Source organism: Protopterus annectens, chromosome 13.part0 (assembly GCF_019279795.1).
Source record: "Protopterus annectens isolate FY-2018-M chromosome 13.part0, PAN1.0, whole genome shotgun sequence".
Lineage (NCBI taxonomy): Eukaryota > Metazoa > Chordata > Ceratodontiformes > Protopteridae > Protopterus > Protopterus annectens.
In genome coordinates, this window is record NC_056747.1 from 1,225,204,694 (window position 1) to 1,225,276,782 (window position 72,089).

The following is a 72,089-nucleotide window of genomic DNA, read 5'->3' on the forward strand; positions in this document are numbered from 1 at the left end:
ACACTTGCACTGGGTGTGGTATTAGTCCTGTCCATTTATTATCAAGCACCATCTTAAATACCACATAGCCACCACTTTTTTCATTTTAATTTTTATTTATTATTTTTTTACAGTTTTAGGCTTTGTTTTGCTATTTTATACACTTCTTGTTCTGTGGTCATACTTTTAAACTGAATTGCTGAAAGATCACTCACTACATACATATATAGCACTTTGCTATATGTCAGGTCAGCTTATAATAAGTTGCCTCTCATTTAATAATTTCTGATTCCACACATAATTGTAACCTTAATCAATTACTCATGCAAGTCTCCAGCCTCAACGCCTTGCACTTTATGTTTACATCAATCACATAAACACCTGCTAAGTCTTGAACCCCTGGTGAAAAAATAATTGCCTTGTACATGGGTTTGTCTTCAAAATTGTCTTCCAAGAAATATTGTTTTGTCTTTTTCTCCTTAAGGTTAAAGGTATTAAATAATTTAATTACACAACTAGAATGCAGGCAGTAACAATACGAAATATTAGATCCTCATGGAAAAAAGCTCACAAGACTCCATAATAGCTCCCAAACATTATGCTTTCTTCCAATCTTCCAGAGTCAAATAAATGTTGGATCTGTACCTACGTATGAACCTATAATTAACTTTCTTGGGTGGCGTAAGCCAGGGAACCTTGTTGGCTAGGTTTACTTAGGCCCTTGGGCCGATAGCCTAGTACCTACTTATGAACCTATGAACCTATAAATATGCAGACAATTGCAATATAAAATTCCCAAACTTGAAGACTTAGGGGATCAAAATGCTTATCTTAATCAGACTAAGACATGAGCAGGGAAAAGGGGTCTGTGATTTAACATTAATAACAACTACATTGTTCACATAAGGATATTAAGGTTTACATGGGTGACCAAACCTGTGAGTAGCGGACTATATAAGGGATACGGGGACCATTATTGGACCTGAACTCAAGTTTAAAAACCATATACTAGATATAAAACAAAAAGCCATTAAAAACAGGTTTATTATTTCATATACTGGAATTGAGACAATTATTGAGGTCAATTTTAGAATACAATCTTATTTTCTGTTAACTGATATTGACATAGTTGAAAGCATGCAACAATAATAATTAGGGATAAAATCATAGAATATAGTCTCAGACTAAAGACACTGATTTTTTATATAGCATCTTACACAGACTATTGAAAAAAATACTATGCCTGGCATATAAGGCAATGCATAATACTTTATTGAGACACAAACTGAGTTTAATTTTGGAAAAAAATGTATCCTAATGACAGGTAATATGGATCACAGTACAGAATCATTCTAAGTAAAACATTTAGGAGAAACTGTTCTATTTCATAGTCTGTACCCCACTTCTGGAGTAAATTACCATGTGGCATGAGAAATGCCAACAGACTGTTCACATTTAAGCACCCCATTGATTGATGCACTGAATGATGCACTGCTTAAAAGTGTAACAACCAGAATGAGGTACAAGTACAAATGAACCTATAGATTATTCATTTTCTGGTACTACTAAGTCATATTGTGCACTGTATTTTCTGTGGCATTTTGGCAACATCACTCACAGTGAATTGCAGTTCTAATCTTTTAATTTTTTCAAAGTTTAAAACAAGTTTCAAAAAAGTTTCAGTGATAGCAGATATTTTGAACCAGATGTTAAAGGAATGCCAGCAGAAAATGCAATGGTTCATTGGAAAATGAGAAAAAAATAAATATTTATTTTATGACGCAAGATTTGTGACTAAATAGTTATTTATTTAAAAATTTATGAAAATGTGAACTGTAACTAGAAATGAGATTTTTAACTGGTAAAAAACAGAAATTGCAAAAAACTATCTGTTACTGCACATGACCAAATAATTTTATTATAAACTTGATATTAGCATATTAGCAGATGCACCCCAGACTATTTTGGCAGTCTTAACTAGATCAAAAAAAAGTAGAACAGTCAGTGTGGACTGTGGATGTTTAATTCTCAAGATATTTATTTAATGGCGCACTAGACAATGCCACATGATGAGCCATAAGACCTGTTGTTTGCTCTTCAAGATCTTTTACTGAACTACAAAGCAGTCACACATATTTAGAGATATAAACAAATGATAAAACAGCCGAAAAAAAAAAATAAAACCAATGAATAAAATGATACACAGATGCAGATAGGTCACTGCAAACACAGACCGTCATTTATTTTATAAAACAAATGAGCGCTTCCATCTTGACTATCATAAAAAACTTCATCAGATGTTGCAAAGTAGCAAACACAGGAAATTTAAAAGCTAGGGAAGAATCACATGACTTCCTGAAGTTCATTTCTTAAAGTGACATTGTGATATTATGTTAAAACCATTCATAAAAAATCAGCATGACAATTTAAATAATGCTAAATAAGCAATCAAAATTCAAACATAAAGTAATGTAATGAAAAAATAGTAATACCCTTCCTTAAATTATAGTTTCACCACCTGTAAGCTTTTATTTTTAATAAACAAGTGATAGATGAAACTTCATTGAGCCCTAGGGTACTGCCTGCATTAAGCCATAACTGCCAGTATAGCTCTTTCTTTTCTAATATCAGCCCCTATGGTCCCCCCCACCCCGGATTCACATTTAATTGTTATAGCACCACAAATTTAAACTCATGACCTGGACAGACGATAATATGTTTAGATAAGACATTTTTGTTACATATCTTGTTAATCTCATAAAGGTGTTCAGCATATTCTTTCTTTTAACATGCTCCCAGTTTTGCCTACATAGAATCTACAGCAGCTCTGGCACAGAGCTAAATAAACAACACCTGTAGGTAAACAGTACTGTGAAATGGAGGAGATGGCAGGAGAAACTCTCTCTCTACATTTATAGCCAACAAACCACTTCCCTTCTGACATCACTTCCTATCAATTTCAGCCTTCATTCTAATAAATCACTCCACCTTCTGACATCATCTACTCTCCACACCCCTCCTTCCAGCTCACCTCTATTACTCTACTCATTTTCTCTAACTGAGATATCCACAACCTGTGGTTGAGTATTTTATGAAGAAAAAAGGAGTGTTTTATTAGTTAGTAGCAGCTGGTTCATGTGTAGCTGGAGTAGAAGTTCAAGCCAGTTAAGCAGTTTAATAGATAGGTAGTGATGTGACTTGTGAGATTGACCAGTAGCAATTTTTTGCTATTTTATTGTAGCATTGACTAGGTTTAGTTTCCAGAGAAGAGTTAAGATTAATTAGAATAGGGGAGGCAAAAAGAAGGGAAGGTAAGAGGTCTGTGGCAGCAAGTTTAGAATTAATAGAGTTGGTAAGGAATTGTTTAGTCCTATATAACATGCCAAGTTTTTGATGGGTCAATTTGATGATGTTATTTATGTGCAAATCAAATTTGAGATTGCCATCAATAGTGACACCTAACAGTTTAGAATGAGGGACGATCAGTTACAGCATTGTTTAGTGATGATATTCTAAAGTTTAGTTTGTCAAGAGATTGTTGCTTAGGAAAGAATAATAGGAGCTTTGTCTTCTTGGGATTAAAAATGTTCTCGTATGGAACCACACGCAAAAGTATTCACTATAATCCACACAAGAAGATGCGCTCTAGCTCAAGTTGATAGCAAAATAAATCCACCGGATGTAGTTAAAACCACCAAATAGTATTTAATACCAATGAATAATATAAACAAATTCCGTCGTTAAGCGCTTTCACTAGGCTCAGCTAGCTTCATCAGAACAGTTAAAACAGCTGATTACAAGACTTTTTAAATGAAAAATGGCGCCAAAAATGTAATGCCATACTTAAAGCAACATACTGTAAATTCAACTCATGCTTGTATTAATAATCAAAATTCATGAATTCCACGTGTTAATACCACTACAAATATGTTAAATATGTTAAAATAATACAAAAATTAATTAATATTATTACACTAGATACATATGTTAATGATTAATACTAAAATATAAAACAAAAATTACTTTACATTTATTATTCAATTTATAATTTGTAATTTTAGGTGCTGTGACTGTAATTTGTGCTTCACTATTTTAACATCAACAGAGGCTTAATGGTAAAATAGTCGTTGATGCCTGGTAATCTGGTTGCATCAGTTAAAACTTGCCAGAAAAGCTGTCTGTAGGCTAATACATATTTAGTATTGCCTCCTCTAGGATCACTCTTAACTACTTCTGTTATAGCAAATTCAAATTTGTGTTCTTCTCCTTTTTCCAAAATGTGCCTCGCTAATGCATTTTTTGAATCCTTGTTTTTTATACAATATAAGTGTGAATAAATCCGCTGTCTTAATAATCTTTCAGTCTTCCCCACATAAAATGAGGGGCAGACCGTACACATAGCGATGTACACTACCATTCTAGTTTTACAATTACCCTTAACTGGATATATCTTAGTTCTGTTTTCATTTCCTAATATTATTAAACTCTTCGTATATATACTGGAACATTGTTTGCAAGTGCCACATCTCGAAGTGTGTGCACTTTCATTATGTTTTGTCTTATGTCCTAATTCAAGGATTCTCTTGATATTCATACCCATTTTGTTCACAAATTTGGGTTCAGTTCCCAGTATATCAGCCAATTCTTTATCTTTGATTATTAGATGCCAATTTTTAATAATAATATCCTTGATGTAATAACTGTAGGGACCAAATTCTACTATACATGCTCTATTGTAAGTAATATTGGCTGTTTGTTTTACTGATGCTTCCGTGACTTGATGCTCTGTACTTTCATTGTTAACTAATAAATTTGATGTATTATTAGAACCAAGTAATGGCTTATATTTGATTCCCCATTGGCTAATTACATATGCTGAGATGTCCACCATCATATCATTATCATATCCTCTGTCGAAAAATAAGGATGTTATATAGTCAATTTCCTTTACCATATCTATATAATTAGAACACATTCTAACAGCCCTTACACATTGTCCTTTATAAATGCTTCTTTTCACTTTCCTAGGGTGAAAGCTGTTGAAGTCCACGTAAGAATTAGTAAAAGTATCCTTCCTATATATCGTGTACCATATTTGTAGTGGTATTAACACGTGGAATTCATGAATTTTGATTATTAATACAAGCATGAGTTGAATTTACAGTATGTTGCTTTAAGTATGGCATTACATTTTTGGCGCCATTTTTCATTTAAAAAGTCTTGTAATCAGCTGTTTTAACTGTTCTGATGAAGCTAGCTGAGCCTAGTGAAAGCACTTAACGACGGAATTTGTTTATATTATTCATTGGTATTAAATACTATTTGGTGGTTTTAACTACATCCGGTGGATTTATTTTGCTATCAACTTGAGCTAGAGCGCATCTTCTTGTGTGGATTATAGTGAATACTTTTGCGTGTGGTTCCATACGAGAACATTTTTGTTCTGGTGTTGCCTTATGGATTCGTCTCACAGCTCTATGGTTGGTGCTTCCCCTGTACACGGAAATGATTTAGCGAACCTCAGAGCGGAGGTTTCGGTGCTAAGAGGTGAAGTAGCCAAAATTTTGGAATTGTTTAGCAAGATCCCCGGTATTGTTACATCAAGGAAGGACTCTTCTAATTCTCTCATTCAAGGTACTGTGACTAAACATGATATACAAAATGATAGAACGCCAACATTGGCTTCTGTAAGGAAAAATACTTCCTGTATACCGGACACTTCGTCACCCGGTATACCTAATGGACAGGGCCAAAATGTACTGCCTAGCGGCATCATTGACTTACCATGTAACAATGGCTTTAATGACTATGATAAAACAGCATTGTCTGAGTTTACTTTTGATTTCTCATTTGGCAATTTGACGGAAGAAGCGAAACGTATTGGTACTAAACCGAAACAGACACAATTTACTCGGACATATGCGCATGTCTCTGGCATTAATAAACAAGATAAAGAAGTCACTCGACAGACTGTACCTGCAAATAAGCAACATAATTTAAAATATTTTTTGGGACAGGAGTGCTTATTTGACCATAGTCATTGGGGCACTAAAGTAGACTGTGGTATAAAAGACAAAGGAACTTTGAAGGACATGATTTATTCGTTTGGGAAAAAGTTAAATAGTATTAATGCCTTGAAACTAGACAATGCATATTTAAATCACTGTCTATCATTACAAATAGTACCCATGGGTTTAAGGTTTTACAAACTACCTTTGGGAATTGATATTAATGTAGAGGTTGAAACTGAATTTAATGCTTTGTTTGATAGTTTCGGTTTTCAGTACATGAAACTTCTTATTAAACATAATGATGCTAAATTAAGTAAGCTTTTACCTGAGGTAGAAAACTTGAACAACTTTATTACACATGATTTAGCTTACTCTCAGTGGGAGAACTTATTTAATAAACAGTTTTCGACTGCTGAAAATAGAGCAAGGAGTGCATTTGAACGGAAGCACAGAAAACTAAATAGAGATAGAGAACAATATAGAAGGAACATGTGTTATAAATGGAATTATACAAGACAGGACATGGACACGTTGGTCTACCCTAGACAAGGGGAAGATATACGTAGTGATGCTTATAGTGACAATTTTTTTCACACGTCTGGAGAAAGGAATCAGGGAAATTGGAAAAAGGGAGGGAAGTGGAAAATGAAATGGTAGATAATATGGATGACAATCACAATGATCCTAATGAATTCCAGCATGCCGGAATTGTCACGAACAATGCTGTTAGTGAATATAAAAGTTTTAAAATTTATAATTTCAGCAGCATTAAGTTGGAGACAGTGCATTTCGATCTTTTATCTAAAGGATTTAACTTCATTCCAACCCCTAAATTTTGTCTTGTTGATAATATACTAGAATTTAAGCAATACACTAGAAAATTGAATTTGGCCCTTATGTTTGATAATATTAATAATCATAAGAATGATCAAATTGGTGACACCGGTTCACTAGGGTTGAAAAAGAAAAGTAATTTTATACCATTGAGTAACCCTAGTGTACAGATTTATGACCAAGTGGTCACAAATGAAATTTATAAATTGTACAAAAATAGAAAGAAGTTCCCAACCAAATATAATTTGTCCATAGAAGAAAGGCAAGCTCTTCAGGATTTACGGACGGATACTAATTTACGTATTATGAAACCAGACAAGGGTGGGGGCATAGTATTGTTTGACACTCTTACATATAACGCCAACATCTTGGAAATATTACATCATTCGGGAAATTATATTGTGTCATCCATTAATGAAGTCAACATTGCCTACAATAGGATTGATATGTACCTTGAAGAGTACCTATTGGAAAACAGGATAACAGAAGAAATGTATAGTTATATGACAGTTGAACATCCAGTCTTAGCAACTATCATAGGGATACCAAAGGTACATAAAAACCCAGATAATCCACCCTTGCGTCCTATAATATCCGGAAGTAGATCCAAAACATTCCCAATAGGAGAAATATTAGACACTTTATTAAAACCTATTTACAAGGAAGTGAAACATCTTGTAAAAGACTCATGGGAATTTTTAAAAAATTATCCCATAGATAAATACCATCAGGGCATTTTGTTCAGCACAATTGATGTTATAGATTTATTCAGTTCTATTCCCATGGAAGAAGGTATTGAGGCATTTACCAACAGCCTAAGAAAACACACCAGCATGACATGGGATAGAATTCAATTATTGGCTGAACTTATGAGCATAGTTTTAGAGAACAATTTCATTTTTTATGAGGGGGAGATATTCAGGCAGACCAGGGGGGTAGCAATGGGAGCAGCTTGTGCTCCAATATTTGCCAACCTGGTCATGCTTGAATGGGAAGAACAGAATGTATTGGACGGTTTACATGATGAACATATTGTATATTATTCAAGATTCCTTGACGATATTTACATTCTTTGGAATGGGGATATGGACACCTATTCTGCTTTTATTAATTACATCAACAACAGTAGTCATTTTTTGAAGTTCACTTCAGTGGTTAATGAATTTGGTGTTCCGTACCTTGACACATTGATTACAACTGATAAGGTTGGTTTGAAGTCCACGATATATAGGAAGGATACTTTTACTAATTCTTACGTGGACTTCAACAGCTTTCACCCTAGGAAAGTGAAAAGAAGCATTTATAAAGGACAATGTGTAAGGGCTGTTAGAATGTGTTCTAATTATATAGATATGGTAAAGGAAATTGACTATATAACATCCTTATTTTTCGACAGAGGATATGATAATGATATGATGGTGGACATCTCAGCATATGTAATTAGCCAATGGGGAATCAAATATAAGCCATTACTTGGTTCTAATAATACATCAAATTTATTAGTTAACAATGAAAGTACAGAGCATCAAGTCACGGAAGCATCAGTAAAACAAACAGCCAATATTACTTACAATAGAGCATGTATAGTAGAATTTGGTCCCTACAGTTATTACATCAAGGATATTATTATTAAAAATTGGCATCTAATAATCAAAGATAAAGAATTGGCTGATATACTAGGAAATGAACCCAAATTTGTGAACAAAATGGGTATGAATATCAAGAGAATCCTTGAATTAGGACATAAGACAAAACATAATGAAAGTGCACACACTTCGAGATGTGGCACTTGCAAACAATGTTCCAGTATATATACGAAGAGTTTAATAATATTAGGAAATGAAAACAGAACTAAGATATATCCAGTTAAGGGTAATTGTAAAACTAGAATGGTAGTGTACATCGCTATGTGTACGGTCTGCCCCTCATTTTATGTGGGGAAGACTGAAAGATTATTAAGACAGCGGATTTATTCACACTTATATTGTATAAAAAACAAGGATTCAAAAAATGCATTAGCGAGGCACATTTTGGAAAAAGGAGAAGAACACAAATTTGAATTTGCTATAACAGAAGTAGTTAAGAGTGATCCTAGAGGAGGCAATACTAAATATGTATTAGCCTACAGAGAGCTTTTTTGGCAAGTTTTAACTGATGCAACCAGATTACCAGGCATCAACGACTATTTTACCATTAAGCCCCTGTTGATGTTAAAATAGTGAAGCACAAATTACAGTCACAGCACCTAAAATTACAAATTATAAATTGAATAATAAATGTAAAGTAATTTTTGTTTTATATTTTAGTATTAATCATTAACATATGTATCTAGTGTAATAATATTAATTAATTTTTGTATTATTTTAACATATTTAACATATTTGTAGTGGTATTAACACGTGGAATTCATGAATTTTGATTATTAATACAAGCATGAGTTGAATTTACAGTATGTTGCTTTAAGTATGGCATTACATTTTTGGCGCCATTTTTCATTTAAAAAGTCTTGTAATCAGCTGTTTTAACTGTTCTGATGAAACTAGCTGAGCCTAGTGAAAGCGCTTAACGACGGAATTTGTTTATATTATTCATTGGTATTAAATACTATTTGGTGGTTTTAACTACATCCGGTGGATTTATTTTGCTATCAACTTGAGCTAGAGTGCATCTTCTTGTGTGGATTATAGTGAATACTTCTTGGGATTAAGTAAGAGCTGATTATAGGTAAGCCAGGCTTCGATGGATTAAAGCTGTCTTGTGTTAAAGTTTATAGTTGAGTAAGGTTGTTAGCAGAGAAGATTAGAGTAGAGTCATCAGCATATTGAATGAAAATTGCGTGTTTAGATGCAGCTGAAAGGTTGTTAATAAATATATGAAAGAGGAAAGGCCTAAGACGGAGCCTTGTGGAGCTCCAGTGCTGGCTGGTAGATAAGGAGATTGAATGGAGTCCCATTTGATGGACTGATGTCTGTTAGATAAATAACTAGAGAACCATAGTATGATATTGTCAGTAGAGCCAAGGAAAGAAAGTTGTGATAAGAGTTTAGGATGAGAGACAGTATCAAAAGCTTTAGAAAGGTCGAGGAATAGGGATGAAACAAACTTACCCATGTCTCTGGCTTTGTTGGCTGTATCAGTGAAAGATAAAAGAGCTGTGATGGCACTATGTGCAGTTCTGAAACCATGCTGGATAGGAGAGAGAAGATTGCTTTTAAATAAGTGGTGAAGGAATTGTATGTGAATGCATTTTTCAAAAAATTTGGATGATAGTGACAGTATTACAATAAGCCTGTAGTTAGAAATTTCAGTGGCATTCCCACTCTTGTGAAGTAGGATAATGAAGAACTTCTTCCAGAGGAATGGAACATGTGTTTTGTTGATGGATTTATTAATGAGTATAGAGACAGAGTAGGCTATGGAATTAGCAGTAATTTTTAGAAATTCGTTTGGAACATTGTCAGCAGAAGGAGAGCAAGATCTGCGTTTGATAAGCAGATTTTTGATAAGAGATGTTAGGACAGGTTTGAGAGAGAAAGGAGATTGGGAGGAGGTTGTAAGGGATGGGAAGGTAGTAAGGGTAGAAGAAAAGCTGTTAGTAATTGTGGAAATGCTTTCTATAAAGTAGGAATTAAATAGACAGGCCATGTCAGAGTTAGAGTGCTTGGTGGAGTGTGGTGGTACCACGTTAGTTCCAGGGTGAAGAATATTTTTGATAGATTGCCAGAATTTATGGGGGTTGGTCATAGTGGTGTGCTGAAGGTCTAAGTAATATAGTTTTTTTGTCTTTATTTGCATGTTTTGACTAGATTATGCAGCTCTCTATAGTGAATCAGGTTGGTAAGAGATTTTTGATACAGGTTGGCTTTCCAGGCCTTAACTCTGTCACACATGATGGATTTAATGTGTGATGAGAACCAAGGGGAGAAATTAGATTTGATTCTTTTTGTTTGGAGAGGGGGGAGCTAAGCTATTTAATGTGTTCAAAATGTAGAGCTGAACTTGACTGCTTCATTAAGAGGTAAGTATTTAAGGAAGGACCATTTTATAGACCTCAAGATATTGGTAAATATAAGTGGATTGAAGTTAGATCATGGATGGTTTTAAAATATGTTGTTTGTGAGGCTAGGAGATAAGTCTGGTGGTACAGGTGGGATGATGATCACTAATGGCCTCAGGAAGTTTTGTAGATTGAATAAAGTTATTAGGGTGGCACACTAAAATCCAGTCTATGACCAAGCCAGCTTGGTTGGATTTATTGGTATAGGTGGAGTGATGTATTAATTAAGAAAAACCAAAGAGACTGATACTATCAGTTGGGAAATATGTAGAAAGTTTCAGCCAGTCAATGTTGCCATCCCTAAGAATTATGGTTTCAAGAGAAATGTTGGATGAATCCCAGGAGAGCATGTCTTCCACAGTAGATAAATTGTTACCACGGTGAATGTAATGAGCAATAATGCAGAGATTTTTGGGTTTATTTAACTTAAAGTTTGTGATGAATAGTTTGGCATTGTTGAAGGTGGAGAAGGCTGGTTATAGGGGGATAAGGGAGTAATGTGTCGGATTGACTATGACAAGAGCTCCACCTTTTCTATCAAGACAGTCTGTTCTTAGCATATTAAAATCTGGGGGAAGTATTTCAGAGTCTTTGATGTGGGATCTAAGCCAGGTTTCTAAGAAGACACGTATGTAAAGGGACTACTGAGCAATCCAAGCATGCAATTCAGTGACTTTATTACAGATACTGCGTACAATATTGAGTTTAGTAAGAACAAAGTGAGTGTGACCAGAAGATGGAAAGGGAGAGTTGTTTGGCCCTGGATTAGGGTGACTATCTCCACATACTAATAAGAGTGGTTTGAACGGATGAAATAAACTAGTTTTAATTGTGGAGTTATAAGAAATTAGTTTGGTGTTAGGTAGAAGGATGGAGTAGTCAAATATTTTAAGTTTAACAAAGCGTATGGGAGAGAATTGGGAGAGGTTATGTGTAACAGATAAGGATTAATGAGCACAGTGGTGGTATTGAGAGGAAGTGCAAGTAGGAGATATGGGTCTGGGTGAGACTGGGATAAAGTAGGATAAGTATGATGAGGAGACTTAGAATCATGGTGAAGTAGGAAGGGATGTAATGTTGGGTAACAAATAAAGGTAGGAGATATACAGAGATAGTGAACGGTAGGAGTAGTAACAAGACAGTAATAGTGAAGTGAGAAAGTGGAATCAAATTACAGTAGGGCTCTTAGGAAGTTGAGGTGAAGCGAAAGAGAAGTGGAGTATTGAAAGATTAGATATTTTATTTAGAGGAAGAGTACTGAGTATGGTAGGTGAGGAGGGCAAAGTAAAATTGTAAGGTGGAAGGATAGATGATGGATATGAGGCTAAAATAGCAATAATAATGCTAAAAAATAAGGTTTACATAGGGTGTTAAAAAGAAAGTAAGTATCAGAAGTACGTTGTAGATATTTCAGTTAGACAAAATGAGTAGAGTAACAGAGGTGACTTGGAAGGAGGAGTGTGGAGAGTAGATGATGTCAAAAGAGGGAGTGGTTTGTTAGAATGAAGGCTGAAATTGATAGGAAGTGATGTCAGAAGGGAAGTGATTTGTTGGTTATAAATGTAGGGCTAGAGGGAGTGGGTGGCATTTGGGGGTAGTGTAGGGGAGCAGAGTGAGCCCTCAGCATAGGCAAATGGAGAGGGTAGAGACTCAGAGAGAGGTGTTGTACAGCCAGGTAAGTAAAACAGAAACTATCTGTGAGAAAGCAATAAAATGTGCAGTAGGAAATATCTTATATTGTATGTGAAAGACATTAATAGCTGCAGAGAATTGGAAAAAAGGGTGTACTAGGTGTTGACTATAGCAAGCAGGGGAACCATAAGAAACTGGACAGAAAAAGCAATGTATTAGCCAGTAATTATGTGTCTGCTGAGATTAAAAAAAAGGGTAAGAGAAAAACAAATAGATGTAGAGGTGTTGAAAATGTTTTTGTAAATAATTATTCACTAGTCAAGTTTGTTGTACGATAGAAATTCAAGTGCTAACTAGAAATTCAGGTCAGGCTTTCACTGTAGAAATAAAAAGACAGTGTTGTTAATGCTAAGCTATCTGTAGGTTGTGGAGGGCCAGCTAAAGATAGAGCTAACAGGACACCCTCAATATGCAGGAGTGCAGATGCTCTGCGTCAGTGCAGGATATGCAGAATACAGCTCACTAGATAATTAGCATTCCTCAAGTGAGATAAAAATTAGAAGAAAGTAAGTAATATAAATTGGAAAAGCAGCAAATGAAGCAGTCACCTACACAAGTTCAGTTGGGGCACTTACCAGTGAATTTAAATACACAGTTGAGCTATGTGCAAGCCGAGACTGTATCTTTACTGCTAGTGATGGCGAAAGCACGTTGCCCAAGTCGAACATTGATGGGTCTTCTTGAAAAGGGCAGGTACTACTGAGCATGCACACTCTCTAAGACATGAAGGTGGTGGGGAATCCTACACAGACTACAGCAATGATGAAGGTAGACATGAGTCATGAGCTGAAGCTATCCATTTGCTGCTCAAGTTATTTCTTCATCCACACCTATGGTAATAGTCTTTCAGTAGTGGCTCAAAGGATGAGAGAATGAAGTCAAGGATAAAAACAGCAAAAGTAAGGTTCCTTTGCAGGGCTACTGGGCTCATCTACATGACCAAGTGAATACCCCAGTAATCTAGGAAGATCTCAGAGCCACTGCTTTGCTATTTTGTTAGGATAACCCACTGGGAAGAGGTTCTAGGACAGATTTAGGACATGCTAGAAATATTGTATCTCTCAGCTAGTCTGGGAACATCTGATAATCCTGCAAGGTGAGCTGGGGACTTCTGCTGAAAACACAGCCATCCAGTCTTTCCTCCTCAGCTCTGTACTACTGTGATCCTCACCAGGAGAGGTGGTTTACAAAACGGATGGATGGATAGCTGTATGGATGGATGAATGGATGGAAGGATGAATTGATGGAAGGACAAATGGATGGATGGCAACTCAGGCCTTCAAACTAGTATCTTCTTCTGACAATAAAATGATAACCTTCGTCAAAATTGCAATACTAGCAATCTTCCCTGAAAAAAAAGAGTTAAAGTCAGTCTGGAGAGTCAAGCAGAGAGTAATTTAGTAAGCCATTTAACTGCCAGCATTATGAATCTGTTGAAGATAATATGATCTCAGGTTTGAATGTTATGAGAGTACAGGCTTAAGGTGCTACCTGAATATCTCCCAGAGGCAGCTGGAAAGTAGTTCACCGAGGATGTAGGTCATCTGACTGATGACAAGACTTCTAAACAGACAAAGAAGCCTAAAATTTGGCCAAATGTCCAGTAAGGAAACATTATATCAATGTATTATTGCGTAGTGAGGGGCCCTAGAACTACAAGTCATTGCACCTTGAATAAGGAGAAAAATCTCTTGCAGTGACCCCAGATCTTTTGGCCAATTTTAGTCAACTTTTTTGCTTGATATGACAAATTCAGAATTCAGATGGACTGCATTTTGCTGAGCAACCTACTCCCATCCCATTTTGAGAAACTGTTTTCTGTTTGGTGACTTGAATTTGTGTATCCTAGCCAGAAGTCAGTAACATTTAGTAATATGATTTGTACCCTTGACTACATGCAGAATACTTACCCACTTTCATTAAATGCATTGATACTGAGACATACAGTGGGGAAATTAGAGTGTGCAGGCAACTTATAGTGAGTTACATTGTTCTTGTTTAGGAGACTGATCTTGAAGTAAGACTTCTTGTTTTGCCAGGCATGGCTTACGCTTCTCACACCAGGGACTTATATAAGGCAAACCTACTTAAACTTATAGAAAACATGCAAACTCCCAAATTATCCTTTGCAAGTGCACCCATCTGAGAGCACTGCTACATTCACCTCTGAATTTTGCTAGTACCTAAACAACTAAAGAAAAGTCAATACTCATCTGCCCTAAATATAGTGGTAAATACAGGAATAATTCTCTGTAGTGCAACTCACGTATGAATAAACTGCATAATAAAATAAGTAAAATAATAGAATGCTGCAAGAAATTCCAACCCCCTTACATCAAGACTACAGTAAAATAGGCCTGCAGGGAACTTAAGAGCACTATCTGAAAATGTAAAGTGGAATTTGAGCATAAGGTTGCCACAGACACCAAAGGAAACTACAAATCTTGTTTCAGCCATTTCAGAAGATGAAGGAATAATATCAAATTATGCACTGAACTCATTCATAGTAATATCACATACTCTGATCTCAAAGGTATAGCTACTATATTAGCAGACAAATTTAATGCTAACTTTACCCCATCTATCTCTGAAAATGTAGCTCCCACTGAAATTACATTGGAATATGTCTTAGAATTTCTGTTAAGGGCTAAAAATAATCCTTTCATGGGGCCAAATAAAACACCAGGTTACATGTACTATCTGAGTCGCTTCTTAAACTGTTCAATCTTAGTCTGTATATTGGGTTTCTGTCTGATAACTGAAGAACAACAACTGTGATTCCTCTACACAAGTGCGGCCTCTCCACAAAACCGGGGTAATTATAGGCCCTTCAGCCTCACTAACATTATATGAAAATCCATGACAGTTATAACAGAACTCATTCATGCAGATGTTGGCAACTTAACTAAACTAGACCCCACTCAGTTTGGTTTTGTGAAGGGCAGGTCCTGAACTTAGTAAGTTTCTTTGAAAATTCACAGAGGCTGTGTACAGTAGTCACCATGTGCATAATGCTTATAGTGATCTGCAAGCAGAGCCAGATCATGATCAAATGGCCATAGGCAGGGTAATGGACCAGACCCCCCCCCCCCCCCACATACACACACAGTCATTCCGGTGTCCCATTACTTGCTTCTCTCCACACAATTAACATGAACACTGCGAACAATTGTCAGTGTGCACACTATTTTTTCTTTACTTTTGAAATGGTCACAGAGATGTGAATATTATTTAAAAATGTTGATGTTTTTATTCATTTTTTGTGCAGGTTAGTCTCAGTAAGCTAGTAGCTTATTTACAAGGGAGATTTAAGGTGGCATTTATACTACCAGAGGGTAAATTTAGCCAGGGCATCAATGAACTGCTCTTACTCATTTAGATAGGTGCCATGAGATCTTTTACATCCTCCTGAGTTACCACCAACTCAGGCAGATGGAGCCTCAGCTTAACATCTCATCCAAAGGACACCACAGTCGGAAGAGCAGCACTCCCCCACCATACTACACTGCAGTGTCAGCAATCAATCTATGTGGTGGGGGAGGAGAACCCACAACCTTCAGCACCAAAAGTGGGTGTGCTACCTGTTACAGCAATAACACTGCTTTCAACTTTTATAACATAAACTCTGATGGCCATTAGCTAAACAAAACAAAACTGTTGCATGTTGAAAACAAACATAATATGAGCAACAGTAAATGTTTCTTCCTTTGAAGCCCACAATCATTGAAAATACATTGAAACAACACTCATGCAGTGGTGGATTAAATATCAAACCATGGGCCTCCTGCATACATTTTTAGGACCATGTAAAAATGCTTGTGTTCTGTGATTCACCTTTCTGATTACTTTGAATGTATTTCTTATAATACAGTAACATTTGTTAGAATGCATTTTAAATTTGTAGTGTTTTAACATTTTTTTTATTAACCAGTGAAACAAAATGTATGAACCAATAATGCCAAAAAGTATCTATTATTTCAACCAAGTCTGATGACCGATTGTAATCTTCAGTGATTAACCAAATGGTCTGACAGTTGGTGTACAAGATTAAAGCTTTTGACTCCTGTAGCAAAGGTACAGGGTTTTTGTCTGAGCAAGTCACTTAATTAAACTGCCCTCTCTACCTAGGGTATTACACACACACACACACACACACACACACACACACACACACACACACACACACACACACACACACACACACACACAGTCATCATCAGTCTGCCGTTTGTTCACTCATACCTGCAAGTTCCCATCCATGATGCTTCTGCTGCAGCTGCTGCTCATTCCCAGTGCATTTATTCATACTCCTGCTAGTCTGTATGGCACTGCCCACATAATGCCGATACCCAGCTGATTTCTCATTCCATTAGTCCATATAACGCTGCTGCAGTGTCATTCCTGTAGTTTGCCTAATTTCGTATGCCTGTAGTAGTTTGTCCATATAATGCTGGAGCAGTTACTAACTGTAAATTAAGAATTCCTGGTTATGAAATCAAATTGTTCTGTGTGCATTCATCGGCTGGAAAGTTTTAAAGCAATATGATACATCCATGTAGATGCAATTTTGAGAGTTAAAACTTAAAGTACCAGAAGCAGTAATAAAACTTCACTTTTTTACATTAACGTTGTGGCCACCACCACCACCACCCCACACACACACACACACACACACAGATAGCATCAGGCCTTAGGTAGCTGCCTAATTTGCATAGTGTTGGATCTGGCACTGTCTACAAGGCTTTTCATAATATAACCCATGCTGAAATTACTGAAAAACGTAAATGTAAACCTCTGTATTGCCTGCTTGGTTACAAATTGTCTGTCCAACACATCCCGAGTTGTGAAAGTGAGTAGCACACTCTCCAAATGTAAAATTGTAACAAGTAGGGTGCCACAAGAATCCCTGCTAGTCCCTCTCCTGTTTTGCATTTATTTTAAGACTTCCAAGTCAATATTTCAGAAGTATGATCGTCAAGGTTTATTGATGACTGCAAGCTGGGTACTCTTATCTGCTCATCCCCACTGGAAAACAGTTTAAAGTTAAATGCAAAAAAAGTGCAGCTTAGCATAGTTCAGCAAAAAAAGGTTGTGTCTACCTCATATGTTATAAATTGTACTCTTCTTCAGATAGATATGGTCAGTAGATATCTGGGTACTTATGTGGACAACTGTCTCTCATTTGATCATGATGTTTCAACAACAGTCAAGAAATCTGTTTGATCCAGTTAATTACCAAAGGAATATCTTCAAGAGTCAAAGAAGTCACCCTACCATTGTATTTTTTGCTTATCAGACCTTTAATCTAATACAATACCTCTCTTGGTATGTAGAAATCCAAGCATATCACTCAACTGAAAATTTTCCAAAGATTTCTAATCAAGAAAATTAAAGTTTCTAAATCCTTCAACTATCCTGAAGAATTAGCATGACTTTCTTCATGCCAGCTGCTCTGAGGTGATGTGTCTAGCTTTTTGAGCCATGAAAGACCCAATCAGATTTGACCTCCTGTTTCTTCACAAAACCAGTGCTTCTACAAATATCCACACTAGAAACCTAAATCTACACCAAAGCATAAACAAGAGCCACTGGAGAGATTTGTACCTAAAACAGTGCACTCCCAGCCTATGGAATAAGCTGCCACTACATGTCAAAAAAGTATTACTTTGGCTTCTTTTAAGGCTAGTCTTAATGAGTAGACTCAAATTTACACAAGGCAGGACTAGACATAACATTTTGGGACCCCCCCCCCCAGCAAGCTTCAATGCCAGAAGCCCTCAGAAGTGATTGTGCTCTGACAGTATCCTGTATCCCTCACCCAAGCACCATATCTGTGACTACCCCCTCCTGGTTATCCAACCACTCCAAAACCAATACCCTCTCCATTACTATCTTCCTGTTGCTTCTACCTCTTTTGACCTCCTTCTTTCACTTTGTCAGTATATACGTTTCCTTACTTTATATACTAGTTTCCTTACTTTAAATGGCACTGGACATGAAGTACATACAGGTTAAGGTAGGCCTAGAAACATTAATACATGTCAGAATAGCAGACTATCTTAAAACCAGTCAGAGCAAGAAACCTCTGAAAACAGTTGTGCTTATGCTATCCATTTATAAAAGTGTGTGTGTGTGTGTGTGTGTGTGTGTGTGTGTGTGTGTGTGTGTGTGTGTGTGTGTGTGTGTGTGTGTGTGTGTGTGTGTGTGTGTGCATGTGTGTGTGTTTGGAAGGGATGGTTGAAGCTACAGTTTCTTATAAATTCTTTGCAAATTTTGTAAAAAAAACAGCTGCCTGGATAATGGTGTGCATGCAAATCCTTAGATGTGTGAGTGCCTAGGTCTGACTGAGTCTGAGATGCTGCAGTAAATTCATAATGCATCTTATAAAATCTGCTTTCCTTCATGTTACAATGAAGGGCAATACATCAGCAGCAACTCCAGGATTAACACCTGCATGTATGTGCTGTTATGTATTAACTGGGTGAGTGTTCAAATTCAAGGATCCTTTTCAGCCATGACCAAAACAAAAATACAACAAAGTAACAAGACAGTAAATGCTGGGTTCAGAAAGCAATTCTGCAATCCTGACTTTGTGTAACAATGAGCTCTTTATGAAGGAGGTCATTTAGGAAAAACAATGTTTGCTGAAGGTGCAGAGATCTTGAAAGGAGGCATCATGTTAAACTTTCACAACCCTAAAAGGGAGCTACGTTCATTTATTAAAAACCTGACTGAAGTTAGTCCATGCAATAACAGTTCTGGGGAGGCCTTATTCTCCCATGATGTTGCCAAAGCATGGAACACCCTCACACCTGAACTCAGGCTACAAAGTCACACAGGCACCTTTAAAGGCCTTCTTAAATTACACCTCAATACTAATCCTCTCTGCAACTGCAATGACCCCCCTTAAAGACCCACTTTTCCATATGTAAGTGACCTGTTGAAGCCTTAAATGCATACACTATACTCTCACCTGAAATATACTTTTTGTATATATTGTAATTAATGGTACTACTCCTGAGTATCTTATTGTTCTACATAATTGTTTTTGTATTTCATTGTTTCTCTTATCTTGTATGCCAGTTTTATTGTTATCTAAAGCATGTATGTACACTCTTATTTCTTTGGAGCTTTTCTCCCCAGGACTCCATTGAAAAAGGACACATGATGTCCAGTTGGACTTATCCTGGTAAAATAAATGTTAAATAAAAATAAATAAAATATTAGTTAAATAAGTGAAAGAGTCGGAGTTCCCCTTTGTATGTAAGGTGTGAGAAACTTTGCACCCATGCAAATGTAGGATTTAACCTCCACCGTGAAAAGTCAGATTTTGAATAGAGGTAATATCTGAAATTTGGACCTTCACAGTTTTGGCATGGGGCCACATTGTATTATTTTGTATTGTTTAAGTAGCTAAAATGTTAAGATAGGCAGCAAACATGTATACGAGTATATAAGCAAATGACAGATGTGAAGTAGATGCATCTGCAGTAACAGGCTTCTAGCCTGCTTGGAGATCTGTGCTCTTCATTTCCAAAAAGGTGAACATCTTTTGCTGCTTACATTCACCACCAGTGAAAGAGCAGGATAAATGATGCTGATCTGCTGGCACAGAGGGATAAAGCCCTGCCTGTGCCTCATATGACCCAAGTTAGAATAGTAGCTGATAAGGGGAGAAGAGGAATGATGCAGTTTATGCCTGCTCACCTGTCTTCAGGAAGGGAAGGGGAATATGTTCTTGAGCACACTGTCTGCAGCAGATTGCTGATGGAGACCAGTGATCATATGGATATGCTTGTCTACAAGGGGGGGCAGGGCCAGCTAATGATATGGACGGCGCAGTGGTGCAGCAGTAGAGTTGTCACCTCACAGCAAGAGGTTCTCTGGTTCGATTCTCGGCTGGAGTGCCTTCTGTGTGGAGTCTGTATGTCCTCCCTGCATTCATGTGGGTTTTCTCCAGGTACTCTGGTTTCTTCCCATATTACAAAGACATGCGCCTGGAGTGTTTCTCCCCAGGCCTCTGCTGAAAATTGGCTTCATTCCAAGTCGGACTTTCCTGGTAAACAAATGTTAAATAAATAAATAAATAGTATAACTCAGACATTTGGCATGCATTGCAAAGACCCACTGCTTGGGCACAAATGAGTATGCCCAGGCATTAGGGTTAAATATAAAAAACATTAACTACCACTGATGGTTACCTTAGTGACAATCTCCCCAAGCTGTTTCTCACCCCGGTGATGGGGAGGAATGGATAGGTCAAGTGATTGACAGGGGGTTTGAGAACTGACAGGTTGCAGGGGCAAAAAAAAAGTAGTGAAAAAATATGACAAGTAGTAGGAGCCCAACTTTTGACAGGTAAGTTTTCGTCAGTAGACTGAAAAAGGGAGCTGAGCTTGTGCTTCATTAAAAAACACATTGTTTCTTCTGGGAAAGACACAACTGATCTGTGAAACTGTTTCACTAACAACAAAATAGCCAGTAAAGTCTAGTCTTAAACTATCAGCAAGGGAACACTACAGATAAACTATACATTAATTGTTTATTCATAATTGAGGAGACATTATGTATTTGTTTCACTTCTTGGATCAGTTCATCGGTCAACTGCATACACCATTTTAACTGCAAAACTGCATTTCCACAATACAACTCAACAGAGAATCTGACTTGCAGGATGCCTTACCCTTTCCATCTGCTTTGGAAAGTTGTGGCACAGGTGGAGTCTCTGAATACGTTCATTGGTTTGTCTGAATCAGTAAAGTGCTGTATGTGGGATTTTGGCTTTAAAAATGAAAACTGCAAATCGTGTAGCATGCAGTCTGTGTGTACAGTTATTTACAGATTTACACAGAATTTTACTTTCATATATTAAACATCCAAATACAATTAAAACATTATAGCAAACAGTGTTTTGGAAAAACAAGCTTATTCATATTTCTTTTGATATTCTCAGCAAAAGTCTAATGTATCTTCAGGTGAAAAAACATTAATGGTTGTGTGATGCTCCACCACTGAACCAGCAATCAAGGAGCCTCAATGCTCACCACTGGCACCAGTGGAGGATATACACTGGGAGGATGACAGGTACACACACAGTATTACCAGATGCAGCTCTCTGCATCAACTGCAATTTCCCTTAAGTGCACGCAGACACCACAGTCAATCTGGGGCTGGTTACTCCCTCTTTCTCCAGATCCCCAATAAGACTCCCCACTGGAACAGCTATATAGTTGAGATCTCAGCTGAGTGGCCAAGCCAAGATCTCAGCTTAGTGGCCAAGCCAAGACCTCAGCACCCTCTCTGTTCAATCAGTGCTCCATTTCCCTGCCCAAGTAGCTGTCACACACACACACACACACACACACACACACACACACACACACACACACACACACACACACACACACACACAAACACACACTCACACACACACACAAACACACACACCTGGGAAAGGCTGGCACAGGTTTACTAGCTATGCCCCCTTTTGCCCAGACTATAAGGTAGTTATCACTGCCACCAGCCAGCTCCTTATCATCTACTTTAAGGCTCTTAAAAAAGGGTGTCCAATCTTACTGTGTAATGTTGCTATTAATATAAATGATAGTTTGACCAAGAGCAAGAGTGGCCCACAGTGTCACCAAATAAATATGCAAGTACTCTCAGAACTTAAATATCTCCACACAGATCAGTCACATTGAAAGGTTTAAATATATTTAATAATAAATAATAAAAGAACAAGGCAATACTAAATATATATTTATAGTGACATCAGAGTTCAAAATCACAGGAAACATTTAAAACACTGCAGGCCAGTCTCAAATAAATAAAATATTTAAGTTAAGCTTTGCTATATTCCTGACTATATCTAAGAGAATTACTATAACCTAAGAACTTACTTACTATAGAGCAAGGCAGATGTGGTGGGTGGATCTTGATGTTGTCAGGTTCAAGACAGAGTACAGAATGCTGTGTCTCACTCAGAGACTTCTTAAATTAATATCTCAAATATTACTGCTGGGATAGCTTGCAGAATGACATCATTTCTTGTCATGTGACTCTATCCCAGGTAAACCCCAACTGCTGGAATCTAGAAGTATTTAGCATCTACCTGTAAAAATACACAGACAAGGGCTTTTCCTCAGATCTTTGATAGATGCTAGAAGTCATAAAACAATAAAACACATCCAAGGCAAAACAGAAAGTACCCTAGTTTTAGACATTGTATGTCCTTGCTGCCATAAAGAAATTTCAATTCAGCTATTTTTCAGAAATTTACTAGACTGAGGTTAACCTCCTGCATCCCAGTCTCCACTATTTAAATGTATACATGTACACAGTTACAATAGTCCATGTATATTTCTGTTCTTTTCCAGTAGGGCACACCGTGGATCCATTTTAAACACAAGGATTTTGCAAACCCCTTTCAACACATGTCTGTACAAACAAGTTTGATATACACATAGAGACAGTTCTAATACAGTTGTAACACAAGTATCTTACACAAATCATTTCCATATTCACCAATGACATATAATTATTTACAAAATTCCAGATAGCTGTGCTGGCACTATCTCATTTTGTAACAGGCTGGATTACCATCTTCTGCTTAGGGTGAAAAAATTAAGACATTGAAGATGTCAGGGTAATGTTTTAAAAGCAAGTGGTCTCTAGATATTTTGCTTTCCATTATTTACAATTATTACTAAATCCTTATTATCTTTCCAAAAATGGCTCAGAATTATACAGTGCAGAATGCCTGTCATGTCTTATGTGTTTTCTTAAAATAATTTGTCTTTTCTAGAATGTGCAGTCCCTGGCCTGTCTTTTGGAGTTTGCAAAGCTTCACATTTGCACTTCTGCTTAAAATCTCTTTTTCTCATAACATCATCTGGCTAAGTTCTCGCTTCACATCCAATAGCATTTTGCTCTTAAGCACATATTTAAACATCAGGCTGGGTAGTGATACCTTACAGTAGGGTGCACTGATCTCATGCATCAGAGGTTTAACAAGACAGCTTGGTACACAGGGCAACATACCCAGTTTGCACTCCACTTTGCTACTGCAACCCCAAATCAGTTAATCCTCCAGATCCATGTAGCCCCACCCCAAGTCAATTACCACTCCTTCCCATCACCCCAATCTCCCACACATAGGTCCCTCACTTAGGTCCATTGCTGTTGAAAAACAGGCAATCTTTGACATGCCCCAAAACAAATAAAATTCAGAAAGTAACTATATACAGTACTGTTCACCTAGACAAGACACAATTTTTTGTTAAGCTAAATTTATGTAGAGGAGCCAGTCTGTCATTTATTATTTTATTTTATTTTGAAACTTTAATCTTAGTGCCATTAAACCACACATTTAAGAAGAAAATATAAAATATGAACCAAATCTACTCAGGGGTCCCAGAAGAAACAACTCCTGCTATATAAATAGACACCTACAACCCACTAGGTTTAAAAAATAGAGCACATTTAAAATGATTATAGTCAACTTAATATTTAGTATAAAAAGTAGCTTTAGTGTAAGCTGCAAGAAGTCACATTTATACAACTAGTGCACTGAAAACTGTGAAAATCCAGAGAAACTGCCAAGTTAGGTGGTACCCTTCCAAATTTATGACATTCTATGCTGACACAAATGCAAAGATAGCCTAACAGCCACCCACCATGGTAAGCTCACTCTGAATTGTTTTATTATCGCTCCTAAGAACTAGTAACAAATCTATGTATGTTGTGGTGTCTGAACCTAAAGTTTATTTCTTTACAATAGGTTATTGATACTTACACACCACAAGCATTTCCTGCCCCTCCCAGAAGAACAAACATAGTCAATCATATCAAATGTGGATGAGTCAAATCTTCTAATTTAATTTGAATCATAAATTAAAACTACACTTGCTACTACTTATGTCCTCCCCACTTTTCCTTGTTGCGATCACATCCTTACTAACCTCCAGGCTTCACAAAAACTAAAACTTGAACAATATTATAACATAGTTGCTAAATTTGCAGCACATATCCCTTTCAGAACCCTCCACTGTATAGCACTAAAAAGCCTAAAGTGATTAGAACTGCCTCATTGATTTACATGTACACCTCATCATACCACCTATAAAATTATCCAGCATTCATCTGCCTGTGCAGCAGTAAAAAGCATTCAACACAACTATGTTCCCAGTCTGTCATTGTGATCCAGTGACCAAAAACTCCTGTCTGTCTATAAAACTAGCAATCTGTTGGGCATTGTCTGTATTTGTACAAGATTGTTAAGGCCTTGAACTCCTTACCTGTATCAATCAGGTCAATACACTTCCTCCCACCCATCTTTCAAAACCACTCTGGAAGACTTCCTAGCTAAAATTTGTCTCTGTTCTTTGCTCAAAACCAGGATAAACTATATCCCTAAATGTGTACAAATGAAAAAAGCAAACCACAACCACAAACTAGTAATTCCCAACGCTGTGTTCCAAGGAAGATTTCCGCTTGGAGAATAAATAACAGCCAAGTTTATTTTGCCATACAACGAGGTTACACACAGAAAACAAGCCAATGATCCGGTTAAGCGCTTTCATCTGCTACCAAGCAGATTTCATCAGAACCCATTATATCCCTAAATGTGCACAAGTACCTTTTCATTCCTTATATATCTTTACTCTCCCTTCTTCACTTACTTCCATACTTCTATCAAATTCTCTTCCCTGACTTTCTCTCTAAATATACCATAAGCCAGTTTTTCCATCACTTCATACTGCAATTCCTGTTTCTATTAAATTAACATTAATTTAATTTTTCTACAAACTGTCTAAAATTTCTCTAAATATTAAATGATTATCATATAACTTCTAATGATTATTAACCAATTTTTTATATTATATCTAATTTGTTATAATTATAATTATTTAAACTGTAGATATTTTTGTTTTATTTTTGAAGATTGTAAAATTATTTCTCTTAAAACATTTTGTAATAATTTGGAGCTTTTCTCCTCTGGCCCCCGCTAAAAATGAGCTTCTACCCAGACTTTCCTGATAATAAAATGTCAAGAAATAAATAAATAAATAATAAAATTAACTTTTAAATAATTTCAATCTGTCACTGCCAAACAGTGCTGCTATGTGCTCCTAGCAAAATAAAAAAAAATATATAGTATACACATTCCTCATAAGAACTTTACAGATGTAAGCAGATATCAATGGCCACCTCACACAATGAACCAATCAGAAGGCAGCCCACTGTTTTAGGGAAGTACCTCATGCACTTTCTTTATGCAAAATACAAGGATACAGGAGACCTTTTTTCTATACAGAATGGGAGCAGGGAAACGCTTGGTGCAAGTGAATCTCTCAAAAATCACAAGCAAAGTTTTCTTTTATATATATATATATATATATATATATATATATACATATATATATACACACACACACACACACACACACATACACACACACACACACACACACATATGTATGTATATGTGTGTGTGTGTGTGTGTGTGTGTATATATATATATATACATATATATATATTATTATATATATATGTAAATGGGTCTACTTGAGTAGACCAAAAAATCCATTTAATCGAAACGTACATGATCAAGACAACAACACCAAAATCTTATTTTAATGAAGTTGGCCGAAATGGGGAAATTTGCCTTTATCACCACTATAGGGTGATGTCAGAGTTGGTAATTGGGGGGGGGGGGTTTGACATGCTTCTGTATGTTTTTTTTAATGTTGGTCAACTACCTCTTTTCCCAGAATAAAATTCCGGTGATGTTAAACTTTGTTAAAATAAGGTTTCGGTGTTGTCACCTTGATCATGTAAGTTTCGATTAAATGGATTTTCCGTCTACTCAAGTAGACCCATATATATATATATATATATATATATATATATATATATATATATATATACATATACATATATATATATATATATATATATATATATATATATATATATATATACATATATATATATATATATATATATATATATATATATATATAGTAAATTTGAGCAAATGGTTTGGTTGAAATCTGTTTAGTTTGCAGACTGATGGCAGGTATGCAAGAAGAGCACACAGTTCTTAAGTTTAAGGAATATGCCCTTTTCCTTATATTGTGCAATGTTGGAATCAGTATATATAATTAGCATGTAATGAATTTTGCATTAGCTAAGGTTATTGCTCAGCACATGTGTTGTAGCTTGTCAGTCTTCACATTCTCAATGTTTGGTCATCGACATTTGGGATGTCGATGTTTGGGTGTTTTGATTTAATTCAATACACAAATATGCATACATAGGTTCATAGGTTCATAGGTGTGTACTAGGCTAATGGCCCTGGAGCCTTTACAAACCTAGCCCATAGGATTACCCTGGCATGAGCCACTGGAGTGATCCCTGGGGTGAATTTTCTATTTCCCATACACTCAAGATTTCTCTTGAAGAGGGCCAATGAGGTGCTCTGCTTGACATTTATGGGAAATGTGTTCCATAGCATGGGCAGTCATCCTCAAAAAATCTACCCTCCTTTGTTATATTTTCCCTTCTAAGTCCCCCAATACATCTTCACTGTTGCAAACTAAATTCCTTGCTGAAAGCAGATTTCTCCCAGAATTTTCTTAAGCGCCATTACAGCAGTTTTAGGTGGGATGTAAATGCATGCCAGTGTAATACTTCTCCCTTGCCAGTAGCCTCTTAGTACTATACATCTTCCATTATCTTTTTTCTCTATTACTATGGAAGTTCCTCTTGCAATTAATAAGTACTCTTTTCCTTTACCCCAGATATTCCACTGAATAACCATCCTGAAAACCTGTATCAAATTCACAAGCTCAGTTCTTTCCAGGTGTGTGTCCTATAGCATACCTATTTGAACTCTACATTTTAAATGTAGTTCACTACTTGTTTATATTTTCCTGTAAGGCCATTTGAAACATTACAGAAAGCATCATTGTCTTGTATAGTTATCACCTTTATTTACAACTTTTTGTTAAACGTCTAGTTCCAATTTTTATGTTACATGCATATATTGTTTGGCAGGTTGGTCTTTTATACAGTTGTTTGTCATATCAATTTAAGCCTAAGCCACATCTTGCATAACTGTTTTTTAAAAGCTCTCAAACAGGACCCCCCAAAAAACCCTATAAACTTAACACACAAAACCATGTGCATCTTAAAATATCAAAGTTTTTGCTTCCCAATAAGAACAAACCTTCTAAGTTGATAGCCACAGACAGGCTAGAGTTAGCTAAAAAGAAAGGTTAGCCATGCTAAGACGCATGGTACAGCCTGTGCTATTAGTAAGTGCTATTTGATTTTGTCTATCTTTATAGTTCTCCCTGCTGAGAAAACACTTGAATGTTTTCAGTAAACACATTCTCCAAACCATTTCTCTATCAAACTCTTCTAGTGACATGCAAACCAGACAAAACTGCTAAGGATATCTTGTGTAACACAAAAAAGCATTATAATTTATACTGTAGTGCCTACATTTCTTAAAAAAGAAAAAGACACAAAAAAGCACCCATTTATATTAGTATCCCCACTGCATTAAGAAAAAAAATTATTTAAACTTTACTTCAAATCTAATTTAAAGCTCTCCCTACTGGGAAAACCACCCTACTGCTTTTAGATAACGTTATGTCAAAGCCAGTTCTCTGTTCTTTCCCCTTCAGCCAGTCCCCTTCCACCAGACTGTCTCCAGTTTTCTCTCTCTCAGATTGGTTCTGATGTCTCCATGGAGACAGTTTCTTTTTCTCTTAGATCATTTCCATGGAAACATTAAGACCAGAAGCAGAATTGCTTCTAAGTATACATGCATTTCCTAGACAAAAGCCTCATAATATCCAATACTCTTTTTCCATTTACGTGCTCTCTCTCAAAACTAAACTAATCTAAGGTCCTTAACAGTCATTTCTGCAGGCAAGAATAAAAAGCATCACATTAATTTTAACTTTGTCATGCCTTTTTAACCAGACCCTTTTTATTGCATTGCCTATATTTCTCAAAACTGTACAAGATAGGGGGGAGTAAACAGTACCTGTTTACAATCCCTATTACACTTAATAGCATGCAAAGAAAACCAAATACATGGTACTATTAAGAAAAGAAAATGTTTTCTTCACTTAGTTAGCTTTCTCCCCTCTCTTCCTCTCCCCAAAGCATTTTTCCGAACATTAATGACATGAAGTGGGACATATACTTTAGAGTCCCTCTCAAGTCCAACAAATTTTGAAAAAAAAAGAAAATCCCCAAGGAATGAACTATGCCTGCAAGCCAACAACAAATGTAACTGAAGAAAACAAGGCACAGAAACATGACTGGAAGACCATATGGTCTGAAACAGCACTAAAATTTGGTGTGAAAGCGCTTAGCTCATTAAACTTTTAACATTTTATGCTTCCAGTCATGTTTCTATGCCTCGTTTTCTTCAGTTAAATTTTGAAAAAAGTCCAATATTCCCAGATTTTTTTGTTCCGTCACATTTCAACTATAAATTATTGCATTGCAACACCACAGTAAATTACTGGTGTTCTTCTCCATCACCCAAATCCTGTCTCTGCTTCACTTCCAATGTACTCTTGATTTTTCTGGTTAACTTTCATGCTCTTTTTCTTCTCTCCAACATTTTCTGTTGAAATACTGGATAAGGTTTCGCAAGTACAGTCTGTTGTCTATTACCAGAACAAGCAGAATCCCTTGTTTCACAGCTCACATTTTGTTGGACAAACTTTTGTATTTCCTCCTTAGCATGCACTTCATCAAAAAATGAAACTGCCCCTCCAGGGAAGAATACCTTAATGGCAACTGGATACAGCAGTTTGAATCTCACACCTAAATATCAACATACCCTGAATAATGGAATGAGTTTACTCTTCTGCCTGGTGTACAATGAGTAATCATTCTCCACAAACGCTATTGTCTCCCATTTTTAGTATTTTCTCCTTCTGCCACAGTTTTGTCAGAATAAACTCCTTCTGCTAGGATTCCATCTTTACTTTTAAATGTCTAGGTTGCTTTCTTATAGTTGGGTTTGAAGCATACACACAATGTGCCCTTTCAAATAACTCCTGCTGAAGAATACCAGTTCAGTTGCTTATTTGTGTTTTCATAAAATTAATGCAGTCTGTTCCTTCCAGCTTCTCTGGTACAGCTGAAAATCTGTTTTCCATACATGCTCTGTCCTCTATTTTTTTAAACTTCTCTTTCTGAGCAGTTTCATATTCAGCCAGGCTTCTCCATTTCAATCTTGGATTTTTGCAACTTTATCATCTCATCTGAACATCTGTTTAAAGCTTCTTCCATTTTTTGCAGACTTTTCTTGTTTGTGTTGATTTACATCAGTGTTTTGTTTATTTTAACCAGGTCTGTATGCAATTGTCTTGTATCTTCCTGTAGGTTACTGGAAGTCATGCCTGAAGTTTGCATTGCTTTTTGCTGAACAGCTGCAGAACTTTCCCCAGTCAGTGTTTCTTCCTCACTTTTTGTAGCCAATTTTTTCCAGGTCTTCCATATTTCTTTATTCCTGTCATCCAGACAGTGCACTTACTAGCCAGTTATGGAAATTTACCCATAAACACAAGTTTACTGGCCTTCTCTGCTGCGTTTCTGTTTTCACACTGGAAAAGCTAAAACAAGCTGTTACTCAATGTGCATCCATCTTGGAAGTCCCAGAGAAGAGGTTTTGAATAGCAGTTAAGAGATGAAGGATTTTATCTGGGAGAGGGAAGGCAACAGTCAAGTAGGATAAGCTTATTCTTCCAATACAACAAGGCAGACTGGGATTACCCGATTTGAAGCGGTATTTTAGAGCAACAGAGTTAAGGCTCCAATACATAACAGAAACAGAAAACTATAATTCAAAGTGGAAAGATGATGAAACAGGGGGGGAGGTAAAGAAAGGAGATTGTGATTTTGGACGTAGATCTTTAAGGAGAACAATCATACACATTATATTCATAAAATAGCAGAATGTATTCTAAGAACTAAGCCAATAAGAGAATGTAGAAAGGAGATTATACTGATAAGGTTGACTGCAGTTAGGGATACAAACAATTGGCACAAAGAGGCTGTAAGAAAACTGGCAAAGGAACCATGGTATTAGGAGCAAACAACTGGCGAGGGAAAGGTAATAGAATGGGAAGACACCAAGAACAAATTGGACTGCAGGTTAGAGATAGTCTTCCCTATCAAGGACCGATAGAGTATAGGCAAAGAAAAATAAATAGGGGAGTTCTAAACATGATCAGCACTGGTAGAGTTTTTAGTAGAATCTAGAACAAAAGCTGAGATTAAGAAATTAATAATTAGTAAAGCATATAAAATAGTGCAAGACAACCAAGAATCAGAGGAGGTTAGAAAGGACTGGAAGAGAGAATGGATAAGCAATTCACAAAAACAATGGGAGATGTATGTAAATCTCCCAGATATGCAGCAAAAGTCTACAAGATTTAATATTTTTCTTTGGAAGTGTTTACATAGGTGTTTTTTTATACCCTAAGTAGACTCCAAAGATTTTTTCCTCAGGTAGACAGCAAATCTTGGAGGTGTGATGGGGAAGAAAGAGGTAACTGGGAACATATTTTCTGGGAGTGTAATAAGTTGGCAGACTTTAAAGATTCCCTGCAGACTGCTCTGTTGGAGATGCTGGGTGAGCAAACTGGTGCAACTAAGGAAACTGAGCTGTGATACAGAATCGGAATTGCCTAGACTTAGTAATGCTTTGCAGAGCAAAAAAAAAGCAAATGCTAGAAAATGTAAATCAAAGTCTAAACCAACTTCACTAAAAGTAGCAAAGATAGTAAGAGATAAAACAACCAGAATTAGGATCTTCAGAAAAGGGTAGGGGCAAATTACATAGGAAAAAAATGGGAATTGTGGGATCAATACATGCAAAGGAGGAATGAGGTTTACACGATGGCAGGATTTGAATGAGCTATATAATATATATATATATATATATATATATATATATATATATATATATATATATATATATATATGCACATGTGAGGTTACACACACACATGCACACACACACACAAATAAATAATTAGCAGGCCCATTCTCCCTGCCCTCCTCGTGCATATATCAGTGATCCATCTTTCATGTTAGTAGTCCTTACCACCTGTTTTACATTATTCATGAATCTTCTGACCATGGCATTTGGCAGCAGACAGATAGGAATCACCTTTCTTTTAGGTATTCCCAGAATGTCACAAAACTGATTGAAATAGATACTGTTGAAATTCAGACTGATATTTGAAGGTGGCTGATACTCTAGACACTAAGAAAATCGTATTCAAATTTGGAATTCAAATGTGCATTCATTTAAGAACTTGTAACCAAGCACCTTAAAATAAAAATATAAAAGTAACAGCATAAAATAAGTACAGGCAGCCAGTACAGACTCAGCAGAACCAAAGTATTTTAAAAGTAACACCTGTAAGTAACCAGGCTGCAAATTTTAAACAAGCTACACATTATTAAGCCACCTGTTAACAACCTCCAGGTAAAGGCAGTCAGAATAATCAAAGTGAGAGGATACCAAGATGTAGACCAACACTGAAAGGTCTTTTAGGGAATAATCTGCTTAATACAGGAGATGTTATGAATATGTTTACAAGATGATTTATCTGCAGATTTTATCTGGTCCCTAAATATCAATCTGACATTAATAATCACATCAAGACTTTTAACTTTTTACTAAAAAAGAACCTGTCACCATTGTACAGTATGGACAGAGCTAAAGATTAAATCCAAAGGAGCAGAATGGAACTCAGCATTACAATTTCAGTTCCATCTTTGCATTTAGTTTATGTGGATTAGATTTCACCTTTAATTTTTATATTAGCTAATGGTGGCCTATAACATTTTCTTCCTTGCCTGACATGTTTCTGACAGGCATGTTCACAGGCGACATAGCGACAACATTCCATGTTTATTTCCTTAGTTTAGGAGAAGCAATAGTAATCAATCACAAATGTCATAAAGTATTGTTTTTACAGGTTATATTTTTTAATTACTACTGTTGCACCATGGCAGCAGTGATTTCAATTACAAATGATAAAACAAAAGTATTGTCCTTAAAGTTTTTGTTTTCTAACTAACACAGATACAAGACATTTATAGCACTGCTTCAGGATGTGAACAAGATCACAAAGGGTATCTTCTTTATTTGCTTTACTTTTCAGTGTATTTTCAAAACAAACCAGACTACCTTAAATAGTTAATCATTTAATCTTACTTATTGGCACAATATACAAAAACTGTTCCTGCAAAACTGTGAGAATCATCTAGTGCAACCCACTGCATCCCCATGCCCACCCAACCTCTTAGTTCAACAATCATAGACAAAGACCTAAACTCAGGAAAAGATATTAAACACTGGTTTTAAAGTTGTTACTATAACATGTTTTGCATTAGCAAGCATTTTTGAAGGGCATGATGTCTGAAACTTGTGTCTGTCATTACTTAGTGACTTCACTCCATAACATTTTATTTCACAGCTACAACGTTTACAAGGAACATACCATAAATATGAGGAAAAAGCATAGAAGAACTATGCCCTCTACATACACACACAAACACACACACACACAGATGTGATCATCAGTTTTAGCCGCTTGTATGATTACATACCTTACATATCTGTTTAAGATCAAGGAAATTAATAAATATATAAATAATTCCCAGAAATTTATCTTGGGATTTAATTTAAAACTTTTATATCAAATTTTACAGTAAAAAAATTAACAGACCATGCTAAACAAGGCACTCTCACACTGAATACAGACTTAGCATGATCAACAGTAAACTTCTCTTCCCTTGAAACTCAAATGTATTGAAAGACACATCTTGCAAGTTATTAACCTACAACAGCATGTTTTAATTTATAGTTAAATAGCAAAGTAAATAATTAATTATTGGCTATCTGAAGGGTGGAGCAGTTCAAAAGTCAGATGTGCAATTCATTTGATAATAATGTGGGACAGCGCACTGGACACAAGCCTGGGACAGCCAATTAGACACGTGTCCCTTTCCAGAAGCAGCATAGGAGTACTGGTCAGAGTCACACAGTAGATAAATGAAGGAAGAGGGAATAAAACCATGTAGACAGGAGGCAACTCATTAACGCATCATAGCTTTACTCTTCGGCACTTAGTGCCAGACAAGCTGTTCTAGACCAACAGGGTGCATTTCACACCCATGTGACTGCAAAAAATCTATTCATAGTTGAACATTATTACTGAACTCCTAGACTTTATGCTGCCCATTTTATTCACAACCAAATAATAAATACACTGTCAATAAAACAAGGATTGAAATGACTGTACCCAATGAACATGGCTCTTATGATGAAGCTCCTGTGCCCTGTGCGCACGCATATACACACATACACACACACACATACACACACACACACACACACACACACACACACACACACACACACACACACACACACACGCACACATGCACACACACACACACACACACACACACACACACACACACACACACACACACGTGACCATCAATTACAGCCACTTATATTACTGTGCACCTCAGATATTAGCTTGAGATCAAGTTAATGAATAAATACAGAAATAATGGGTCAGAAATGGATCTCATTGTACTGCTGCAGAACAAAGCAGTGCAACTGACTGCAACACCCCTCTACCTTCTGAATTTCTTAACTCAAAAATCAGAGACCCAAAACTAGGAAGAGATTTTAAATAGCATTCTTATATACTTAGAGAGGACTAGAACAAGATTTTCTTTGGCAAGCATTTTCTGAAGGATACAACATCTGAAACTCACTTCCCTGTCATTATTCAGTGGCAACAGTGCACAATAATTTTCCAGTTTTACAAGAAACACACAAAACACCTTTCAATTTCTTCATTCACAGAGTCTAGACAAATTCAATAATAATGGTGGAGCAAAGGCCCCCATATGGACACATTTTTAATATTATTTTATTTTATCTATTTGATAATCAGATAATCCCACTCGACAAAGTGCCCCTTTACAGGAGTAACACAAGAGCACTGTCTGGTTAAGTGATTTGCTCAAAGACACTCTGGAATCATTCTCATCCTTTCACTTATAGCATTCTCAGGAGAAATTGATCTTGAGCAGTCATCACTGATAACAGTATCCTTAGAAAAACACAATGCATATAAACCTGTATTAACTTAAAAAGTACAGATTTCAAGAATCTGAGAAAGAACAGTTGGAATAAATTTGTCACACTCATATCCATCAAAGGTCATACCAGATATCTATAATATTTTGGAATGTGAATGGCCTCATAGATAGGTATAGACCAAAAGGTAAGAGTGTTGAATAATGTGAAGAAATGCAGAGTGCAAATAATAATGCTACATGTGACATATTCGGAAAGAAATGAGCATGTGAATTTGATAAAGAAAGTATTTTAGGATGGATATTCAGCAGAATATCAGGGACAAAGGAAAACGGAGTACTTATACCAATTGCTAGAGTAACTTCAATAGTGATAGAAGAGGGGGAAAGAGACTAATGGTAGATTTGTGGCAGTAAGGGGCTACTGGCAAGAGGGAAAATTAACCTGTCATGTATTTGTATTCCACCTAAAACTGCTGGAGCTAAAAAAAATTTTTAGGAGAAATAATCAGCTTTCAGCAGTGAACAATACTTAGAGATGGGGACTTGAGCTTGATTTGAAACAGTGAGGATGCATCTGTGGAACCTAAAAGGGAAAATATAACAACAGAGGGTAGATTTCTGAAAAAAATTATGAAAATATTTGGTATGAAAACATGAATTCAGTACTAGGAACTTGGAGAGAATTTACATATTATTCCCCAAAGTACAATAAATGGGTTAGACTAGGCAGAAATTATATTTCACAGGAAAATGTGCATTATTGAAAGTTTTGACACACATCCAATAACTATTTCAAATCATGATCCAATAACAAAGAAGACAAAATGTAGGGTAATGAAGTAAAAATGAGACACTGGTGATTCCCCCCCCCCCCCCCATCTGTTAAAAGAGAGGAATTTAAGGAATGGGTATTATAATTTATTCAAGAGTTATTAGTGAAGATAGAAATTTCTTTAGAAGTTATAGTTAGCAAGTGGTTTAAAATGTAAGAATAAGTGTATGGTTAAGAAGTAAGAAAATGTTAAAGTATTGTAGAATAACAGTAATCTCACAGATCAAGAAGACATGCAACTGTAGAGTGCTAAAGAGAAAATAAGGGAGTATCTGGGTAATATGCACATATTTAGAAAGACTAGAGGTACAGAGAATAGACAAAGAGGGGCCGTAATTTACTGAAGAAAATTGGCAAAGGGACCAAGGAATTGCGAGCAAATAACAAGAGAGGGGAAAGGAAATAGAACATGAAGAGGCAAACAGGACATTTGGACTGCAGGCTAGAGACTGCCTTCCATATCTAGAACAGCTTGTCTGGCACTAAGTGCCGAAGAGTAAAGCTATGATGCGTTAATGAGTTGCCTTCCATATCTACTGATATCAGATCATAGGCAAAGAGAAAGGGATAGGGAAATCCTAAGTGAAAGACCTATTCTGATAAGAGTTTTTTTGTTGAATCTAGAACATAAGCTGCTTTTAAAGAAGGGATGATTAGTAGAGTATAAAAAAGGGGATGATTAGTAGAGTATATAAAATATTCCAAAATGACTATAGCAATCAATCAGAGGAGGTTAGAAAAAAGTGGGGAGAGAGATAGTGGATAAGCAATTCACAAGGAAACAATAGTAGTATATTTATATGGCTCCTAAATATGCAATAAAGTTTAGAAGATTTAGGATGTTTGCTTGTAAGTATCAGCATAGCTGTTTTTATGGGTCTATATTAGGTTATTGAATCCCGGTAATATCGAACACCAGAAGACCGACACGTAAAGCACGAACTATGGTAACGGGCAACATACAAAACCCCGAAATGAGAAATGTCGAAGTGTGATGGTTGGCCTGCCTGCAGTATAGCTCCGTAAGATAAGTGTGCGATAGTTACAGACCTTAGGGTTAGGGTGCGGGTTAAGGTAAGTGCATAAATAGATAATGTATGTAAGTTTTAGTGTAGGGTTAGAAGTAAGGTTTTGTTAACTGTATGTGTGTGGATTATTTGTTTTGTTTGGGTATATGTCTGTAGGGTAAGTGTGCGATAGTTACGGACATTAGGGTTAGGGTGCGGGTTAAGGTAAGTGCATAGATAGTAATCTATGTAAGGTTTAGTGTAGTGTTAGAAGTAGGGTTTGGTTTGTGTATGTATGTGTTTTATTTATTATGTTTGGGTATGTAGTATGTAGCACGTGGTAGTGTTGGCCGACTATGATGGCTCGAGATTTGTAAAGTTACGGTTTAGGGGGTTCGACATATTTGTGGTTCAGGCTTTATGTGTCGGTGTTGTGGTGTTCAATGTTATTGGGATTCAATAATGTAATATAGACCCATTTTTATACCCCAGGTAGTCTCCAAAGAATTTTTCCTCATGTAGACAGCAAATGTTGGAGGTGTGATGGTGAATAAAGAGGTAACTGGGAACATATATTTTGGGTGTGTAATTATTTGGCAAACTTAAAAAAATTCCATACAAAATACTTTGTCAGAAATATTGGATGAGCAAATGAGTGTAACTAAGGAACTGATTTTTTTGAGTTGGGATACAAGATCTGAATTGCCTAGACATAGTAAGGACTTGTTAAGTTTAATTCTGGTGGCTGCCAAAAAAGCAACTACTAGAAAATGGAAATCAAAGTTTAAACCAACTGTATTTGAAGTACTGAATATTGTAACAGAGATAAAATAACTGAAAGTGAGATGTTCAGAAAAAGGTAGAAACAAATTATATAGAAAATGGGCATTGTGGGAACAATGCATGAAGAAGGAGTGAGGTTTAAGGGAAGGCAGAAATTTATAAATTTATGTAATGTTGGCTTGATGGTAATTAAATGAATGTTATGTATAGTGTTTGCAATTGGGAATATGTTAATATGTTTTGTTTTCTTTTATATAAATGAGTATTTGCCTTTGTCTTAAGTTATAATTAGGTAAAGGTATTAAAAATGTGTCATACCAGGTATCTTTTCAGCACAGTTAACATCAATACATTAAATCCTCTAAATTATTTAACTTATTACATGTGTATCTTAATTACTTAAAAAGATTGATGGCAAGTCATTGGGCCAGATTCCAAAACATAGTTGCAGACACGCAGCATGCCAAGGGAACACTTCAGAGCACAAGCTGCAGACACGATTTCAGAAGATGCACTGCAAGCAGTCTGAGTACTTAACTATTCAGCATAGGATAATTATGGATTCTGCACATGCCCTTTGGAATCCAAAATACATCGTGCCCACCCAATGCAACCTAAATGCGACAAACTGCATTGCCAATTCTGTTTCCAAAAGCCTGGATGAATGCGATACTGCAATGCAAGGAGTAGAAGCTATCTCCATAGAATTGTATGGAATCCATAACTATTCAGAAAAAAAATTCTCCGTGCAGTAAATGAAGTTCAATAGGCTGCAGTACAGCAAGTTACTGAGCAGGATCTGGCTGTGTACCCTAGATGGCAGTCAGCTAGACAGACAGCAAGGCTGCAACTATTTGTTTCTGGTATTTAAACCCCGTATTTAAGCTGGTTGGGCTTGTTTGCATGACGTGCACCACAGCTGCACTGTTTTTAACCCACTGCGAGGTATTCCAGCTACAAAATTTCCCTTAGCAGCACTTGTTTAATCACCTAGTCGTACTCACCTTAGATCTTCCACCCTCTACCTCCTTAGTTCTCTCTGTCCTCTGTTCCTCAGATTCTGACAAATATGGATGAACAGTTTCCTATGGTTTCTCCGGCCAGTCTGGTTAAGATGGGCATCCTGAGACAGTGTAGCAGCTGCCTTATGTACACATACAACCCTGTGCTACTACCACCTAGGAATACAATTTGTGAGAGATTCAATTACATTAAGAACCTAGAGTCAAGGCTCTCTCTCTCACAAGTCAGTATATCTGGCACTGAGAAGGTTGTCAACACAAACACCACACCTCAAACACCACCCACACCTACACAACATATACCCACATATGGAGAGGTCCTCAATAAAAACATACCCAAATATAAGAGACTATCAAAGCAAAAACACACATGACTCCACAGCCCACCACACCACACATAGCCCACACACCTGTGTCTCACAGCCACTAAGGCCTAACCATAAACCCAACATATTCGTCATAGAAGACTCAATTGTGAGACACACAGATGTGCCCCTCACCAGGCTGGATAAGGCGAAAGTCATGGTTAGTTGTTTGTCAGGTGCCAGAATCTGCCATATCACACATGCAGTCAAGTCTCTCAACAACAGGTACTGTTATGACTCTGTCATAGTTCATGTTGGCATGAATGACTTGAAATGTACCTTCCTGGACTATATGAAAAGAGACATGATTGACCTTGCTGAATATGAGTCCCAGGCAGGTATGTCCCTAGCCTTAAGCAGCATTCTACTGACACCCAGAATGATGTTTCAATACAAACAGAAATTGATTTACTTTAATAGATGGCTTAGTTTCTGGTGTCATTCCAAAGGGATCCAGTATCTAACAGCCTGGGAAGACATGATCGACAGACCACAATGCTTTGCCAGAGATGGCCTGCATCTGCCTCCCTTGGGCTTCAGCCTTCTGGCTAAGGCTCTTGCCTCCACCATAATGCCTTTTTAGGCAATGCCATAAGGTCAAAACTACCAACATGAACATTTCATCAAAATGCAAATTAAAGGTCATGCTGCTAAACACTAGTAGTCTAAACATGAACTGCACTAATTGCAAGCATTTTTAACCCTGGAAGATGTTGACATTTGTGCAGTCACAGAAACCTTGTTCAAAGCTGCGGAGAGCACCCCAACCATACCAGGTTACTCATCCTATCATACATTCAGACCCCAAACCGTGGGCAGCAAAGCAAAAGGAGGTGGAGTCTGAATATATAATAAAGACATACACACCTCCAGGCTGGTCAAACAATATGACGCACAGGAGACATTCCAGGTGCAGTTAACCATTGACAAGACCCCTATTCAAATCATAGCTAGCTACAGACTCCCAACTTTGACTCAACTTTGCCCTCTCCATTTATCTGGACTTCTTTGAATCTATCAAGATTCAACCCTTTACCCTGATCTTGGGTGACTTTAACTATCCAACCATAGATTGGAAGAACTATTCATGCCAAAACATAAATGCCCAGAGATTCCTTGATTTTGTCAATGCAAATGCCTTGCACCAGCTGGCCGACACCCCCACAAGAGGTGATAATATCTTGGACTTGATATTAACCAACATGAGTAACCATTGCAGCATTACAGTGTCATCCTGACCACAAAGCGGTCACTTTCGAAGTCACCATCTCCCCGACCCCCACTCCTTTGCTATGGTCAGACATAAAAACTTCAACAAAGTTGATTATAGTCTCCTGAGGGAAGCTATAAACAGCTTTACAGCCCCCCTCCCCCTCCATAGGAACTGACAAACATGCCCAAACCTACACCAAAGTACTATACAAGCATTTATATAGCTGCATGGAATCAAGAATACCTGACAGGACAAAATCATTCTCCCCAAGGAAGAGTAAACCTGTCTGGTGCACATCTGCAATAAATAAACTCTATAATAAAAGGAAAAAAATTGCTGTCCATGACCAAGAAGGAACAGATGCCAAATTAGAAGCAATCTCTCCTTAGCCTGAACAAGAAAATAAGAAAACTAGTGAAATCCTCCAAAGCAAACTTTGAGTCCCTACTAAAGACAATTATAAGGCCTTCTTCACATATGTCCGCAATCTCAAAGGAAGCATTCAAATCTGCTCAGAACTGGTGGTCAAGGATGCCACATACACAAACATCATAGATATAGCCAACTTGCTGGCAGACAGGTTCAGTGAAAACATCACCCCTCTGTTCCCTATCAGTAAATCAGGACATCCCCATCACCTCCCCCCTTATCTCTGGGGATCAAGTCATCACTGCTCTCTCAAAGGCAAAATATACAGCCAACATGGACCCAATAACATCCCAGGCTGCATCCTATATGAACTCAGGCAGGAACTTGCAGCACCATTAGGCACCCTATTCAACCAGAGCCTGAGTACCAACTTCATCCCATCCAAGTGGAGGACAGCCACTGTCATCTTTTTGCACAAAGGTGGAAGTGTCCACCAATCCAGGAAATTATAGAGCCATCAGCCTAACTAGCCTGATCTGCAAGGCCATGGAATGGATTATCATGGACCTCATTAGCAAGGACATTGGCAACCTCCAAACACTCAGTCCCACATGGTTTGGTTTCATCAAGGGAAGGTCATGCCTGTTAAATTTGGTTGACTTCTTTGATACAGTCACCAAGACCATGGACGAGGGGAAGATGGTGCCCACTCCCTACCTTGACTTGGGCCAAAGCCTTCAATACTAATCCCCATTCAGGTATATTACATAAACTGTCTCCACTAGGCATCAATTCATATGCTACCAGATGGGTAGCAAACTGGCTCACTGATAGAACCCACCTAATCAAAATAGGGGAAGCCACCTCAAGTAGTAGACCCATAACAAGCAGTGTACCCCAGGGATTGGTCTTGGGGCCTCTGTTGTTTTTGATATACGTTTCTGACATGCAGGCCAAAACCAGTGGGCTATGGCTGACCAAGTTTGCAGATGACTGCAAGCTGGGCATTGTCATCAATTCCTTTAGTGATGTGGGCATCCTCCAAGAGGGTTTCACCCAAACAAATGACTGGTGCTAGAAACATGGTCTCAAACTGAATGCCAAAAAAATATGCATCATCATCCCCTTTGGGGAGGGTGATGTCCCCACAAATTATTGTATTAATAACAAGGTCCTAAGCACACAATCAACCATGAGGGACTTGGGCACCCAGGTTGATAGCAAACTGACTTTTGATCACCATATTGCCTCCATTGTACAGAAAGCTTTCTACATGGCCCAACTTATTACGAAGGGTATCTCATCCAGGGACAAGGAAATCATAACCTCCTTTTTTATTCTTCCCTTGTAAGACTCATTACTGAGTACAATGCCCCTTTCTGCATGTACCACACAAAGCACATGCAGCAGCTGGAGAGACCACAGAGGTTCTTCACCAGAAGAATCCAGGGCCTCAAACATCTACCCTACACAGATAGGCTAAAAGCATTGTCCCTGTACTCAGTCTCATACAGACTCCTCAGAGGTGACCTCTATCTGGCATACAAAGCAATCTCAGACCCCATCTTGATGGGACTGCTGCATATCCACAAGTCAAGCTCCACTCAAGTAACCTGCACACACGACCTCTATCTGGTCTATGACATCAATAGGACTCACTGGCAGGAAAGATTTGTGTCCCAGAGACTCCCCCTTATGTGAACTAGACTCCCTGTCCATGTCAAGCAGAGTGCCTCATTAACCCTTTTTAAGTGCAACCTGGATAACTGGATGGGGAACAGAAAATACACCTCTGGGATTCCACCTGTGTCCCTGCTGGACAGGGGCATTGAGTGCTAGCCTGTTGGAACATGGGATAAATTCTTGGCTAGGCTTGTAAGAGCTTCAGGGCTAATAGCCTAGTAACATCCTATGATCCAATGAACTAAGCAACTCTCAGATCAACAAATTTTTGACAGGTACTACCTAGACAGACTGCTGGTGCAGACTGTGTGCAAAATGTGTGCCCCACAGATGTCTGTGCAGATATGGTGAGGCAACTCCTTTGCTGTCAAAACAAAAGTGTTTCTGAGTCTAGGAGTATTGGCCTCTGGGACATTCCAATGACACATGGGAGATGCTGTAGGACTGTCACAGATAGCTGTCAGTCATATCCTGACAAAATTCCTGGCAGCAATGTAGAGCAAGGTAAATAAATAAATACTGTTAAGGAACTGGTTGTGTCCAATAGAACACCCAATACTTCTGCCTTTTCACACATGACTTATTAATATCCAACACAATTTATAAAACAAAAAACAACAAATATACTGAGCGCTTTCATCCTATTATCCAGGACTTCATCAGAATACACCACAAGATCTGTAATACCAGATTTATATACTCGCTATTAATTAACTGTTAAGCTGGTGAATTAGCTACTAGGAGTCATTTAAAGATAGGTTCACAAATTTGTTATGTTTACTTATTGGCTAAAATATAAATAACTTAAAAACATAAAGATTATGTTAACATTGTAAGAACATATTTATGCACTTAGGATCTTAATTAAATTAATAACTATAATTAAAAACATATTAAAACGTTGTTTAAAAATCAGTGGTAAGTGTCCTGTTAAGGCTTCATTTTACTGTTATTGACTTAAGGTTTAACCATGGCTGAATACTAATATGTTCATTTAATCCTGGGGCATAGGATGCTTGCAGTCTTAGCTGCCATTTTATTTGTTTTACTTCAAGAAGTGTTCTAAAATCCCCCCCCGCCTCTTGGTTTAACATTATTTTGTCCAATATGGCAAATTTAAACTTGATAAAATGATAACATAATATTGTGTGCTTATAAAGAGCATTATTCTCATTTTGCTTTGCGATGTCAGAATCTTCTTCTTTCAGCTTTTTCCCGGTTAAGGGTCACCACAGCGGATCACCTGTCCGCTCAAGATTGGCACTGGAGTTTTACAGTGTCGAGTTACCAGCCCAGCGCCCAACCTTCCACAGAAGGCACACACATGCACGCACTCACACCTAGGGCCAATTTATAATGTCCAGTCCACCTACAGCATGTCTTTGGGATGCGGGAGGAAACCGGAGCACCCGGAGGAAACCCGTTCATAAATTCTTTTATGTAGGCACCTCTCAGTCTTCCCAATATAAAAACTGGAACATCCCATGCATTTAGTGAGATAAACAATGTTTTTGGAATACAATTTCCTTTTAAAAATATATTTTGGAACCTATCCCATTGTCCAGTTTTAAGCTGGCTGCTTCTAAAATGTAGGAGCATTGGGCACACCTTCCACACTTCTTCACTCCGTCCCTGTTTTTACTATCCTTGCCCTGGACACTTAACCCTCTCTCAAAACTTCCTTTCAAATTTCTCCCCATCTTATGAATAAAGGAGGATTACTGCCTAATATATGATAAATTTCAGGGTGCGTTCTCAAGATGTTCCAACTTAATCTATTTTCTTAATTTGCTCTGATTGAGGGCCATTTTCTACCACTAAAGCCCTCCCATAATTTGCCTCCCCATTGTTTTGTATAATAGCACAGCAAACAAAATGACCCTCTAGCAAATAAAAGCCAATGCTGGACAAAAAGTATATAATCACAAAAATAACCAGCAAGGCTACCACAGCTATAGGCATAAACTAAAACTTTAATAAAAATTCAGTAAACAAAGGATGAGCGCTTTCGCATACAATGCTTCATCAGATCCACAGATAAAAACAGAATAATCACATTTTTAAATCAGATACACCTTTCACAGGTTAATATGTTATCCAATAAAATTAGCTCCTCAGTTTATGCCCCTTTAGGGCAGGTTTCAAACATATACTGGCATTAATCCCTGGATCTGTCTGCTTGTAATTTGAGCATCCATCTTAGCTCAGCTTCATCTACCTGATTGTTCAATGTTGCAAAGCTTTAAAAGAGAATTTATGACCTCTATATTCACTAATATGTTTGGCCAATGCATTGCTCATATTATTATTCTTGATATCATACATATGTTGCAAGATCCTTCCTTTCAGTTTCCTTGTTATCTTACCAACATAAAAACACATACAGTTCTCACAAGTAGCTTAATATATCGCATATCATGTTTGACAATCTACATACTCTACAGATCTAAAACTAAAATTGAATCTTGAATGATTTAATATCTGTTTTTTAGAGATGACAGTACAAGCTTTACATCTATGACATGGATAGGTGCCTAATCTCATTGCATTAATAAGCTGTGGGTGAGGGCCATTACATAACAGACCTTTCAAATTATTACATCTCCTGTAGGTGAACTTAGGTTTATTGCCCACAAGGGCTGCTGTTCTAGCATCAGTGGTCAAAATCTTCCAATTTTTAGATATAATGTTACATACAAGGGCCACATCACTGGTAAACATAGTTATAAATCTCAAACTTCTTTGGGGGGCCAGTCCTCTTATTAACATCTAAATATGTTTCATCTCTCCGCCCATCTGAATAATAAGGTTCAGCCTTCTGAGGTCGCTCAAGTTCAACCTCACTTCATATATTGCCAGCCAATTTCTTACTGTAGCCCATATCCAAAATTTCTGTCCTAAGGGACCCCATTGCCCGTGTGCAGACATCATTGCTTGTACATAGCCTCAAAGTACATAAAAACTGGCCCTTGACAATGTTAGGAAAAATATGTCTGGGATGCATGCTACTTTGGGAAAGCAAATTATTTTTCCAGCATACCTTCCTATATAATTCCATGATGATAATACCCATGGGATTCATATTAAGACAAAGATCTAAAAAACTAATCTCACTAAGAGACATTAACATAGTAAACCTTAAAAAATTAGTAGTTGTTTCTAAGTATTCAACAAATTGCTTAAGTAATTCTTCACTTCCAACCCACAGGAAATAATATCAACAACAAACCGATGATAAAACTTAACATACTCATAGAAACCATTGTTCTTAAACAAAAACATATCTTCCCAGTAATACATGACCACATTTGCCTAGGAATTTGCACATGGAGTGCCCCTTGCAACACCCCATTTCTGTAAATAAATATCATTACCAAAAATAAAAATATTGTTTTCTAATATGATCTCTAATAAAGTACATATTAACAATATTACATCAGAACTATATTGACTGTGAACATACATAATGTCCCTAACAGCTCTAATACCAAAATCATTCAGTATGGCAGTAAACAAATTTCTAACATTTTTTATTACTTAAATGAGATACCCATATAACTTTATCCACCACCGTGATTGTGCAGTAATAGAGTGGTTGATTTCTAGCCGAGGTGCTTATTATGCAGCATATTTATGTGATCTTATAGCTACTGGCATGAACGGCTTTTGCACATCTCTAGAGTAAAGGTGTTTATATCTGTATTACAGATAGTATTTGATGGAGTTGTTTGACAGTGTTTTTAGTGGTGACCCCACTATATGAATTCCTTAATTGACTGAGTTTGAGGGATCTTAGGCTTTTGATATGATGAGATCAGTTCATATATTTGACTGTCTCATGATCTCATGTTTGCCCTAGATAAGCTAGTTCTAAGAGATAAGTGAGATTATAGGTGGATGTCTTTACTACCTGATTGGTGTTAATGAGTAGATTCATAATGTGATTGGATAAGGCTTAGACAATGAGCACTTATTGCCGTATTGGAGTATCCAATCACGCTAGAACTATTTTATTGTTACTGATTGGTAGGGGCTTATCTTCAAAGTTTTAGATAGGTTAAGTATTATACAGGCCACATTTGATTGGTTCAGTAAGTATGTCAATTCATTAATATTCCACTTTGATTGATTGTTTGTTTACTTGGCTGTATTTTATTGGTTTTTATATATAAAAGTGTTTTGGAATTGTGTTTTTTAAATGGTCTGATGAAGCGACATTAGTTCCAAAAGCACTTACCTGTTTTTATTATTTTTTAATAATAAACTTTTCTCCATTTCCTCGTAACAGTGATGGTGGATGTTTTATGAAAGTTGACAGTTATGTTACATATGCAACATACATGACATGTGTGAGGAAAACAAGCATAACACACACACCTGACATGTCCTTGTGGTAAGCCGGCACTAGAGGCAAGGGATGAAATGCAATTGTTGTAGGGAAACAAAGGAATAAACACAACATTCTTAATCACATACTTGCCAGCATGTACCATTCCAAAAGAGGTAAAACACACAGAGGTTAATACATGTACATACCAGTTGTTTGCGGCTGAGATGCTGATGGGGGTTGTCCTATGCATGGGGTAGAAGGGCACAGTATTAATGGGAGACAACAACAGCAGTAACAGAAATGACATGTATAAAAGAGAGGTAATAGCAGATGTCATATGTTGATGGGGTGTTCTTAACTGAAAAAGAACAAAGCAAGTGGATTTTGCGCTTTAGGGCACAATATCTGCTAGGACTAAATGAGGCTTTTAGTATCAAATCAGTACTGAAAGAGCTACAAGATAAAGTAAAGTGACAGTTTCTTTAAGATTTTAATTAATTGTTTAATTACTTAATTTTTAATGTTACCTGTTTTATTAAGTGTATAAATATGTGATTTTATCTTTGAAAAAGTTTTCTGCCTGAAGAAGCGTTTTATGCAAAGTTTTACTTGCGATTAAATCTACTTATTATACTCGTGGCTCCAGATTGCTTGTTTTTTACATGGTTTATTTAAAACACAGTTGTATCTTGTATCTAGGGATAATTCTGCACACAGGCATTCCTGTTAAGCATTTTAAACTGTCTATTATATAATCAGCAAGCAGCATCATGCTGTTTGCATTTTGCCGGGTAGTAACTGCTAGTAAACATATGTAGTACACTGATACATTTGTAGACAAGACTGTTTGTACGACATATACTATATTTTCATGTGTCACAGATCGTCACTGTGTTTATGATTGTACAGTATTCCTCGGGTGTTGTGTTGCATTCCAGAAATTTGATGTTGGGTCAGCCAATGAATATGTTGCCTTGCTCAGCTCTTTTACATATGGTTTTCATATTTCACACTGTATTGTAATCCCACTATAATTTTATTATACCAAAATGTTAATTGGTGGCAGTTCATATGACTCATTACATGCACAAGCACCTGGGTTACAGTTGACATTCACATACCAATATAAATGTGCAGGGCATGCATACAAGACAGGAAACATGGAAATAGTGATATTCTCTCAGACGGTCCGCTGACCAATTTACTGAGGCATACCTCACAAATGTTAAACAGTGCAGGGCACACTACTCATGTTACGTTGTCATTTTCTCAGTGTGGTTATGCAAGGCAGACGTGTGTGTGTTGCATGACACAGTGTCATCACATGCTTCTCTTCAAATGTCAGGATATGTAAGTGTACTGGCTTTGCACATGCAGGTTCAGGTGATGTCAGGATTTCCACTGGTAAGTTGTGTTATGCATGCCATGGCATGGCCTTGAGTAAGCTGCTCACATTCTGTGATGGACTCAGTGGGCCTGACATGGTCCAGTATTGAAAACATATGTAAGTATAGATAATAGGACATAACAAATGTGTTAAGCGCATGATGAGCTATCAGCTCGTAGCAATTCTGTTTATCATACTTGTCTGTTAGATCACAGATGCACACATTAGTTTCAATTTAATGTCAGCTATGATTTTCAAAGGAATGGAAGGATTGACAGTTTTTTTTGTTTTCATTGTTATGGTTTTGATTACTGTCATAAGTCGCATATGCAGTATAGTTGACTAAGGCAATAATGTATTATAAGGTTTCATACTGACTGTTTTTTGCCTGTTTATTATGTCACAGTGGGTGTGTTATGTAGTCTTGTAGTAGCAGGTATGCATATGTACTTTCTAGCTTGTGTTGTGATTCACCTTGACAAAGCATGAGACCTGTGGACACTCCCCTATCAGACATCAGAGATGAGCATATGCCAGACAATGTCAGAGTCCTCTGATGATGATCTGATGACCATGGTAGAGACAAGGATGATGATGAGGAAGCTGGACCTGCACATATTATCATCCCTGTTGCACCCTGGAGGAGATGACACCCAGCACCCAACAAGGCAATTATCAGGAGCAGATCCAGGAGGCGGTGACTGATGTCTTTTGGACACTGATCAGGGACATGATGAGAACTTTTTTTCAGGCTATGTGGGACTCATTCATGGAAGTAGTCCAGGAGATCATTCATGATGTTCATCCCCATCAGGACAGTCCCTCAGGACCATAAGTATTGTCTGTGTGATCCACTTGTGTAATGCTGCCACCATGGTGTTTGCCATATCAGTGATTAGACTGTATATGCTCACTTGTGCATGCATAGCATTTTGCTTCCATGTTCATATGATACATATCTAAATGTCATGTGACATGTAGCATTATTTTAAACAGGGGGATGAAACGCATTACCACACTAAACTTTCATTCAGCATTCGACTGTCCATGACGTACTGTGATTAACATGTTGCTGCTACAACAATTCAGCTGTATGCATGTGTGGTACTGACAGCAAATGGCAAACAAATGTTGCCCATATTCCACAAATACCACAGCGGTATGGGTATGATTTATGGTTTGCCATGTCATGTATGTTCAACAAAAAGACATGTCTTTGCCCCTGTGTTTTGGATGACACTTGTCATGCTGTCATATTGGCATGCTATTGTGTGTGGCATGTGTTGGCAATGCTGATGCCATGGTGTTTCATATAATTGTATGTGATACATATGGTCAGTCATGCTTTATTGAATGCATAGACCACCAATGTAACATTCATGTATTCTCTGTGGTAATCCTAATTTATTCAGTAACAGTACAGTATGCCTTCTTTGGCCTATGTTACATTTACATATCCATTCCTTATTCACATAAATTTACACATTTCATCAAATGGTGTACACATGGAATGATTTATGTATATGTCCCTGCATGTATTACAATCAATTGAGAAACACTGTTGTACTTTGGAACTGTGAGCAGTCAGTGACTTCATGTTAATGTGCTGTAATGTTGCTTACAGGACTGTCCTTTGCTCAGTCATAACCAGGATCAATGACGTATAACCATGGGTGTTTATCACATATGTTGTTTTGCATAGGCATGCTAGTATATATGTGCATGTGATAGCAATTCTTAGCTTGCTTACCTATGCATGTTGCTGTTATATTATTGCAGAATACTGTGTGGGTGATTTATGCATACCCATTTTTGTTGACGTCAGCAATGCAGCCTGCCCATGTGACATACATTGACCATTTACTTCAGTATACTTTGGGTTGACTTCAACACTGCCCTATGTGATGTAAACATGCATTTACAATGTGTCACCTTACATTGCCCTGCTTTAACATTTGCCTATGTAAATTTGATGCCATGTCTTTCTTGATGTGGGCCCATGTTGTCCACCTCCCTTCTACCTTTGTAGGTATGTCATATGTCTTGCACATATGCATAGTATATGTTCACCTTTGTTGGAATTCTCCTCCATTTTCATGTAGTTGTTTTTTTCCAAGGTCAACTTGTGCCAGTTATACAGATGCAGGACATGTGCACACAAGTTGCTGGGGACTGCTTGCACTACATCCTTGTTCTTGTTATACTTGTGTGTTACATCGTAACCAGTGTACATTGTTGAAATTCATGTGCACAACCCGATATTGGTTATATAGCATTAATCATAGATTTGTGACCATGTATTATTATTATGTGGCATTGCTGTGTCTGTGTGTATTGACATTGCTTTCAAATAGTTTCCTGTTAGGCTAATGAAGGTCATATCTATACACCTACACTGGTGTGTTGCCTTTGACATGGCATATGTGTGTGACATATGCATTCCTTTACACATCTGTTTGAGTTGTGTATACCTACTTGTGTAGGTAGCATTCAGTTTGCTGCTTTGCTATAAGAGTGCTGTTTGGCACTGTGCTTGGTTGTTTGCTTTTCACATGTATGGTCAGAGGTTCAGTTCTGTCCTCTGCTGATATTTCCCAGCATTCCAGGGGCTGCATTTACTCATCTGTGATGTTGCTTGGCTTACATTTGCACTGCTGACAGACTACTTGGATATTGGATTATTCAATATTTATTACCCTACAACACACAACTGCCAACTTTCCATTGCCCGTGTTGTACACTGTACATCTGTGTAATGTACCTCGGCGTACTGTTTATTTCTGACCTTTGCCTGTCATGTGTTGTGATATTTGTTATATGAGTATGCTTGCTATGTTGGCCTTCTCCTTCTCTTTCCCTGCCTTTACCTTTCCTTCTATTCTTAAAAAATGGGACCTATTCTCATAAAAAAAAAAAAAACAATACCCTTGCTCCTCTGACTACCCCTCAGATTTTTCTATTCCAACATGTCTCCTGTGTGTACATCTTTATCATCTGTACCCCATGTATACTTTTCTATCTCCCACTTTTCTTGGATGTGTGTATTACCTGTGTTCTCCACATGTCCCGCACCCATTGTTAGCTACGGTTAGCTGTGGACATGTGACCGTGATTGCCCTTCACATTTATTAATTTTTTATTAGAAATGTTATGGATTCCAGTTCTGATAGCAAGTATATTTTACTAATAAATGACTTACAGAGATATTCCATGGCCACGGTGGTGCAGCGGTTAGCGTTGCCGCCTTACAGCAAGAGGTTCTCCCATTCGAGTCTCGGCTGGAGCACCTTCTGTATGGAGTCTGCATGTCCTCCCCACTGTCGAGTGATGCTTAAAGACATGCAGGTAGGTGCGTGCTTGAATGGGTGTGCCTTCTTTGAAGGTTGGGCATCGGGCTGGCAACTCGGCACTGTAAAAAATCCACTGCCAGTCATTAGCAGAACGGAGTTCCACTGTGGCGACCCCTAACCAGGAAAAGCCGAAAGACATTAGTTTTTCTCTGAGCATACTGGCAGAATTGTTGTAGATATGTATATATGAATGTTAGCTAGCTTAGACCGGGACAGTATTTCTGTAACTTTAATGTACATCATGCTTTATGAGATAGTTTTCAAGACTAATGGAGTAGTTGTGAATGATATATAGTATGCCGCTGCTACTGAGAAACTCTGTCATGAGTCAAGATATTCTAAGTTCACTTTGGTATATTTATAAACTACAGGCTTATATGCAACTTTTGTACTAACCTCGGGAGAATGCACTGGATTCAGCAGACTTTACAAAATCTAGCCCATTATGTGAATCAGTTAAATTTGAAAAAGAAAGCTGTTTACCACTGCAGTACTCTGTTATTTTTACCTTTACCATGATAGTAGTTTTCTCTGCTCCATGTTTTATTGTTGACCCCCACAAAATTGCTGCCAACCTTCTCAAATGCACTTGTGTGTCTTTCTACTTCTTCATCTGATGTTTCTGTTTGGCAAACTGACATTTACACACAGCCACACACACATGCATGCATGCACAATGGATAATTACCAATGGGATTCACACTAAACATGGCAGTCTTGATAACAGCTTTCCAAAATGACTGTGCTGATTTGTGTTGTCAGTGACAAGCACCCAGGAAGTCTTGTCTCCCACTGGTAATATATTCAAGCAAATGAAAGAGAAGAAATTGTACCATATCACAACAGGGCAGCTAAGTGTAACCTGATAATTTGGGTTAGGAGATTTGGGTGGTGCAGTTCCTCTTTTAACATTTATTGGGCCACCAAGCCAGCCCGAAGCCCTGTGCAGCTACCTCGGTTGCCTTGTGCTGCATCCAACACTGCTTGGTTTTGTAATACTGTGCAGTCATTTCCTAACCTTGCTTTCTGAGCTGTTCCCCAATAGTGTGACCTTGCTACTTATGTCTATGAATCACCTCACCAATGTGCTTCACCACATTTAATAATATTCTGCATTAAATCTTCTATATAATTCTCACATTTCAGATTTTCTCTAAATGATAACAACCGTACATGATAGCTGCATTAATGTCACTTATTTTCTCTTTTGTCTTGACATGTGACAATGATACATGACACCTTTCTTCCCCATTTAGAAGCTGCTTTCATTATATGTATATGTGGATATATAGCGATCTAAACTGATATATATATATATATATATATATATATATATATATATATATATGTGTGTGTGTGTGTGTGTGTGTGTGTGTGTGTGTAGAGGGGGGGACATTTATATAGTGTTTGCAATAATAAAGCCAGTTCGAGAAAACCGCTTTCTCAGGTTTAGACAAAGTTTATTTACAGAGATAAAGGACAGGCACTGTCTTGCAACAATACATGGGAAATAACAAAGCAAAATCCACTCTAATAACAGCTGTCTTACCAGAGTTCATTTCACACATGCAGTATTTCTACATACAGGGTTTTTAAAAGCAAACAGTAATTATAGTCACCAGTGTTTTCAACAGACTTTGCCACATGAGTCTGGTAATTCCCACAAGTTTTCTAGTGCAGGACTGCAGATCTTTATCACTTTCAGACTGCAGGGACACATTTCCAACTTCAGGTTACAGCAGCACCTTTCAAACAGCATTTTCATGAAGACTCCTCTGTGGAATCCTTTTCAGACTCAAAAGTCATGAATCTAATTTCTTAAATATGTAGTGGCCATTATATACTTCAAGAAGCACCTTTTCCTCATTGGTTAAAGTAGAGACTTGCCTCATGCTGGCCAGTGTGCCTGTTTCGTATTCCTCCCTCATGATATATCCCCTGTAAAAGTCTTCCCTAGCAGATACAGCCCAACACTGCAATGTATGTACCAGACTCAGCAATCAGTGTTTCAGATGACCCCACTAGAGTGTAAAACCATCAGTTCTAGCATTCATGGATGGGAAAGGCAGCCTAAGACATCTCATTTATATTTAAGTGACTTCAGCCTGGTAAATGCTGAACCCTGAAATTATAAAGCTGAAGGGTCAAAGTGCATCTAGACAATTATGAGTTGCAGTATTCCTGCTAGAGGATCCTCTGTAGAGAATGGTCAGTAATTAATACAAATGTCTTACCCAGCAAGTAGCATTTTAGGGCATTGAGTGCTCATACTATGGTAAGGCATTCTGTCTCTATATTTATCTGAATAATGTCCTAGAGCACTACTGAGTTTTATAAATAAAATGCTCATCCCTATATGTAGCCTGAGGGTTCCCATTCAGAAGCCTGAAACATCATAAGCCTGAAAATCAAAATCCTGAAACCAAAAGCCTGAAAATTCAGAATCCTGAAAACTCAAAATCCTGAAAGCCCAAAATCCTGAAAGACCAAAATCCTGAAACTCAAAATCCTGAAAACACAAAATAGACATACTGATGTCATTGTGGCTTTGCTATTGTTAGCCCTGTGGTGTTAGGTCATGCGTTGGGGTCAGGTAAGTGTGCGGTTGGTTTTATTTTAGGGTTAGGGGCGGTTTAAGTGAGTTAGGGTTAGGCGCAGGTTAGGCATGTATGCAATAGTGACAAATATTGGGGTTAGGGCGGTTTAAGTGAGTTAGGGTTAGGGCGCGGGTCAGGTGAGTGTGCGATAGTGACGGACCTTAGGGTTAGGGTTAGGGTCAGGGTCAGTTGGTAGATATTAGTGTCTTTATAGTGACATATTAGCATTATTTGTGTTTTCAGGATTTTGAGTTTCAGGATTTTGGTCTTTCAGGATTTTGGGCTTTCAGGATTTTGAGTTTTCAGGATTCTGAATTTTCAGGCTTTTGGTTTCAGGATTTTGATTTTCAGGCTTATGATGTTTCAGGCTTCTGAATGGGAACCAGCCTGAGACATGGCTGCACCTATGTTTACATTAGAAATGTGTGTGTGCATTATGTATTACTTGAAAAAATCTGAAAATATTAAGTATTAGTTCTGACCACAAGATATTTTTTAGTTGCCTAAAGATTGTTTTACTTCAGCTGCCTACATTCAAGAGAACCTTACCTTCAAGACAGTCAGGGAGCAAGAATGGTAGCAAAATTACGAATACATTTACAATAATAGCTAGCCAGGCCTAACATGCCTTAACTTGCTTCTTAGTAGCTGGTGTGGGACTGTTTTGTACTGCTTCAGATTCGATGGTTTGTGATTTCATAACCTTTTGACCTATTACATTGCCCAAATAGCAGGTTCCTGCTATGTCTAATTCACATTTAGCTGGGTTATCAGTTAATCCTGCTTCATGTAGGTAATACAGGATGGCTTGAGCTTTAAGGAAATGACCTCCCAAATCTTCACAGAATATTGCTACATTATCCAGGTAGGCTATTGCATATCTGATAAGGAGTCTAAAAATTTTGTGCAGTAGCTTCTGGAACACAGCAGGTGCTCCAGTGAGACCAACAGGCAAGACTCTACAACAGAATTGGTGTGGAAAATGCAAATTGTCCTTAGCTTCTGTGGCTATTGGAATTTGCCAATACTCTTTGGTTTAGTCCAGAGTGGAAACAAGCTAGCCTTGTTAATTTTTTCCCTCAATTAATCTTGTCCCAAGATGGGATATGAATCAAATTTAGATATGGAATTTAATTTTGTAAAGTCATTGCTAAACCTTACAGACCTATCGGGCTGGGGGCCCAATACAATGGGACTGTTCCATTTACTTTGGGATTCAGCTATGACCCCCAAGTCTAAGCATTTTATGTACGTGTTTCTTAACTGCCTGACAGGATTCTGTTATTCATTATGGTTTAAAATTTACTTTCTCACTTGACATGCTTTGTTTGTTGTGTTGAGTTATAGTAGTTCTGCCAGGCAATGTGCAAATATGTCTTTATTCTTGAGTACAAATTCATTTGCTTCTTGTTTCTGAGACATTGGTAATGTCTCATCTATTGTGATGCCCAAAATAAAGATATAAAGGTCACACAGAAAAAACATTCAGAAAAAACCTGCAAGAAAAACCCAGCCAAGGTAGAGTATTAATTGTGTAGTATACCATTAAACTCATGTATTGGCAGCCCATGAGATATATGCTAATAACCCCTTAAGGACATTCCAGTGTTTTAGCTACATGGCTTCTGAATGCCTATGACTTTTTACTTTTTTAAGTCTTTGTTGGTTCATCTGTTATGATGTCAGAATATGCTCGTGGGGTAACTTCCTTAGCAGGCATAGTTGCTACAGAAACTTCAGTTTTGTCCCAAATTTTCCAAACATATATGTGTTAGAACTATACTGGCTTTCTTTTTTCCAGTTGTCTCATAATTTACTTCTTTTTTCTGTGATTTCAAAAGGTCCTTGCCTCTTTGTAAGGGACTTGTTTTCAGTAGTGGGTGCTAACACAGGTATTTTATCTCTTGGTTTGAATTCGGTGAAGTGACCATTTCTATCATATGCTGTTTTGTCTCTTGTACTATGTCTGTATGTTCTCTTATTGCCTGGCATTATAGTTGTTAACCTGTCCTGTTGGGCTAAATACTACCAGCCATTATTTCTTTTCCTATATCTAACAAGACTCAGGATGCCTCCCACATTAGCAGTTCAAATTATGTGAATCCGGTAAAGCTTTAGGTACTTCCTTTATAACAAAGAGAAGATGCAGGAGCTCTTTGTCCCAATTTCTCCCTTTCTGTTCTATAATCTTTTGTGACATACACTTTCAAAGTTTAAGGGTTTGTTTAAGGGTTCATCTGGCCCATCTGTCTGAGGCTAGTATATCAATGTCCTTTCTTTTTTTTCTTTCACTTAAAAAAATATACACAGCTCATTCATTACTCTGGACTTGAAGGGGGTAACTTGGTCAATAAGATTTTATCTGGGAATGCCTACTCCAGAAAAGAACAGTTCTAGTTCTTTGCTATGGACTTTGCATTCAGTCTTCGTTGGGGTACTGCCTCAGGAAATGTTGAATAACCAGGGATTACCAGTATAAGTAGCTCCTATTTGATTTTACAAGTGGACCTGCAATGTCTGTTGCTTTTCTCTTAAATATCAAAAACTGTTTAACTTTGGACTGAGTGCTGTCCATTGACATTCTGGGAAAGCTGCACAGACATTTTCTATGTCCTTCATAAGACATGATATCCTAGCTTTTGTCTTATCCATTTTTAGATAACCACTCAAAATCTGGCTACATGCCAACTTCATTGCAAGTGTTCAAAAAGACCAAAAATAAACAAGAATTTGGTGCCTAACGAACTACAACAGAAGCTGTAGTGACTAATAAATCCACAAACATGCACTGGGAGGTATCAGGAACAATGAGGAGGAGTGACAGTAAAAACCAACAAGTTTATTAGTGTAAACACAAATACCACATTAACGCATTTTCACACCAATAGTAGGACATCTTCAGACAACAGTGACGTGCAATCCCCTGGTTTAAATACCCATAAACACCACCAAATAACTTGAATACTTGAACAATAGATCCCTTAATCAGTAAATTAACTAGAAAGGCCACAAATACAACAGACATATCACCAAGTATGTAAAAACAAAACAACAAAAAACCTATACATGTCCAATAACATATAAAGGGTTATCAATCCCAGCCTGAAGTATCCAAACATTTCAACTAAATAACGTAGAAATTCAGAATCTAAAATTATGAATCAAAATGTACAAATAACAGCAATAACATTAAAAACATAGCAATAATTATTAATAAATAGCTAAAATGTTTTAGAATGCATAAAATATATGTTTACAACTTGATAAATAGCACCATCTAATGTACAAAATGAAAATGTGCAAAATGCAAATAACTATCCTGTAAAAAAGGCATACTGGGGTGAACAGCTAAACAGTCTAAAAAAAGTTAAAACTTAACCCTTCAGGTATAGCAGACCCAACCATTGTAAAAAAAGCAAACAAAATAATGCCACAACTGGTATAGAACTCTGCATAATTAAATCTAATCAAAACAGGTGTACAGCATTCATAGCCTAGCTGCTCTAAGTTTTAAGAAGGGGGCCAGGGAAATATTTTCATTCAAACCAGGTGGTCTATTGGCTTCCAAATTTAATTGCCAATAAATATTCCTGTATTCAGTCCTCATATCCCATGGTGCTTCCCTAGGATCCTGAGCTACTATTTCCAGAACAAAAAAATCTGTAAGTGGCTTAGGCACAACTACAAGTGTGATTACATAAAGCATTTCTTTCCTTCTTAGTGCTAATTTCATATAAATGTTAATATATCCTTTTCCTAAGCCTAGGCTCAGTTTTCCCTATGTAGAAAGCATCACATTTTTGACATAGAGCTAAAAAGACCACCTCCAAACTGTTACAGTTGGCATATGTCTTAGCCTCAATATGTCTGTCCCTGCACATAATAGTAACCAAATCACTATTCAAAACATGGGGACACTGAGTGCAAGTAGCACATTTAAGTGTTCCTGCCTTTGTCTTCCCTACACCATTCCTAAAAGTATTGTTATTCTCTAGAATCTCTTTTATGCTGCACCCTTTTCTAACTACAAATTTGAATGGGTCCTTAAGAATCTTTTCTAAATCCAAAAAAACTAGCAAATCTGTCCCAATTATTTGTAATAATGTCTGTGCAGCACTGTTATAGTTCATTACAAAAGCTCCTTTGTAATTCCTGTCATCTTCTGTACCAGTTATTTCATTAAAGGTAGGATTAATCTTGTGGGTAGAGCAGTCCTGTTCATACCTAATATCATATTTACCTAGAATGAGGCTGAACTTATCCTTTCCTCCTTCTTTCAACTCTGTTATTACATCAACAAGCATTTCTGGGGGTACTTCCTATCTATAAACATATTTTTGAGCTTAATAACGTCATTTAGAAAACCTTGCTCCCTGGAAATCATTCTAGATATTCTAACAAATTGTCCTTTGACAATGCTCCCTTTTTGCTTGAAGGGATGGGCACTAATATAGTATAAATAGGAATACGAAAAGGTGTCCTTACAGTAAATCATCGATTTAAACCCTTGAATCTCATCATCTTTGAAAATGGAAATGTCCAAATAATTCAATATGTCATTAGAAATGTTGTGTGTAAACTTCAAAAATGTTGTACCGGTACTAATGTATTCAAGGAATTCCATCAGCTTGTCCTCTGTACCCACCCAAACAAATATAAATGTCGTCCAGGTACCACTTGTAAAGTTTTCAATATTTGGTATAGGTAGAATTAAAAATGAACTTGTGTTCCCACATAGAAAGTACAGTATTATCACATGTGGGGCACAACATGCCCCCATAGCAACCCCAATTTCCTGTTGAAAAAAATCTCCTTCAAAGCGTACAAAATTGTTTCCCAACACCAACTCCATAACTTCCACACAAATTCTTCATTCATCCCTTGAAAACACACCTCTATCAAAAAGGGCGTCTTCAAACCAATCTAGACCTAGAGTGTGAGGTATAACAGTAAAAAGGTCTACAATGTCAATGGTGAGAAATGTCAATTGTATGGTGTATAGGATAGGCTTAATACTCTGTAGAAAATGCCATGAATCACTAAGAATCCCCTTCTGTTAAATCCATACTTTTTAAAGTTTTACATCCAAAAAGTTAGAAAGCGGGAATGTTTAAGCTCCATTTGCAGAAACTATGGGCCTAAGAGTGGGATCGGCCATATTTTTATGATTTTGTTGGGATACCAAATATAGATGGTATTAAAGGTTTATCCCCCCATAAGAAGTTAAAAGTGCCATCATCAATCATCCCTTCCTGCAGTAAGTCTTTTAACATAAAGTTCACTTTGTGGTAAGCCACATTTATCTCATTCTTGGAGACTCTGGAGTACTTATTGTCATCATTCAAAATTTTCATTATTTTAAACACATATAATACAGTGTCCACACTATCCCACCCCCTTTGTCAGGTTTCGTAACCCTAGGATATTTATAATTTTTTAACTCGTCAAGACACATTTTTTCTTCTAAAGGCAGGTTGGGATAGATTTTATTTCCCTGAATAACCTTCCTAAGTTCCTTTTCCACTAGTATTTCAAAATTTTTAAGTTGTGGGTGCAAAGGTGGATTATATGTACTTTTTTTCTTGAGTGTGTTCTCCTGTTCATGCACCTCACCATTCCTTGGGAACAAAAGTTCTAAATTATTTTTCCTAATGAACAGTTCTAAGTCAATTAGAACTTTACCGATATCACTTGTTGTACTAGGAATGAACTTAAGGGCCTTAATAAACAAATTGAAAACACCTTAATGACATCCATACTAGTATAATTAAAAATGCTGAACTTCTTAAAGATGAATTTACAATCATCCTGTATAATTTGTTCACCTTCCATCTCAAAATTACCCCTCAAGTATACATCTTGTCTGGTATTTAAAATCTCCCCCCTTAATGAGCCCTCACACTGTTGTAGTTGTATTAAGTATATTTCTTGTTCTTTAGCCTCTTCAACTGTCAGAGTGGGGGAAACTCTAAAGGGTCAATAATATTGTAATTGTAATTCTCATATCTTTTATCCTGTCATCCTTGACCCATGTGTTCACTCGCCCTTTCAAAGTCTTCACCGTTTTCATAATGAGTTAAACCTAATGTATTTTTGTAGGTCCTAGAAAATCTTGGCCTGGGGTAACAATGGAGGTGGACAGAATGATGAGGAAATTCCTCAGGACGCAGATACAGATGGGAGTTTTGCCTTCTCCTTCCTCCACATGATCCATGAGCCACCCTACCTCTGTGCTTTTGATTTCTCCTTCTCTGATCAGACCTTCCCTTTTACAGCCCTCAGATCCAGAGGTATCAAGAGTCAACACATTGGATCCGATGGCCCTTCCTTCCTCGGCTCCAAAAATGTCTCTGATTCAATTTGTTCTGCCCTTCTTAGACCACAATGGATCTCAGAGTTAAAGCATCAGTGTCATGTCTGAGGGAATGTCCTTAACTCCAAAGCTTTCAGAGCCATCTCTTTCTCTTGGAGCCTCAGTACATGACAGCTTGGCTGCAATTTCCCCTTTGGTGCAGTGGATCTGTGAGGTGTTGGAGTTGTCTGCTTCTAGAACCTCTGTACAGGGGAGATCGCTTTTGGCTTCTCTGGGTCCTTCTGCATTCGAAGTAGTGGAGAGGATTTTCTCCCAGCTGAGACTCTACCCTTTTTGGATCTCACTCCTGCTCTGACTTCTGGCCTGACCATGCTCATCCTCCACCTCAGGGACAGCCAGACCCTAAGAGCCTCCAAGCAGCTCCATCTGTGGAGTTCTCGGTCTCTTTCTACACTTCCCTGGAATATCCCACCGAGGAGGTACCCCAAAAGAGACTGTGCAAGATGAGATACTTGGATTCCCTCAGGAATCACTGACAGAAGACATGGACTTTGATGAAGGGGGAGGGTCCCCAAGATCTCCACTGGATGATGTCTCCTTTGGAGACATCCTTGAAGTCCTGCACCAGAAAGATGGTTGGTCTACCCAAAGCCCTTCCTCAGGGGAGTTGGTGATTTTGGAGGCCTTTGGGTCTGGCCTGTCTACATCTTGTGTATCCCTCCACAGATGATCTTATCAACCTTGTCTCCCACAGGGTATGGAAGGAGCTGGACACTGTGGACCCCATTCCAAAGATAGCTGACAAGATCCTTAGTGCCATGTCTGATAGGCAACACTGGACCTAGGGTTTCCTGGTAGATGCCATGGTCATTGCAGCAGCCACTAAAAAGGAGCTGGTCAAACAGAGCTCCTCTGTCCATCCCCCTAACAGGGAGTCTAGGGCTTTGGAAAGATTTGGAAAGCAGGTGCATGCTTCAGCGACTTTCTCATTGCGATTGCTGACTTACCTCCTGCACTTCACCAGACTACAGAGGGAACTAACTAAGGAATTCTCTAGTTCTGCCCCAAGGTCCATGTCTGCAGAGGAGCAGAAAACCTTTTCTTCTATATTGGCCACACTACAGTCTATCTCTAACATGTCAATGAGGCTAATCTTGCATGCTGCAGAGAGTACCTCAAGGGTGGCCGGTTCAGGCATTGCTATAAGGCATCATGATGGATGCAGTTCTGTAACTTCACAGAATCTTTCAAGGCATCCTTCATCAGTGCTCCTTTTGATGGCTCATCATTGTTTAGTCCCACTGTTAAAGAGATGCTCTTCCATAGTGAGAAGGATGGAAAGACCTCGGCTGCCGTCGGAATCCATTTTTCTACTCCATAAAGACCATTCTCCAGGAGCCAGTGCAGTGGTAAGAAACTGTGGTTCAAAAAGTCTCAAGATCCTTTTCTGGAATCACAGGGAAATTTTTCTCCCAGAGACAGAGGGGGAAATAACTATAATGGTAGATGCCACCCTCAAGGAAAAGGGGGTCTGTAAAATCAAGGATCACAAACTTTCAACTTAAGCACTCAAGCCATTCATTTCTCAGTTCGGCACTTGCTCAGAACTCATAGCAAGCACTTATAAACCCTGGCACTACAGAAGGACAAGGCTCTCTATTCGACCTTATCAGCCATTCAGTAAAACAGTTTACTGTATCTATCCAGGCATGTCCAAAGGGCAGTTTCAGGTGTACTCTCCAGTCCAACTGGTGAATCTGGGCATTTTGAGGCAATGTAACAACTGCCTCATGTACACAGACAACCCTCTCCTCCTACCACCAAACACTAATACATGCGAGAGATGCAATTATACAGCCAAACTAGAGGCTAAGCTCTCTCAACCCAAGACTGGATCAGACAGTCAAGAGGAGAAGGGAAATACTGGCATCACACCACCAGTCTCACACAGACCCATTAAACCAGCACCGGTAAAAACACACGTAAACACATGAAAACATACTTGGAGGCTCTAAATAAAAATCTGCAAAAGCAACAGAACCCTCCAAAGCAGACATCCAAGCAACCTCCACACCCCCCAACACAAACCATGAAACACATACTTCACAAAACCAGTGTGCCATGCAATCACAGCCCTCAAGGCAAAATAACATACCCAACATACTAGTAATAGGTGACTCTATAGTCAGGCACACTGACGTCCCACTCACTAGGCTGAATAAGGAGAAGGTTACTGTTAGCTGCATGTCGGGTGCCAGGATCTGCCACACAACACAAGAACTCAGGTCACTCCAGAACAAGTACAAATATGACTCTGTCATTGTCCATGTTGGTGTGAATGACCTGAGCCGTACCTCCCTGGACTACATGAAAAGAGACATGTAAGAGCTCTCTGATCACATAGCCCAGGCCGGTATGACCCTGAACCTGAGTAGCATCCTGCCCTCACCAAGAATGATACCATGGTATAAAGAAAAAATTATCAATTTCAACAATTGGCTACATTTCTGGTGTCATTCAAAGGGGATCCAGTGTCTGTCTGCCTGGGATGACATGCTCGACAAGCCACGCTGCTTTGCTAGAGACAGCTTGCACCTGTCACCTTTAGGCTTTCGAATACTGGCCAAGGTTCTTACCATCCCCATATTACCATTTTTAGGCAAGGCTCAAAAGACAAACCCACCGCCGTAAATAGCACAAGTAACAAAAATCTGAAGGTAATACTACTCAATGCCAGAAGTCTAAACCTCAAAATGCACGCACTTGAGGCACTCCTCAGTATGGAGAAAATTGATATATGTGCAGTAACAGAAACCTGGCTTAAGAATCCAGAGAGCGCCCCAACACTACCAAGCTACAACTCATACCATACATTTCGGCCACAGAACCCGGACCGAAATACAAAAGGCGGGGGAGTATCCATATTCATCAAGGATACCCACACCTCCAGGTTAGTGGCACAGCGCAATGCTTCAGAGAGTATCCATGTGCAACTAACGAGCAAAACTGCAATTCAAATTGTAGCTTGCTACAGATCACCCACCATGTCCCAGGACCCCCATTATGCATTTCTGGAAACACTGGGTAACATAAAGGTCCTACCAAACACCCTAATATTGCGTGATTTCAACTACCCAAACATTAACTGGGAGAACTACTCAAGTACTAACTCCCTTTGCCCAACATTTCCTAAAATTTATAAACTCAAACTCCCTGGAACAACTGGTCAACACTCCCACTAGAGGTGACAACATATTGGACGAGGTCATCACCATCATGGGCAGCCAGTGTTGCATACCGGAGGTCAACCCCTTGCTGGTTAGATCTGACCATAAACAAATCACTTTGGATATCTACATTCCGCCCACACCCCCGGACAAGGAAACCACCATGAAAAACTTTTCAAAAGCAAACTTCACGTTACTTAAGACGAAGGTGGAAAGTTTCAAAGCCCCCATGCTAAAGGATAATGCTGTCCAAGCTGCAAAATCCTTTACTAATGCATTCTACAGGCACCTAAAAGAATGCATGGATCGTGCTATCCCAAGCAAAACCAAGACTCACTCCTCCAAGAAAAGGAAACCAGTCTGGTGGACCCCTGCCATAAACAAGCTATACAATAGAAGGAGGAAACTAGTACAGAAAAGAGTAAAATCCCAAGAAGGGAAGACATCCCTGATCAGTATCAGCAAGAAACTAAGATCCCTCATAACGTCATCCAAGGCAAGCTTTGAAAGAAAAATTGCCATGGACTCCAAAGATAACCACAAGGCATTCTTTAGCTATGTCAAGAATCTAAGTGGCAATGCTCAGATCTGCTCGGAGTTAGTGCAGAATGGCACAAAATACACTGAACTGACCAATATCGCCAACATCCTGGCAGACAGGTTCAGTGCAAACTTCACCCCCCTCTCACCCCCAAAAGGGCCCATAACCATACCAGAAGAATGTAGAGCCCCTGAAATCACAGACACTCAGGTTAAATTAGCCCTGTCCAAAGCCAAAAACACAGCATTAATGGGACAGGACGGTTTCCCAGGCTGCGTCCTAAACGAGCTCAAAGATTAATTAACCCCTCACCTAAACACACTGTTCAAACTCAGCCTCTCCAAAGGCTATGTACCCATAGAGTGGTGCACAGCAACAGTTATTCCACTCCACAAAGGTGGAGCCACAACAGACCCTGGGAACTATCGCCCTATAAGCCTGACTAGCTTGGTCTGCAAGGCTATGGAGCGCATCATCATGGAACTCATTAACAGAGACATTGGGAACCTCCAAACACTAGACCCTACCCAGTTCGGATTTGTTAAGGGCAGATCATGCCTCCTAAACCTGGTGGACTTCTTTGAGACAGTCACCAAGGCTATAGACAAGGGAAAGGTGGTACACACAGCCTACCTAGACCTCGCAAAGGCCTTCGACACCATTCCCCATTCTGGTATTATAGACAAGCTCACCAGCCTGAACATAAACCCCTGTGTCACAAGATGGGTTGCAAATTGGCTCATGGACAGAACCCACATGGCGAGAGTTGTTGGAGCTAGGTCTGACTCTAAACCAGTTACAAGTGGCATTCCCCAGGGCTCAGTCCTAGGACCCCTCCTGTTCGGCATATACTTCTCAGAGGTACAGACAATCACAGGAGAACTATGGCTGATCAAGTTCACAGACAACTGCAAACTAGGGACTATAATTGACTCACTGGCTGACACAGACATTCTCCAAAAGGGTCTCACTGAGATGGATACCTGGTGTCAAAATCATGGCCTCAAGCTAAATGCCAAAAAGTGCATTTTATTCCTTTGGAAATAACAAAGTACCCACAAACTACCACATAGGTGGTAGTCCCCTAAATACAGAAAATATAATAAGGGATCTGGGGACCCAAGTAGATAGTAATCTCTCCTTTGATAATGACATTGCCAAAATGGTTAAAAAAAATCCTTCTATGTGGCCCACCTAATCACAAAAGGGTTTGCATCCAGATCAAAACAGGTCATTGTGCCCCTCTACTCATCACTCATCAGACACATCATAGAGTACAATGCCCCATTTGGAATGTACCTTACAAGACACCTGCAACAGCTGGAAAGACCACCGAAGTACCTCACCAAGAGGATCACTGGCCTCAAACAGATGCCCTATGCAGCTCGATTGAAGAAACTCCAGCTGTACTCGGTTGCATACCACCTGCTCAGAGGTGATCTCTCCCTGACATATAAGGCCATGTCCAACCCAGAATTGATGGACATGCTCCACCTAAAAAAAACCTTATCCCCTCAAGCCACACGCTCTAGGGATCTAAACCTCACCACAACAATAAATAGGACGTGCTGGAGGGATAGATTCCTGTCCCAGAGACTTCCCATGCTTTGGAATAAGATTCCAATCTACATTAGGGAGAGCTCCTCACTAGAACTCTTCAAGAGAAACCTTGACGAGTGGATGGGAAACAGAAAGTTAACCCCGGGGATCACTTCAGTGGCTATGCTGGACAGAGGCACAGGGAACTAATCTAAGGGGGCGGTGAAAGCCAACACATTCTGGCTAGGCTTATAAATGCCTTCGGGCAGATAGCCTAGTACCTACCTATGAACCTATAAGATTCCCTCTTGGATAGATCCTTTCAGGGCTCCTGAGAGGTTGCCCAACTGTCCCTTTCTGGTGGCAGTGAGAGGGTGCTTATCCTTGTACCCTGGTGCCTGGTTAGCCATCACAAATGAGTGTTGGATGCAAAGGATCATATCCAAAGTATATTCAATTCCAATTTTTCCAGAATCCAAAATCAAACAAAACTCTCCCTGATGTTCCACCCAATTAGAGGGAGGAAGCAGCTTTACAGATTGCAAAACTGCTAGAAAAAAAAGTCATCCAGGAGGTTCCACCAGACCAAGTTGGATCCAGAATTTACTCAAGTTTCTTTTTAGTGCCAAAGAAGACAGGGAACCTAAGGCCAATCTTGAACCTAACCCTGCTAAACACATCAGTAGACTGTGTGAAGTTCGGAGTAGTCACTGTTCAGTCCATTCTACCTCTGTTATGAAAGGATGACTGGATGTGCTCCACTGACCTTCGGGAAGCTTACTATCACATCAAAATGAACAGGCACTCCAGAATGTTTCTTCACTTCCTGCTGGGGGCCAGTCATTAACAGTTCAGAGTACTGCCCTTTGATCTCACCACAGCTCCCAGGGTGTTTGCCAAATGCATGGAGGTAGTAGCAGCTCACATGAGACTGCATGGATTCAATGTGTTTCCTTATCTAGAAGACTGGCTCCTGACTGCACCAACTGTACATCCACTATTACAAGCCAGGGATTATCTACTACAGTTTGCCCCCAACTTGGGCATCACAATCAACATGCAGAAATCTCAGCTACATCCCATACAGTTGATAGACTTTATAGGAACCTATCTAGACACAGCCAATTGTCTAGTCTACCTGACTCTAGACAGGATTTACACTTTAGCATCACATATCCCACAAATTCTAGCCATTCCAATACCTTCAGCAAGCCTAGTCCTCAGTGCATTAGGCTCGATGTCTGCCATGATAACCTTGATTCCAGCACCTCACTTACACATGCGAGTACTTCAGTGGACTCTGGCAGTCCACTGGTCCTTACACGTCTAACCATTGACTCACCCTATCAGGTTATCCTGTGTGTGCAAAGACTCACGTCTATGGTGGCTCCACTTGGAAGAACTCGAGCAAGAATGACCCTTTGTTCTTCTACAACCCAATGCCACATTGACCATGGACATTTCCCAGCTGGGGGTCATTACCTGGGTCACATGGTCCAAGGCACATGGTCGACACAAGGGACCAATTTGTATATCAGTGTCCTAGAGACGGCAGCGGTGCTTCTAGTGTTGCAAGCATTTCAGAGCCTTCTGCCTCTGGGAACTATTACAATACAGACAATATATAGGTAGTATAGTACATCAACAAACAGGGAGAAACCAGATCTTACCCCTTATGTTGAGAAGGAATGAGGGTTTGACAATGGGCAACCTCGTCCTACAGCTTCTTGACTGCAAGGCACATTCCTGGGAAATCCAACATTCTAGCAGGCAGGCTCAGCAGAGTTATTCTGATGCCTCATGAGTGGTCTCTAAATCAATCAGTGGCAAACACGATATTCCACAAGTGGGATCAACCTGCTGTGATCTCTTTGCTTTGCCCCTCAACAACAAATGCAGCAGGTTCTTTGTCTTTATCCCTCCTCTGGGACAGTCACTGAGAGATGCTCTAGTTCATGTTTGTCCCTCCGGTCTTACTTATGTCTACCCTCCCCTACCCCTCATACCCAACATTCTTCAGAAAGCTCAGAGGTTGAATAGAAAATTGTTCCTCATTGCTCCCTTTTGGGCTTGACAGATTTGGTTCCCCGTCCTTTGAATTCACTTAGTATGCCCTCTGTGGATGCTGGAACCACATTCAGATCTTCTGTCCCACCCATCAGGGCAGGTTCACCCAGATCTCCCAGGATTGAAATTGACCACATGTTTTTTCCAATTCCAGTGATGATTAGAGATACCAGACTTTCTTCACCAGTTCAAAAGATTTTAATATTCTCTCATAAAGCCTCTACTGGAAATATTCATAAAAGTAAATGGAAGAGATTTTTAATATGGGCTCACCAAAAATATTTGGATCCTTTTACAGCTCCTATTCCTGCAGTTTTGGATTTTCTCGCTTCAATTTTTCAAAGTGGGTCAAGTTTCTCTACTATTAAGGTGCAACTGGCAACCAACTCAAATTATCACACTGGGGACAATTCATCTTCTCTGGCATCATCTAAACTGTGTAAGACCTTTCTTGGGGGTACCATTTTACTTAGACAACCTAGAAAGGACTCCACTCCACCTTGGGACCTAACCATGATGTTACAAGCTCTTGTCCTACCTCCTCTCGAACCTTCAGCCAAAATAGACTTGACATTCCTGTCCTGGAAAAAAGTGCCTTTTTAGTGGACATCATGTTGGCTAAAAGGGTATCTGAATTACAAGCTTTATCAGTCAAACTTCCTTACTTGATTTTTCATAAAGATAGATTGACCTTGCGTACTAATCTTTCCTTTTTGCCTACAGTTGCCTCTGAAAAGAATATCAATCAGGTCATTAACCTGCCAGTTTTCTTCCCCAAGTTTCAGAACAGGGGTGAATACACTCTTCACTTGCTAGACATTCATAGACAGCTGCTGTACTTTTATTTAAACAGAGTAAAATCTTTCAGAAAAACTGATCAGCTTTTTGTTTCCTTCTCCAATCTTAGAAAGGGAAGGCCAGTATCCAAACTCACTTTATCTAAATGGATCACAGACTCCATTTGTCTTGTGTATTCTGATAAGGGAATACTTCTCCCTGGTAATTTTAAACCTCATTCTGCTAGATTTATGTCTACATCTCAAGCCTTCTGCTCCAGAGTTCCATCAGAGGACATTTGTGCAGCTGCTACTTTTTCAAACTCCCATAACTTTGTCACACATTACAAGTTAGATATTGTGTCTAGAGGTAGGACTGCTTTTGGCTCCACAGTACTTTGGAATATCCTTCCATGAGGGCCACCCGGGGTCACTGTAGCTGGGGACTCTATCCCCCAGGTTGAGGAAGGAATGAAAATGACATCATCAGATAAAGAAGTTATGTACTTACCACAACATTTCATCGGTGTTGCCTATTTTCATTCTTCCTCACACTTACCCCCCTTCCATCCCCCTGTCTCATCTGCAAAGATTTGTGGAGGTGTTCTAGGAACCACTGTTCCTTTGGAGCTCCTGGTTCTATGTGCTATCTATCTTAGGATAGTTCTCTTTCCATAATTTTATGTCTTTGTTTATGCAGCTGCAGCAAACTCAATCGGAGGTAATTTTGAGGAGAGGGACATTATAAGTAAGGGAGGAGCTTGAGAGTCAGATCCTAAGCTATAAAAAAATGTCTGAGTCAGATCTGAGGTTCAGATCCAAACCCACAGGTTGAGGAAGAATGAAAATGGACAACACAGATGGAACATTATGGTAAGTACATAACTTTGTTTTTTCTTCGTATTCAATTCTATCTCTATCCAATTTTTTTGTATTTAGTTTTCATTAAAAAAGCACACTTCTCATGAATTTTAGCTCTGTTGTTAACATTATTTAAATTACTGCCACTCTTAAAAGGGTGGGAGAAACAGTCACCTTGTCTGGCTTGTCACTGTTCATTTGATAAAAGCGTATTTCACCCCTGTGAAGCTTTAGTAACAAAAATATTAGGGAAGCCATTGTAATTTGACAGCATGGACTGCGCACGAAAATCCAAAAACACTGTAGCATTTAACAACAAACAACTTGTAACAGAAAAAGATCAAATGCTGAGGGGAAAGGTCCACATGGGATACCAAAAATTCACTTACACAAGTGTTAAATAAATAAATTTAATATAATATCAATAAAAACATTAAGCACTTTTTGTCTCTACAAGTGGGACTTCATCAAAATACATTAGAGTAAATGTCACTTCCTTATATACAAATATTAAAATTGACCAAAATAGAAGCACCATCTATTAAAGAAGTTCTCAACATAAAACAAAACATCCAATTTCATTTAAATAACAATATAATAATATTCTAAACATTAAAATAATGAATTATGATTTTGTAGTTAATTTCTACAGTGGTTATTCTTCTTTCGGCTTTTCCTGGTTAGGGGTTGCCACAGCAGATCACCTGTCCACTCATGATTAGTAGTGGAGTTTTACAGTGTCACGTTGCCAGCCCAGCACCCGACCTTCCACGGAAGGCATGCACATGCTCATGCCTAGGGCCAATTTAGAGTATCCAATCCACCTACAGCATGTCTTTGGGAGGAAACTTGAGCACCCGGAGGAAACCCAAGTGACCACAGGGAGGGCATTCAGACTCTGCACAGAAGGCACTCCAGCTGAGGATCAAACCGGAGAATCTCTTGCTGGGAGGTGGCAACACTAACCGCTGCACCACTGCAGCCACCCAATTTCTACAGCGGTTATACTGATATAAATTTATTCAAACCCAGGGCTGTATTAGCTTTAAGTCTAAACTGCCACAACAATACTCTGTGTTCTAGTCTAAACTCCCATTCACCACCACATGGATTAATTTTCACCTGTTCCAATATAGCAAAAGAGAATTTTTTGTATTGAAAAGAAGACATTACATGTTTATATAATGCATTGCTGACATTTTTATTCATTGTGTCTATACATGCTCATAAATTCTTTTATGTAAACAACGTTCAGTTTTGCCCACATAAAAACTAGGACATCCTGAGTGTTTTACATTGAGTACTTCTTTAATGGATGGTGCTTCCATTTTGGTCAATTTGAATATTTGTATAAAAAGAAGTGATGTTTAATATATGTTGATGAAGTCCCACTTGTAGGGATAAAAGCGTTTAATGTTTTTCATTGATGTTATATTAAATTTACTTATTTTAAGCTCATGTAAGTGAATTTTAGGTATCCTGTGTGGACGCTTCCCCTCAGTGTTTAATATTTTTATGTCCATCAGTAGTACAGAGGGCAGTCCTGGGGAACATTTTCTGTTTCCTAGCCATAGATCTCGGTTGTGCTTGAATATGGACAAAGATGAACTTTGTTTTATGTGAATAGGGAGTCAGTTCCATAGCAGTGGCATCCTCTGCAAGATACACCTGATCTTCCAATCCTTTCTGTTGATGTTGCAGAAGAGGTTTAGATCCATAGACTGAGTATTTCTGATGCCATCTGACTTGCTGATGTTCAGTAAATGCATCAATAAATGCTCAGAGGATACCTTGTATGCCAGACGCAGATCACCTCTTAGCAGTCTGTAAGATACCATGTATACTGATGAGGCTTTGAGTCTGTCCATATAAGACATGCTGTTTAGGCCTTGTATCTTTATAGTAAGGTATCACTGTGAGAATTCCAGTTGCTGCATGTGCCTGGATAGATATATGCCAAAGGGGGAGTTATATTTAATGACTATCCTAATGAGGACTGAATAAAGGGGGAGAATGAGATCCCTAGATCTAGACACAATCTCTTTGTTTATAAGCTGTGCATATATAACAAAAGACACATGTTGGTCATAAGTTAGTTCACTGTCCACATAAGTTCCCAAATCTCAAACAACTGAGTCCAGTCTTAGGGGTGTCTTGTCAATATGGTAGTTCTCTGGGGTAGATGACTTCCCAAAGGATATAATAATGCATTTTTTGGCATTTAGCTTCAGTTCATGATTTTGGAACCAATTATTTATTTGGGAAAAATCTTTCTGCAGGATAGCTATATCATTTGGGGATTCAGTGACTGATCCCAGCTTGCAGTCATCTGCAACCTTAGTCAGCCAGAGCCCTTTGGTGGGTCTATATTATTTGAACAAAAGTTCATAATATCGAACGCTCTAAAAAGCGAAAATGCCGGACCTCTAACTCGTTATTGTGAGAGGCTGTGCCCCCCACACCCCCTGATAAATATATATACCAACTACGAGATTGCACTACACTGAGGAAAGGGCAAATATTCCGACCTTCACTGTACTGTGACCCCACAAGAAGCACTTCGAGGTCTGGCATTTTCCTCTTTAGAGCATTCAGTATTATGAGCTTTCATTCATATAATATAGACCCCCCCCCCTTTGGTACTGGCTTTTACTTTAACAAATTAGACGCCAAACAGGAGTGGTCCCAGCACAGAGCCCTAGGGTACTCCAATGGTGACTGGTCTCTTTATGGAGGTAACATCCCCTATTTTGATTATCTGTATCCTGTCTATGAGTCAGTTGGCAATCCAGCGGGTGATGTAGGGGTTATCCTCAGTTTATTAAGCTTTTCTACTGTGCCTGAGTGGGGAATTGTGTCATAAGTTTTGGACAGGTCAAGGTATGCAGTGTGCACCATTTTGCCTTCATCCATTGCTTTGGTGACATTACAAAAAAAAAAAACACTAGGCTGAGTAAACATGACCTGCCCTTGATGAATCCAAACAGAAATGGGTCCAGTATTTGGAGGACCCTATGTCCTGATTGATTAAGTCCATGACAAATCTTTCCATGGCTGTGCATATGAAGCTGATCAGACATA